Source organism: Diadema setosum, chromosome 20, assembly GCF_964275005.1.
Source record: "Diadema setosum chromosome 20, eeDiaSeto1, whole genome shotgun sequence".
NCBI lineage: Eukaryota > Metazoa > Echinodermata > Echinoidea > Diadematoida > Diadematidae > Diadema > Diadema setosum.
The window spans coordinates 21,348,642-21,420,730 of record NC_092704.1 but is presented as its reverse complement, the minus strand read 5'-3'; the positions used below and the strand labels follow the sequence as shown (position 1 = coordinate 21,420,730).

At 39.0% G+C, this 72,089-nt stretch overlaps 3 protein-coding genes and 1 long non-coding RNA gene across 4 annotated transcripts; all 4 read left to right on the top strand.

Moving 5' to 3' along the window:
- The first annotated feature begins 12,487 nt into the window (after positions 1-12,487).
- On the top strand, positions 12,488-16,456 carry LOC140243916 (uncharacterized). The gene is made up of 4 exons (XR_011902261.1): positions 12,488-12,603; positions 13,898-14,059; positions 14,708-14,853; positions 15,728-16,456. It is a non-coding gene; the product is annotated as an uncharacterized lncRNA (long non-coding RNA).
- A 4,958-nt stretch (positions 16,457-21,414) lies between these two features.
- LOC140243876 (uncharacterized) lies at positions 21,415-22,584 on the top strand. The gene has a single exon (XM_072323548.1). The coding sequence runs from the start codon at positions 21,481-21,483 to the stop codon at positions 22,582-22,584; it is 1,104 nt and encodes a 367-aa protein (XP_072179649.1). The 5' UTR covers positions 21,415-21,480.
- A 7,660-nt stretch (positions 22,585-30,244) lies between these two features.
- LOC140243735 (uncharacterized) lies at positions 30,245-53,679 on the top strand. Its single transcript, XM_072323400.1, has 6 exons — positions 30,245-30,522; positions 42,871-43,242; positions 45,599-45,970; positions 47,364-47,735; positions 49,139-49,510; positions 50,804-53,679. Exons 1-6 carry the CDS (start codon positions 30,296-30,298, stop codon positions 51,279-51,281), a joined length of 2,193 nt encoding a protein of 730 aa, XP_072179501.1. The 5' UTR covers positions 30,245-30,295; the 3' UTR covers positions 51,282-53,679.
- Positions 53,680-65,541: 11,862 nt separating this feature from the next.
- Positions 65,542-67,392, top strand: LOC140243500 (uncharacterized). The gene has a single exon (XM_072323170.1). It carries the CDS (start codon positions 65,542-65,544, stop codon positions 67,390-67,392), a length of 1,851 nt encoding a protein of 616 aa, XP_072179271.1.
- Positions 67,393-72,089: the final 4,697 nt, after the last annotated feature.

The following is a 72,089-nucleotide window of genomic DNA, read 5'->3' as shown; positions in this document are numbered from 1 at the left end:
TTGTAAGGGCAATTTTTCAAAGAAAATGTCATCAATGTCAACTGACATTTACTTCACTGCCAGTCTGACTGCTACATCAAAATGAAGTCACTTTCTACATACATATGTATATTTGTACATACATAAAAATGTATTATACAAGATCATAATATTGTCAGTGTAGCTGAATAAAGACTTTATTACACTGAGTCACATTCAGGAACCTCAATGGCAGTGATGTGAAAATGATGTTTTAGGGCTTGTTGTAATCAATGTTGTTTGAGATTGTATTATGTAGTATTTAGTGTGTATCTTCCGCATATATCAATCATGATTTATATATAACAGCGTATTATACAGGACATTACAAAATGAAATATAAGCTGGTAGTTTCATATTGTGCGTTTATTTCTTTTCATTTTACAAGTGCGTATATCTTCTTTTAAAGATTCAACACACACTGAAAAAAGGCAGTTCCGTGAACAAACTTGACTTTGAATAAGTTTTCATCGACTCAGAAATTTTAGAAAGTCAGCAACCGACAGAATTTCAGCTGGGAAATAAGGCAATATTACATCCTCTTAAATACGAAAATAAAAAAAAAGAAGAAGAAGAAGGAAACGAGTCTCTCTCGACGGGTACACTCGGGACAGAGAATATTGATATGCTCTTTAGGTATTTAGCTGATTTCACTTATAGAGTTAGATAACGATCATGCCAAGAGATCACAAGCAATCAAAAATTCGGAGGATACTGGGAATTAACTGGGAATTATCTTTCACGGCATTGGACTCAACAATAGGTTTCTCAAATACCGGAATATACCTCATCCACAATCGAAGGTTTTAAGTTTCAGCGTTCAATATCCCTAGGTGTCGTCGTTTCCTCGTTTGGCTTTTAAAAGTAGTTCAGTTTGGAAATAAAGAGTCACATTTTCTTGCACCACATTGGAAGCTTTGGTAACGTTAAGATGGAATGGGGAACGAATGTTAGCCAAAAAGTCGTTTCTTCGAATTAATTGGTGAGACGAAATCTTTAAAACCTTTTCTACTTCTTGACGTTATTTCATTTTTTAGGCAATTGCTGGAAATACACTGGATACCTGCAGCTGATAGCATGAACAGAATTATAGAATATTAAAGTTAAAAGATACGTCTAGAATATATTACTTGTGAAAGGTTATAATTAAGGGGCAAGTGGATAACATCGATTTAAGCACGACATGTCGTCACCATTACTAGTATTTTTACTCTCATATTTAGAAGGGTCACTAGGTTCGCTATTTAAATGACGATAAAGAGAAAGGGAGAGAGAGAGAGAGAGAAACAGAGACAGAAAGGGAGGTATATAGATAGAAAGATAGAAAGAGAGAGAGAGAGTCTCCATCTGTGAAGATTGAATAGTAAGTTGGAGAGAAGTCATGACTGTTTCGCTGTCACTTTTATCATTCAGAGTAGAATGATGATCCAAAGACCTAAAGCCATAAATCGTTTTGAATAATGAAACGTTTCTAGGTATTGATCATTCATTAAAGATAAAATGCCATCTTATTGATTTATTGTCTCGGCATTAAAAAAAAAAAAAAAATCCTGAAAACTAAAGGTAATAGTGGATGTCATAAGCAGACAAAAACCCATGTATTGACATGTTACTTTTACCCGTAATACATCAAATCCACCTGTAAACATAATAAAATCGCTATCTAAAATCTTCAGCTGAACTGCCATAATCAAGGAAACGCGTCAAAACTCAGCGACCGTCGACGACGTCGTAAGAATAAATAGCAGCAGGTTGCGGGGAACATTTACCTGTGAAATAATCCTCAGTCCAACCTCAAGAGTCGGTTCCGCAAGTGCAAAGAGTGATATAATCGTCTGGAAAATGAATTCAGCAACACCGTCAAAGTTATAGTTATATGACAGAAGCAGCTAGATTTAACTCCCCCTACATTAAAGGAAAGATACGTCTGTGCAAAATTTTCAACCTATACGACGTTCCATCCACCATCTAATGATACCACCATCTAATGATAGCAAAACGCCGTGAAGATAAAGATAAAGATAAAGAGTTGAAAGTCTGAACATAAATCATTATGTGTCATTACAAGGAATCACACCGGGAACATTAAGGAATAATGAATTCATTTATCGAATGAATCTGTTTGGATAGAAATAAATCCCGACTGTGCCTTTAAGCTTCTTTTTCCACGGAACTCCTATTGCCCGAATGGTTTCATAATTGCGTCTTAAATGTCAACAGCTCGCGACGAAGCTGAAAATGATATGATGTTTATTTGGTGGTGTGAGTAGAATGGCCGCTCCGTGATGTAGCGGCCATAGTCAATGACGATTCCTCTGTAGCGGGAAAGGTGTCCATTTCACACCGGAACTTTAGCGTCGCCGAACTATGACTCATCGCCGTGTTTCGCGTCGCTTCGGATCACTAGGAAGGGTTTCTTCTTTTTTTCTGTTCGTAAAACATGGTATCATACTTCATTAATCTTTTCCTACATTCATGATATATGTGCTACAAATAAAATGACAATGAAATAGTTGAAAGTCTTGTCAAGGTGTCTCTTTTTGTCAGAAGAATATAATAATTATATTGAAGTTCTGCATGCTTTATGTGTATTTGAATGTCACAAAAGATTATGGTTTTGAATCTATAGTGTTGCTAAATCACTAATTTGTTAACACTAATAAGTTATTCTTGAACTAAATGGGGGATGCGCCGAGAAGGATCAAAACTTTTATCAAAAGTTGATCCGACATTTGATACGAAGGCAAACCAAATCAACTTCCTGAAAAATAAGAGGATGAAAATAAAGGGTTTGAAGGGTATATTGCTTTGTTTAATGGAGAGAGGGAGAAAGATGGGGTAGGGTGGGGAGAGGGTGGGATAATAATGACCAGAAACGGAATTGAATCAAAGGAATATTTATCTATCTATTATCTAACTTATTCTTTCAATCCGTAACACAAACTGGAAAATCCTTTTTTTTTCTTTTTTTTTTTTTGGGGGGGGGGGTGGTAGGGGTCGTTACTGTTTGTGATGCAATCTAACATAATGATCAAACATCGGGTGATTAGAGTGCCCCATCCCCCCCCCCCCAAAAAAAAAAAAAAAAAAAAAAAACCCAAAACCAAAACCAAAACAAAAACAAAAACAAAAACAAAAACAAAAAACGACAACAACAACAACAACAAAACAAAACAAAACAAAACAAAACAAAACGAAACAAAACAAAGCAATCATGGGATGTAGGAATTGAGGACACGGGACGAATGAGGACAGAATCACGAGTGTGGAGAGACAATGTAACGTGAATAGGAGAATCTGACACGTTTTTTCGCCGGTGAGTCTGCTGTCCGCACGATTTAATTAAAAATCACAAATCACCGGAGACCATGTCAGAAACCGAATGACCGATTGATTTGTGTCCCCGTTAGCGATATTATACATGTTATACGTGGAATCATTTTGTCTCATTAGATTTCATCTCTTCCTTCTTTATTTTTTTTCCTTTTTGCCCGCATTTTAAACCAAAAGGTATTAAAAGATGATTACATGGAACTTTCCTTTCAGTCATCCGTTTTCATGTCCTTAAAGTGTTCTCGACTGTTTTGAAAAAAAAAACACACACAAAACAAAAACGAAAAACGAAAAACAAAACAAAACTGTAGTGTAACTTTGAGAACCCAAACCTTTACGAATTACAATTTCTTCACTGGACACATTATGAAACTCTAACAAATATTCTTTATGTTGCTTCACTTTTTTTTTTTAATTTCTACTTTCCGAAAAAAAAACCCACACACCTTGGTAATCAAAAGAAAGAGTCAAATAGAAAGCAGAATACTGGTTCATCTCATTTATAGTTAAGTCCTCATATAATATAATCTGCTAAGTGCTAATGCTCGCTGTTGCCATAGCCTTTGTTTTTTTCCCCTTTTTTTCTCTTTTTTCTCTCTTTTTTTCCTTTTCTTTCTTTTTCCCTTCCCAATCATCTTGATGTCAGTTGACATCGGTTCGTTTATTTTGTTTTATATTGCTGTTTTGTGTATTTTCTGAGGGTCCCATATCTAACAAGCTCTGCTTCTTAGTGGGACCCTCCACTTCCATCCTCATCCTTAGTTGACTTGTATTATACGCTTTATGTATATATTAACAAAGATGTCATGGCATCTACTTCTCATTTTCATATTTATGTACCTTGTCAAATTATGTTCTGCAAGTATTACAAATATCCTAAACATATGCAATGTATATAATTTCTTTGTTTATTTGATGGAAGTGAAAATAAAGTTGAATATTGAATATTGAATATTTGAGCAGTGTGTACACGGCTAATTGTTCTCTGTACCAATCGGCAGTCAAAGCGCGTAAGGGGTTAACCCGTTCCCTTCAAAGTTCTGAAATCCTCCCACACTTTGTACATTAACCCCACGGTCTGGGAGACAGTATTCGGAAGCTGGTAAGAACGCAGATGTCCCCTTCCATACTCACATATTAAGCACTAAAAAACAAAGCAAAAAAACAAAACACACAAAAAAACCCCAAAACAAAACAAAAAAAGCAACAAAGACAAAAACAAAAACAAGAAAGTTCTATTGCAGGTAATTTCCAAATAATTCAGTGTGACCTGCTAATCGGGCTTTCATATTATGTGAGGTCCCTGGTTCGATCATCCAAATAGCAGCGGTTCGGCGACGAAGCGTTGCATCCACACTGCAGTAGATCCAAACAAGCAAAAAAAAAGTTTGTTTTTCCAACTTTCTGATTGCCATCTCAGGCCACACTTTGTCCACTCCTTTTCATTGAAAACCACTCGTCCTTTAGAGAGCCATGACAATACTATAGTGCTTGTTATTTCAGTTTTAATTTCCCATAAACATAAACATGAACATGAAAATGAACATAAACATGAATTTAAACATAAATACTAACATTTACATTTACATTAACATAAACTCTTTGATTGCGACAAACACCATCTCCTTGTTACCTCAATAACTTCACTGAAAAAAAAGGCAAGGGTAATATGATAATGCTCCTGTTCAAAAAACAAAAACAAAAGTGATAAGATATCACTGAATATTATCATAGCTCATCATGAAACAATTACGCATTTTGATTGAATAATTTCTAAATTCTAAGAAAAAGGGACACAATATTCACGTTCAGGTTCCTTGTCCTTTTAGTTTAAGATGGCGTGCACACATTATGCATGTGTGTAAAATTCAATGTGCGTGTAGCTTTAGTAGTGAATTCAACACATTTAGAAAAGTGAATCGGTGATGTACTTGCCGAGTTATCGTCATTGGGATGTTTCATAGGAGAATAAAATCTACTAGAACATTATGATGATTAACATGGATGAAGGAATTCCGGTCATATTCGTGAGGAATTTTTAGAAAAGAGATATAAAACAGAAATATGAAGAGAGTTTTCTTAAATAAAATGATGACGGAGATGATAAGAATGGCAGTGGTATCAATTTTTATGGCAGTTTTTGCAAAGACGGCAACAAACATGCACCTGCAAAGAAGAGGAAAAACCGTGACACCATTATTTCCAAATTGATGGTAAAGATACGACGGCCCATCAACCATTCATCTCTGAGTTTGATCAAGGAGGTATCGCCTCCTTGCTTTGGTATCATTTTTTCGTCACTGCAGTCAATCAAATGTCTAGTGCGGATGTGAGGGTTTTATCTTATCAAACCTTCAAGAGAAGAAGAAGAAGAAGAGTCAACCATTACGCCATTGTGGAGAAGAATTGACACTCCATCGGGTATTGGCTCTCACTCCAATCAAGAAGCGCTCGTTTCCCCACCAAGTGTTTACCCACTTTTCCTCCATTGGTGGAATATTAAACCATAAATTATCTCCCCTGGAAGTCTTCCACTTCTCATCTGGGATGGCATCTCGGTTGTTGTCATCCTTTGCCCTCCAGTCATACCAGGAGGAGTGGGTTTCATGGTACATCTCACTGATTGATTTTTTTTTTCTCCCTACGTCTGGTATTTTTCGAAAAAAAAATACAATTAATTAGAATAACAATAGCCAATGGTTTGTGGTATCCATAATTTCAATAGTACTTAGAATCGTCATCTTGCACTATTCTGATTTACGGGTATTGACTGCGCTACCTAGATCATCATCATCATCATCATCATCATCATCATCACCACCACCACCACCACCATCATCATCATTATAATCATCGTAATCATCATCATCACTATCATCACTATCATCACTATAATCACTATCATCATCATCGCCGTCACAAACATATACTGTCATCATCAATTCGTAATATCTTCTCTGCAATCACAAAAACATTGCCAAATATATTATGATAACAGGAAAATTCACCATCACCAATATTATCACCGTATGCGTTCCTTTTCAGCACACAAGAAAGATCGTTTGTAGCACCATAACCCTTAACCATCATCTTCCTCGGCTTTTCTATATAATCCAACTGTTTCTGTCATATTTGTAAATACATTGTGTGTGTGTGTGTGTGTGTGTGAGTGTGTGTTTGTATGCTCTATGTATGTATGTATGTATGCATGTATGTATGTATGCATGTATGTATGTATGTATGTATGTATGTATGTATGTGTATCCAAACGTGCAATGTCGTTATTGGCAGACTGCAAAAAAAAAAAGCATCGTGTATCTAAAACAGTTTGAAATCAATTACAGTGTTTTTGGTTTTGCATTTCTGTGCAATAATAAACAGATTTAACATCAGGGGTTTTGTTTTGTTCTCTTTAATACGTGATCAATACTCATCTCATCAAAGGTCAAAAGTTATCACAACTTCCGGTCCATCCTTTTGTCAGGAATCAAAGATGTGCAACAAAGGATAATGAAATGTGGAATGAAATGTTGACATTGAAATGCAAACTGTATACAATGTTACTTTATATCTTTTAAGTCACCTATAATATCAAGGTGATTGTTCATGAGTCATCAATGACAGTGGGATAATAGTAATCCTCATATTATCCTCCTCCTTTACACTTTGATTAAGTGGCTTAATTAACATCAAAATGAAACAAACAGCGATTGACGGTACCCAAAAAGAATGTACATATTCATGGAGACCATAACAACTGAGAGAGGAGGATCATAACCCGATTGGTCAGAGTTTGGATTTTATTGACTTTGGAGGCTTCTAATTTGAATCTATTGAACTATGACGAGGAAAGTATGAAACCAGACTGATTTAAAAAACATTACTTTTGAGTCAGGATCTTATCGGATGATTTGGTGTTTTACTCGTCATCCAATGTGACAGGTAAGGAAAAGAGAGAGAAAGAGGGCGGGGGGGGGGGGGAGATACGGAGACGGAGAGCAGGAGAGAGGAGGAGTTTAGCAGAAACCTTAAGAGCCGAGATGGGGCCTTCCGAAACACCTTTTCCCGCTCTTAACTTTTCCCCTCGCTGATTCCTTTCATGTCTAAGTAATTTGATGTGTCGGTGACACAATGGATGCATTTTGTAGTATTGTGACGATCTGATAGCGTTTATTCTAAGAGACGAATTGGCGAGAGTCTCTCGCGCTAAATCATGCATGAGTTCTGATCGCTTCGCCTGCTCGTTGGGGGCTGGCGCGCGCGCGCTATACTCAATTCCTTTTCTGCGTTATCGTCTGCCCTACGCAGTGATGTATTTAAGGTTTTGAGGGGGAAGGTGTGTGGAAATGGGGTTTTATCTCGCTTCTCCGCCCGAGAATTCGCTGGGGAGTTGCTTGTAATGAGAGCTAATCGTTCGTCGGCCCAACTCCTCGCCGAGGCAACGCATGGACATCGCCTTGCTCCACCATTAAGTCCCGTTTGGGGAGTTGATGACAAGCCGAATAGAGAGTCATTTCTCCCCCTTCTCCACTCACTCACTCTCCCTCCCTCCCTTCCTCTCCCTCTTTCTCACTTTATTGTTAAACTTTCATGGTATGTGCTTGTCAGGGTTGCCTGCGGCGTTGAGAGGGGGGGGGGGTTGGGATAAAAGCGGAGTGGATTTGCAACAAGATGTGAGAAAACTGCAAGCCGGGAAGCGGGTTTCTCCCCATCTCACCCTACTCCCCTTCCCGCCATAAAGCACCTGAGCCCCCCTCTCCTCCTCGGCACCTCTATGTACACCATCGGCCATTAGACAATCCCTGTCACACACTTCGACCCAACCTCCTCTTTCAGACAAAGAAACGTCCTCGTCAATGCAGCACCGCCAGGGCTTCCCCGCTCTGCGGCGCGAGAATCAATCCTTTCTGCCAAAATTAGGCGGAGATATAGTCTCATAATCAGGCTTATATCATTTACATTGCCTAGATTTCTTGAACGACAAGAAAAAAAAAAAAAACTAAAACAAATACGAAAAATGATGCTGTCTATAGCGATATTTTAGTTATGCGTTTTAGATGTTTATTCATCTCTTCACGCTGCGAGGGGCTGGTTCTTCTTTCTTTTCTGTTGTCCTATTTCTTATCATCATCATTACCATTCGTACTTTATTATTGGGATTATGAGTATGATTATTATAGAGACCAAAGTGCAATTGTCATTATTGTGATGATGATGATACCTTGATAATTCTCCAGTGTTGTACTATACCACAACTACAGCAACTACTAATACTACTGCTGCTACTACCCAAATACTACTACTACTACTGCTACTACTACTACTACTACTACTACTACTACTACTACTACTTCTACTACTACTATTTCTACTTTTTATTATGTAATCTGTATTGTAATTATCATTACCACTATAGGCTATTGTTCTTATTATAATTGTTATTATTATTATTATTATCATTTTATCATTATCATGATCATCATTATCCTTTTTACTATTAGTACAATGTACTACTATTTGTAGTCGTAGTTATTATGTAGTATCTTTGTTATCATAATAGATGTTATTGACATCATCAACCTTCTTTAATCATTTTTATTCTATTGTCACTACTATGTTCCAAATATGTCTATTGTAATCAAGATCACCTTCCCTGATTTTATTGTGCCCTTTTGAGGCCACAATAGCGCCGGGTGATGAAAGAGCACCCGTAAAGCGAGCTTTTTGGACGTATCGGTTAAACCGAACCCCCGATATTAAGTGAATTCGGGCGTATAACATCGTTGCCATTTTGAGTCGCATCCTTCTTCTAATAATATGATTAAGTCGCCTTAAATGGATTTAACACCGTCTTGCATCCAAATACTCCATTTTGTCACCCTGATCTCCTCGCGGCTAGAGTTGCCAAAGTTTGGCGGGTCGGATTACCCACAGTTCCCCAGCCCCAGCGCGAAGTCAGTGGTCTAGAATTTCAAGCCTAACATCCGTCCGCCGCGACGTTTGTATGTTACGAGCGTGTCGTCTGCGTTAGTCATTCTTACGGCCCGCTGACTCTAGTGATGGACGGGTCATCACCGGATGACTCGACGACCTCAAGACCCCATCTTTTGTTCCCTCGCTACGATACCCTTCATCTCCAGCGGACACCGAGAAGGAAATGTCTCCGGGAGAACGCATGCATGGGTGTTTGTTTGGGCATTGACGTATAAGAAAGATTAAAGAGATAGATGGAAAGGAATATATGAATATATTTCTATGAACTTATATTTGCTTCTCAGATTCATGAATGATAAAGTCATCTAACGCAGACGATTAAGAAACAAAGATGCAATTTGAAATACGATCCTGGGGAAGAAAGTAAAGGACAAGGGCAGGGAAAAAATAGATATGTGATAATGCAAAAAAAAAAAAAAAAAAGAGGATAGAAATAAAAAAGGGGAGTCTCTTTTTTTTTTTGTAAGTACCTAAATAATTGCACAATGCTCACAGGCTCATAAAACATTATAGGCATTCATTTGGCGTAACCTTTAGAAGTTTCACAAAGAAAATGTAAAAAGTAAAAATAAAAAAAAAACCGCCCAGATGATTGACAGTTTATTCTTTTTTAATATCGTTTTTTTTTAGATTAAAAATCAAAATCAAAATCAAAAGATTAATCAACCACCAAGTAGGCTACCCTTTTCTGTAGTCAGAGAGTGTTCATTAATGATTTCCATATCTGAGCTGAATTTGAATTTGCTTGTGCAGTCACCTGATTTATTGAAAAAAACAAACATACGAGGGCAAGTGCTGAATATAGCATCCATGCTGCGACTGGAAACACAATAATTACTTTTACATAATGCACTGTTTTCAGGTCGCTTGGCTGGGGGTGTTATTTGAAAAAATGAGACGTGCACTACTGCACTACCTGAATGTATTTTCAAACGCAGTTGTAGTTTTGAAAGATGAGTAATGATTAGCTGACCATTTTCAACTAACACCCACCTCATTTCGCTTCTGCGTTTTCAGCCTGTGCATTTCTTGTAATACATATAATATCTTATACCCCAATTATCATGTCATTTAAGACATTTTCATTGCACTTTTATTACTCATTTTACGAAAGATCTACTTTTGTGATGTAATTAAGGGCAACAATATCAATATTTACACATTCAAGATCTAAAACAAAAAAGTTCTGCTTTGCAAAACAAAAGACGAATAAGTATTTCTTCAGCTGTTACTCAAAAAAGTAAAATGAACATTTTGAAATGGCGTTTGTCGTCTCCAAATGTGAAGATTATCAAAGTCAGCATAAAGATGCAGATGAGCAAAATAGGTTAATTAATCTAGTCCTCTCCACTTTAACCAGCACCAACACTCTGAAGTCCAGCCTTGAATCTCAAGACAATTCAAATAAGTTATTGTGCAAGCAGGTCCACTCAAATTCTAAGTAGGCCCACACTCTGGTCTGGATCTGTAAGAAATGTGTGATATTGCCCGAAGAGAGATCCATCACAAACGGGCTTACACATTACACATTACTTTGCCAGACATGTACAATTTGGTAGTGGTTATAAGTTAGTTATTATAAGAACATATTAACAGAGAAAAAAAAAACACAAAAAACAAAAACATGATAAGTCACGACTAAGGTTAATGGACAGGGAGAGTTCAGTTAATTGATTCATGATTCAACGATGTAAGCAAATTATCTACTTATTTGTCTGTCAAGAGATATGTTTGCAAATATACGTACATTCACACAGACATGTGAACCTATTTCCTTACATATTTGTATAACAACAAATAAAATGAGAAGGACAACTGAGAGAAGAAAATGAAATCAATGTTTTTATTCAATTAGGGAAAAGGTGCGGAGAATGCTTTAGTCGCAAGAAAGGGCAAACAAAATGTCGTGCTCTAAACTCAATGGTGCTGGCCATAATTCTCTTAAGTAGATCCAGTGGGCTAAGTGGAAGGGATTAAAATGCAAAATGCGCCCCCGAAAATATCGCTTTTGTGGAGACATTCAAGCCAACGGGAGCTATCGGGCTGGAGCGGGCAGAAAAAATGAAGCGTTTCCCATTGTAATTAACTACAAAAATGTGAACATATGGCGCGAAGTGAAGCCCCCGTCTACCCCTCTGTTTGAATTGGTATAACAGGCCACGTTTTAATGACTCTGTGCTTCTTTGCGCTTTTACAGGATTGGGCGGTTAAGAGTATTTTGACTCTTTTCCAACCATCTCTCTCTTTCTTATACTTTCTGTCCTTCTCTCTCATTCATTCAAGTGCATAAAATATTATTGTTTTCCCTCGTTGTAAGCCACTTTTATTTTCATCCCTTTCTTTTCGTACTCCATTTCTTTTTTTTTTTTTTTTTTTTTTACTTTTTTTGAGGGTGGGGGGAATTTTTTTTTTCTTTTTTTTCTGAAAGCCGTGATGCAATGCGGTATCGGCCCACGGGCGGTGAAATGAATCTTTCTGCCCGTTGCTCGGGCTACTCTTGCCTCCGATGCGCCGGACTGGCATCACTTTGGAGCTGGGTGTTTGGAAGAGGGAACATGGGTGGAGTACAGTGGGTGATCAGGGATCAAGGGGATGGACGAAAAAGGAGGTGATGGTGGTGGTAGGGATGGTCTTGGCGGGCGGGGAAGGGGGGGGGGGGGAGGAGGCTACACACTAAGAAATCAGGGTTCAATTTGGGGTTGAGTTTGACCCAATGCACCCTTGCGTGGACTAGGGTTGAACATTTAACTTCTATGGGTGCTATTTACTCCGAAAGGGGTTAACTTTTGAGAAAGATTAATTTTTGAACCTCCAAATAGAAGAGTTAGTCTGCTACAAAAATCTAGATCATACTGTTGCGTTCAAATATGTTACGATTTGTAATGCAGTATCAGTAGTGATTTGAATTGTGGATGATGTTCATCTTTAAGATTGCAAATCAATCAATATAAAGATGTTTGTTGGTGCTTGATAAAATGATATAGCATTTTTTGTTCGTGCCAGTTTCATAAACAGTACGTGAGCAAAGACTAACACGCCAATCCCGGAAATTAACCAATCACATCAGAGAAGACGATCGAGGTTCCGTTTTTTGTAAGCTCGCATCGCCACCGCATACAGCGAGCTAGCTATGTGTACATACGTGTCACAAAGCAAAGCGTCGCGACAGTTCACTTCCATTCGTTCTAGAACTCCCATGCAATTGCATTGAAGCGGGGCTTTCTCGTTGCAAGACTTGCTGATTTATACAAGATTAAGGTGAGTAAATGATCACAAATCATGACTTATTTGGGTTGCGCTTCTGTGCGGCTAGATCTTTCATTTCTTTGGTAATAATTTCAATCGTTTGTCGTGCCGTTTTTGTTACCACGTTCACGCGTGTATTAATACACTGTATGTAAAATCACATGACCTAATGCAGTAATGGGGAGTCGGGGCTTTTTACGGTTACTATACTACTGCCATTTAGGGATCGACAAGAAATAAGGCAAACCAGTTTGCATTGTTTAATCTAATGGTAGTTTAATGTATAGTGATTTGTGATACTGTTTTGTCTTCTATTGCATGTGCTTATGAGACAGTCGAGACTGACTTACTGTACAGTCTACAGAGTCGGTAAGCTAACTGTTGCGACCTGCCCGAACTCGAAGCGTTCGGGCTCTTCAACTGTGTATGGGACTTAGACTCGATCGCGCACTGTCACTAGTCATATATCTGCATGCCCCTGTACCCTGATACAGTCTGCATGATAAGCTATGTGAGAGTCGCGGTCCACGGTGACATGATACGGAGGGATACCGGTGATTGAAACACTGAATGAGAGAATGTGCATCAAACTGTACTAAGGCAGAGGAGGTACAGCTAGTAATCATCGTGAAAGAAATTCCTTCTTACTTGGGTTTGGTTGTACAGTGCCGCAGTCAGTACCATGCAATTACAGTACACAGTGCAGACTGAGTACAAAAGTTTCCTGTACGGTATGTAGTGGCCGACTAGCTAGACTAAAAAGGTTTAGCTGTGTCAGTGTGGCAAGGGTGTGAAGCTGATGATACCGGTACTGATTATCAAAAAAAAAAAAAAACACAAAAAAACACAAAAAAAAAACACAAAAAAAAAACAAAGAAGAGATATTTCAAGTAGATCTACATTACATGTATACACTCTATATCTATGGACATGGTGAACAGCAGTCAAATTATACTGATTTCGAGGTGAAAATACAAGTTGCCTGCAGCGTTGTAAGTCATGTAGCAGACTAGTATTAAGTGTGGGCAATCTATATAATAGCCTACTTCTTAGTATTGACATCGCCATGCGCTGTGCAGACATCATTGATCTACATATTAAACTGGTGGGTGGTGGTAAATTTGAGGTTACAATTGGTACAACAAATGTACGTTACTCAGACCCTTGTGCTTTGTATTGCATTGACGGCACTGTTACCTGCAGATTTGTTATAGGGCCTACTGCACATGAACAGTTCAATATAAATTCAAATTTCTGTGTTGTCATTGCAAGTTTCTTTCTTTTTCCCCTTTCTTTCTTTCTTCAGGTCAAAGGTGTTTGAAGCATCCTTGTCCTTACAGCAAATGAAGGATGTTGTTTGTTTCATTATGGACTATGCTGCGCTGAATTGCATCCTACTCCCTGGGAGTATTCTCGGTATGAAACCTGATGTCAAAGCTTCTTCTCTACTTGTGACACCAAGGCAAAGGTGAGTTTTCTCTGCAGGCCAGGAAAATGCACATTTGCTCCTTTGATATAAAAACTGTTTTCTTATGAATGTTGCAAATGCAGCATTAATTATCTGTAAGAGTTGCAAAGATCGAATGGTTAATCTTGTAAGATTAATTGCAGTATGCCATGCAGAGTCTTTGTATCACTGTTGGCGGAAGGTTTTCAAAAGGGGGGGGGGACTTCCTAGTTTCATGAGCTAACACGCAAAAAAAAAAAAGGCCGCGAATGCAACTTCTGGTGCCACTTCCAGGTTTCAGCTTACAAGCAAAAAAAAAAAAAAAAACATCAACAAAACAAAACAAAAAAGTATTCAGCGCAAAAACAGATCCTTATATGGTGCTCACACTTCGAGGTTTTTATCTACATGTATTTATTTCTAGTGCCACTTACACACTTTCGGGTAAAGAAAGTTGGGGGGGGGGGGGATTGGGACCGGAAGTGGGGACACCTTATAATGTTTTCCTTTGTATGGTGCCGAAAAAGTAGGGACCCGAGTCCCCCTGGTTCCTGTGGCCATATGTATAGCATCCAATTCTTTCTTGCACAGCTCTACATTACTGTTGTTTTTTAGTTGGATTATCAAAGATGACATACCATGTATTTGGTTTACTTTTGTACTTGATAGATTTAACGCAGGAATCGCAACACTACAACACCAAGGAAGAAATAAACCTTGCCAACATTTCGCAAAGTCCGGAAAGGTCTGCTGCCATATGTCGCTGCCACCTAACCTGCAACTGACCTGTAATGGATCTGCCAAAGAACAATACTGTGAGTTGATCACGAAACTGCTGTGCCTCATTTTTTTTTTTTTTGCATTGTATGTTCAGATGTATTATTTATGGAACTCTTTAATGCATCAATCTTTATACATACACACAGTGCACTCATGTTCTAATAAATAACGTTACAACAAAATTGAAATTGAGGCCATAATGTTATTGGCTCTACATTTGTTGCTTTATTGTTTACTTGTTTGGTTGTAACAAAACTTTGATAAAACGAAAGAAAACTGTAGGCCCTGAGGACCTCATTATAACAGGAGTCCAGTGTATACTGGGCCAAATACGCTGTACCGAATTGCTGATGCAGTCACTGTATCAACATAAAAGGAGGATGATCCTAGACAAGACATTTGTCCCAGTATACGACTGGACTGGTCATCTCTCTTCTCTCAATCAACAGTTGTTCCCAGTTCAAGGTTAATCTGCATTTTTGCATTGAATGTGAAAACTCTGTACATGATCAATATGGCCTTTTTCATGGAGAGGGTTGATGGCCCCCACAAGTAATTTTGACTTCACCTGTTCTTCATTGGCATATATTTCATCCAGATGGCAGAACATTTTCAAATTTTCAGTGTAGAGTGTATGGTCTATTAAAGTTCTAGAATTACATTGTACATGTAGTATAGCATTGCTTTGAGATTGTTACCCTACAATCAAATTTAAGCTTAAGAGGGTGTGTAGAGTGTGTTGTGCTTGTGATTTGTCAGGAAAGTGCAACCCATAGAAATGTTCAATTTGGTGTTTTCCTTCTTCCCAGAAATTAATCTTCTCAATGAATGTATGATATATTGTACATTTTTGTATCACTATACAGAGGAGAGTGTAACACTTTTGTTGTTGTTGTTGTTTTCCCCCAGGTATTCTGCATGACTGAGGCACCTTCTTCAGCTGTCTTCGTGGAATGAATCACTACCACTTCACTCAGTTCTACAGATGCATCCATGATGAAACCTTTGTCCAGGGCAATCAACTACAGTCTGAAACAGTCTTCATAAAATCAATGTAGAATACTGGCAGGTAATATTGTGAAGAACACTTCATGGAATGATTTTAAAGAAATCACTGTAGATTTACAACCCTGTGGCTACTGGTATGATGATGAGTTAATACTTGTATCTGCTTTGCATTGTGTATCATCCTCTGCCTAAATGACTAAAACACTAAAAAAAAATATATTGTTTTGTATGCTGACACTTTGTACAGTACTATCATCCTCGAGGTTGTTATAGAAATTCTTGCAGCTATAATAGAGTAGTTTGGTTTTCTTGTCATTCTCGCTTATGAATATAAGCTGCATTTTGATGTTTTGGGTGGAAGATGAATTTTAGCCTTGAGCCAGCACTGAGAATTACACTGTAGTACAGTGGTATCATTCAAGCTTTCTGTATAAAGCTGGACAATTCCTGTACCTTCCTGTTTTATGCCTCTCCTATCCTGCCTATGCTATCGTACTATTATATCTGAGTGTTCCTCTGTCTTCTATCATATCTCGTACTATATACAATGTGATTCTAGTTACAAATGCCATCCCTATATCGATGGAATAGACATATCCCCATACTTTTGGTTAATTGGATGCTGTTAGAGGAAGGAGGGAGGGGGGGGGGGTCCTTTTTCCTTTTTTGCTTGTCACAATTTGCATGTGTGTGTGTATTAGTGGTGTTGATTATATATTTTATTGCAGTTTCAGCAAACTTGGTATCCTTCTTTTCCATCTGTTGTGTAACAGGTGAGGATACTAACCTTTACAATTATTGTCTGTAAACATTAGCCATGTAAAGATGTGTTCACGGAAATCCTACTAATATTTGTGTACTGTGCTTTGATTACTTGTTAATGATCTTTATCTTTTTTGAAGGTTTCTAGATAATGTTTGATTTATGAAGTATTTTCATTCATTTGCATAGACATGTAGCTGGAAAGTATTGTGGCCATTTTGTTTCCTTCTATGCATGTGGAAACTAACCATGAAGGTTTTGTAATGTACATGTATACTTTTTATTCGACTGTTTTATTTGTTTTACCTGAATTCACTGTGTTGTAACTGCTTGCACATGCAACATCTGGAATTAACAGCTCTGCTTTCTTTAGGTGATAAAAGTGTACTTTTTTGCACAACGCACATGGATTGCAAATGTTTCATTTTTTTCTTCTGCTTGGGGGAGATTTTTATGTTTATTTTTTGTCATAAAGAAATTCTTATAGGGAAATAAAATGATGTAATGATAATATAATGACAGACCTTTGATACATTTCTTTTTTTCATCAGGGAATATTGTTTTCCCTTATTTACAAAATTTGAATATACATTGTATTTCGTTACTGTATGAGTATATGTTATGTACATGTATTGTATTTAACTTCTTCTATTGTACATGTATTACATTATAATGTAAAAACTTGATTTGACTTAATCTTTGTTTCGAATGATAAAAACCTAGCCTATAAAATCAATACATGTGCATTTTTGTGTGAATGCAGAAATGCATCCATCTTGACAAATGAAAGTGACAAGTTTGTATGTACCAAATGATGAACTGTACTTAGATAATGTACGAAAATGGGGATTTTCTCTTTATTTAATTTTCCTCGTTTTTTATCATCCCAAGACTTTATTAAACAAACATGAAATGTAATCATCTGTGATGCAGAGATATTTTAATTTCTTTGTACAAAGTGTGTGCCAAACATGAAGTATGAGCAGCATGTACAATGAATTGGTGGTGGCATTGTTAAGGAGTATGTGTTGGCATTGCTAAGGAGTTTGTGTTTGATTGAACAACTGTGAACACTGTGCTGTACTTTAAGCTTGAACATCTCCATTATTTCAGCAGGATATATAATATACATAATACTGTATGTAATATTGTATATTATATATATGTCTATTTAATACATGTATTATATATATATATATATATATATATATATATATATAATATATGTAACCCATTAAGGAGGAAAAATAAAAACCAGGGAGCGTACATGCACCGCAAAGGGTTCAATTTTGATATCTGAAAAGTTCAAGAATTAACCCTTTTGGGTGGAAGAATGAACCTTTTTACAACCTTGAGGTTAAACAATGTATCCTTCAGAGGTTCAATTTTTAACCTGCCTGGGTGCAAAAAATAAACCTTGAGGTTCAGTTTTGAACTCAGAGGGTTCATTTTTATGGAATTCAAAATTGAACCCTAGACAGGGGTTCAAATTTTGAGGGAAAAGGGTTCATTTTTATGGGGTTCAAAATTGAACCCTAGACAGGGGTTCAAATTTTGAGGGAAAAGGGGTGCTGCTATTGCATCACGCCTAGAGGTTCAATTTTGAACCCTGATTTCTTAGTGTGTAACGGGTTGAAGAGTCATTAGATAATGGCAAACTTTTGCGACAATTGGCTTAAAAGGCTCCTTCACGCTGTTAGTATTGACACCTAGAGGACTGCTTTATCGTGTCACGATACTTTAGGCTACTGAGTCAGACTATGGAACATTTTGGGGGTTATTTTTGTCATTGTGAATGTATTTTAAGTAGGAAAGTGTTCTGCATTTCATACACTCTGCTGGGCGTAACAACCATGGATGTATATGAAGGTACTAAGGCCTATTAGCGCTCTCTTCCAAAATTGGTCATATTGCGAAAAGGAAAAGAAAAAGCTCTTTTATAAGGAAAATTGCTTTTATATAAGATACAAAAAGAAGGATTTAGTGCTAAAAAATGTTATACAAATCCCACGATAATGCGTATCACCATCTTTTTGGATACACACCTGACATAACAATCTAATAAACAAATAACACATTTTCACATTTTGAATTTCCTTCATTCTTTTAATTACAGAAGAAAAAAAAAAGATTACTACCTTGTAATAGTATGGATATGGGCAGAAATCTATTTCTTTATTTTTTTCTACTTGAATACAGTACATAATGGCTGTTCTGTTCAAACATAACTTCTATTAATCTAATATTTTTTCAACTTAAAGAAAAAAGATGAACAATTTTCACTGCAAAAAACAAACAAACAATATAACACACTTGGATATTCAAGTTAATATCATAACTTAAACGGAAATAAATCATCACTGTTAACTAATTCTTATGTGTAAATGTACATCACTGAGCGAACGCGGATAACAATAGATAAGATGCAAAATCTGTAAAAATCTTCTACAGATGTACTGCAACTTTCCCTCCAATCTTCTCATCATCAGCCAGAGTGATTTTATAAGATATATTGAGTTAGAACAATGAAGCAAGCTTCGTATAGAGCCATTGCTTTCATTTTACGTTTTTGCTTCGGAAGTGTCAAAATGAAATGCCCACCATCACGAGTCACATACTGTATATACGGCTCCACGTCGTACCTACGAACAAAGCGCTGAACGCGAGAAACATACGATGCAGATTGTTGACAACAGATGGCGTACTTTCTGAAATTCGCATGCTTTCCCTTCATGCTTCTCCAGTGCAAGAATGCGTGCAGGCAGTCAAGTAGAAAGACTTTTTCCGGTCTTTTCTCTCTCCATCTTTTTTTTTATGCCTCCGCCACGAAGTGGTGCCGGAGGCATTATGTTTTCGGGTTGTCCGTCCGTCCGTCCGTCCGTACGTACGTCCGTACGTCTGTACGTACGTACGTCCGTACGTCCGTACGTCCGTACGTACGTCCGTCCGCATTCGTTTACGCGATAACTTGAGTAATATTGACTGGAATTTTACCAAACTTGGTCCAAGTATAAAGTATGATGGGGCAATTAATTGATTAGATTTTGGGTGAAATCGGCCAAAGGTCAAAGGTCAAAGGTCATGGTCAAATCATTAAATTGTATCTGTTTACGCGATAACTCAAGACTGGATTCAGCAAATTTCACCAAAATTTGTCTGAGGATGATGTATGATGGGAAAATTACTTGATTAGGTTTTGAGTGAAATTGGACAGAGGTCAAAGGTCAAAGATCAAGGTCAAATCCTAAAATTTATCTGTTTACATGATAACTCTAAACTGGATGAAGCAGCTTTCACCAAACTTGGTCCAAGGATGATGTATGATGGGACAATTAGTTGAGTAGATTTTAGTGACATTGGCAAGAGGTCAAGGTCATAAGGTCAAGGTCAAATGCTAAAAACATTGCTATTTCCCCCATATCCATGCAATGCCCGAAGGTGTTATCTTGAAACTTATTGTAGACATGTACTACTGCATAAAGATTCTCCAGAGAGAGTTTCATGTCACAAGGTCAAAGGTCAAAAGGTCAAAGGTCAGGTGAATATGTTACAATTTCACTTTTCTTGCAAATGGTTCAATGTATCTTCATGGAACTTGGTACATACACATGTACTGACTGGCAGGGATTTTCTAAGGAATGTAGGGGTCATGGGTCACTAGTCAGGGGGTCAAAGGTCAAGGTCAACTCCTCAGAATGTTACTATTTCCCTCATATACTAGTATATGCAATGCTTACATTATTATTTTTAAAACTAAAACTTGATATATACATGTATTCCCTAATGGAGATTCTCTGAGAAATTTCCAGCCAGAAGGTCAAAGGTTAAGGGTCAAAGGTCAGGTTTAAATGCAAATATATATATATTTTATACTATAATTACACTCTTTCTTCATACCTTGAAAAGTACTCAATGCATAAACTTATAAAAGGGTAGGTAAGAAATCAAGTAAAAGTTCTCAATTCCCCAAATACAGGTACCTGCACTCTTAGACAATTATAGCAAACCTAGTTCAAGGAAAGTGAACATTCAAGATATTTCTGACAAACCTGTCATTTCAATATTTTGTCAGTTTTGTGAAACTGCCATAACACATTGTGAAGACATTGTACCATACACCTATTGGGAGAATCATGCATTATGGCGGAGGCATCAGTCGCCATAGCGACATTTCTAGTTTTTTTCCTTTCTGGTACGAATTTTTATTGTAATAATGAAGGTATCGGGCAGGATATAGCCGGCATACAAACACTGAAGATGGAAGACGGACAGAGATATTTGTCAAGGCATCTTATCTCGGATGCCTCAGTCAAGTAGTAGTAGTAGTTTAAATCGTCGTCGTAGTAGTAGTAGTAGTGGTAGCGGTAGTAGTAGTAGTAGTAGAAGTAGTTGTAGAAGAATAACTTAGTAGTAATGACGCAAACATGGTAGTAATTCACAAAACATCGTTCCAAAGAAATAGCCAGTTCTCTTTGATGAATCGTTGAAACATTGTTAAATTTATTTTACGGTGTTAACTGTGGACAACCTGGTAGCATTTATGACAAGACTCAAGTCATGTAAACAAAACCGAAAGGGGAGGGGTCAGGTGGCCAAAGGTTTTAATTCAGAGTCTTCAATTCTGTGCCCGAAGTCCCATGTGATTTGCCAATGCATTGTTTGATACGAGCATCATGGCCAATGACAAAATCATCGTCAGAACTACATACCTGACGAAGCCAGACAGTTGCTATTCTATGGAACTGGCGGCATGTGAAGTTGCATGCATTGTAAACATGAAATTGAAGGCATCGTTTTTATCTCAATTATCTTAATGCCTTGTTATCTTCACAGAATCTAATTTGCACAACTTGCGGACTGCTGCCAACGTGATCAAACGAGAGCCCAGTGAGATGGGACCTAATCTTCATGACCTGGACGAGGTCATGCTCGAGTTCGTACCCGAATCGGAAAGTGGCGACGATGCGGACATTGAGGGCGCGCTCGAGGAAAAGCCCGCCGTGGCGCAGGCAGCCCAGAAGGGAGGGAAGAGAGGGCGCAAGAGCAACAAGGCGGCGACAACGGAAAATGGGGAGAAGCCCCCGCCGAAGAAACGCGGCCCGAAGAAGAAGAAAATGACCAAGGCACGCATCCAGAAATTCAAGCAGAGGCGACTCAAAGCGAACGCACGCGAGAGGAATCGCATGCACGGACTGAACGACGCGCTGGATCATTTGCGCAAGGTTGTGCCCTGCTACTCGTCCACGCAAAAACTGTCGAAGATAGAAACGCTTCGACTAGCGAAGAACTACATCACGGCTCTCTCCGATATTCTCCGTACAGGCATGGTCCCCGACACCGTCACATTCGCGCAAACTCTGTCACGTGGTCTGTCTCAACCAACAACAAATCTCGTTGCGGGAGCCATGCAGCTAAATCCGCGAACTCTTCTTCCAGATGATCAGACATCGCCCTACGGAGCCTGGTCGACGGGTGCCTCCATGAACAGTATGACCGACAGCTACGGTTATGATTTGTCTAATTCCGCGTCGCACAGGATCGACGAGAACTTTAATTCATCGAGTCTCCCCAACACCGGTGGTACGCCATTACAGCAGAGGTTTTTACCAACAGACGGTTACTGCGGATCGCCCCAAGAACTTTACCACCGGCAGTTCGATGCTACGGTCTCGACCTCAAGCTCGCCGTCGAATTCCAGCTACAGTTGCCAATACCAGCAGACGTCACCACCTCCTGCTCTGACGACCACGGCCGACAAATACACACAGCGCCCTCTTACGTTCCCTCCGCATGAGTCCATGGGCTTTCCAGCGGGGAATCCCCTCTACACTCCCTACACGGACATAGCTGCAGTCAGTGATGTTACGAGCACCACTATGTACTCTCCAGCAAGCGCTAGCACTGACCACTACGGACTCAACACACTTGTCGGGGATAAGAGCTATAAGACTCTTGGACTCTCTGGCTTAAACGGACCAGATATCTTTCATGGATGATCCTTATAGTGTGATTAAGGACTCCGGTAATCAGTATTTGAAACTACAAACGTAAATCCAATCTACTGAAACTGTTATTCTTTGTTGATGAATCTACATTTTATGAGAGCCGACATCAGTTGCAGCCATGAATTCGAAGAAGAGAATTACTTCTCTCCTAAAATTATGTGTCGCCATCATTGCAGTTTGCCATCACTGCGCAAATCAAATGTTTGTAATCCACTACATACGGAAGCCATTATGAACAATACTTTAAGAACAATATCGTCAAGAAAGAAATAATTTGATTAGCAAGGACGCAATTTTTGTAAATAAGAATATAATCATCATTAAATTTTCATTTAGAATGACTCATGAGTCAAGCATCAACTCTTCCGGCCAATTTGAACAATTAACTGACCCGACTAACTTTCATCGCATCTGCGTAATATGTAAACCTTTGCTTGTTTGTAATTAAAGAGCGTCATTAGAGCACTTACTACTTTCTTACTATACCCAGTTGGTTGACGCAAAACATAACGGCTCATCCTCGAAGCGTTATGCCGCATCTCACAATGCACCATACTGCAGTATACCAAGTGCAATATTTTCCGCAGCTCTGGACTTATTGTTTCCTTTCTCGTGTGCTATACCGCTCTTCAAAGTGCTTGCTGTATCGCAGTAAAAATCAAACGTCTTGCCTTTCAGACAGTATAAAAACTTACTCGTGCTATGTGGAAGGTCTTCCCGTACATGTACCAGTCGCAAATCAATGATGTAAAATTGTAGTCTTGTCTTAATGTGTACTTTGTTGGCAAACACGTGTAATTCTTTCTTATATTGTTTTTTTTTTTTTTTGGGGGGGGGGGGAGAACTTTTGTAGGGATTGCGTTCATTCCTCAAGGAGGTTATTATTGAGGGGAATGTTTGATGTTTTCAATTGCATAAAGAGGGAAAAGAGAATGAAACGAAAAGAGGGAGAAAAAGACTGAAAGGGAGAGAGGGAGAGAAGGAGCGAGAGATGTCGAGAGGGCGTAGAAGTTTTCAACTTACAAGATTGTATTTAATGATGGTGGTGCTGATGATAATGATAATGAGAATTGCATTCTTTTAGGACATCGATTGGTATCGTCTTGGTATCGTTATCATGAAGCTGATAATGCATTATCGCCATTTTGTCCTGTCACTCCTGCAACACTTGCTGGAATCTCGAACTTGCCATTTGACCTTTCATCGAGCTCAATGTAGAGACTGAATTATTCGAAATGGCAGTTCCTACACTATAATGTGAAATAATACTTCTTGGCACACTATATCACATAATAGTCCAAAGAGGGCGCCCTTACCTGTCGTCATTTTTTTTTTTAATTCTCTGATAATCGAGCTAAAAGCACGGTATGACCCCTTTTCAGTTACTCCTGCTATTATGAAAGCCAAATGAATGATTTTATTAGCAGTATCTTAAAGAGTGATGGATCGTAATTTTTAGAATCAGACGGCATTATTGCATCTCTGAAGCAAAATCCAGGAAATTCTGAAGTAACCGAATTTCATTCATAATATTTCTTTTCAGAGATTTTCTAAGTTAGACGTTGTTTCACCACACAGCACTAATTGAATGTTGAATGTTTAACTAAATCCTTTGAAAGAGAGAAAGTTGCGCAAGACAAACTGGTAAGGTGAAATCGACGGGATATCAAGCTGTGCGTTGAATGTTTAACGAATGGAATTTTAAATACTGTAAATGTGTAGGTCTGTTGTGCCACAAAACATCCTATCATATAAGATTTTTGCGATAAAGCCTAAAATATAAGGAGATATCACTATTTTTCTCATTAAACCATAGCTGTAGACGGTTTAATCTGGAAACATTTTTATAATATCTATTGTTCATATTTTGTATATTTAACAATACTTAACATCGATTATACTGGTTCAAATTTTTACATTGGTTGTTTCTATCCCTAACTCACATTTTAGAACTATTTTGAAGCACTAATGCTGGGTTTTTGTTTCATCTGCAAATGGTAAATTATGCCTTTTATTAAGCGCCATCTTTAAACATTTTAAAGTAAGTCCACTTTTAAAATAAAACCTTACCAGTGATACTTCTCTTGTTACATAACAAGAAATACTTTTGAAGGTATGAGATGATCCATTATCTTTTTTTAAACTGTTTTCTTTATACCAGCTTAAACCGAAATACTTGTATCTTTATTAATTAAGAATGGAGTTAACTTTTTTTTTTTTGGGGGGGGGGGAGGGGAACAAGCCTCTTCAAGTGAACGTCCCCAATAAGAAGATGCTATCAAAATGACATGACCCTTGTGTTTAACAGAAAGACAGAAAGAACTGAGAAGATACTTTTGATATTAAATAATCTCTGTAGGTTGCATTGTATAGAACGTGTAAGATTTATGTTTCCTGCAATCATGTAACACGCATAAACACACTTATTGAACGGTTAGGGGTCAAATTAACGTTGCGGATTTAAATTTCTATCCTTTCCAAGAGGCATTTCCTTTGAAAATTTTATAGTATATTTGTTAAATACATGTTATGACCTGCCTCCTGTATGGTATGCAACAAGCCAGCTTTACAATTGGCCAATACTGCGCTGCTCCCTATATTATACTGACAAGTTATTGAACACAACGCGTGCTATTCTATCAACAAGTGTCTTATTGAAGTATTCATGCGTACTCTATTTTTGACAATCTTTGTCACACCTGTGTGAAAGTGCTGTGAGACGGGAAATCACGATAAATTATTTTTGTGAAACACAGTGAATGAGGCGTTCACTGTCAAGCAGTACACGTATGACTGGTTTTACGAAACGACATTCCCAACTATTAAAAGACGGTGCTTGTAAAGTAACTTGTTATTCATTTGCTGTAATGTTTCTTCCTGGTTGCGTGCTTAGGTGTAAGTCGTGTGTTGTTTCTTTTTCTTTATAATATCAACTACCTAGTAATCAAGTTTGATTTTTTTTTTTTTGAACTTGATTTTTTTTTGAACTTGAAATTATCGCCTCCTGAAACGGGCGACAATTTGTGCCGAGGGCTGACGGCACAAACTGTCGCCTGCATTCGAAGCACATTGAGGGATAATATCATTCCGTTGACATATGCATTGGAATACCAACATATTATAACTCACACTACACGGCTACATCCATGCAAACAAGCCATGTAAGGAGCAAGTGTGTATTAGGCCTATGTGCGCGCGCTCATAATTGAGTGTCCGTTTGTGTGTGTGTGTGTGTGTGTGTCTGTGTCTCTGTGTGCGTGTGTGTGTGTGTGTGTGTGTACGTGTGTGGAGGGTGCGCGTGAAGACTTCTAGAGGAGATGAGTGGATGGATGGGTGTGGGTTTTAGGGACGGATGTGAATGTGTGTGTGTGTGTGTGTGTGTGTGTGTGTTTGTGGAGTAGGTGGATGATGGGTAAGTGTAAGAGAAATGGGTGTGTATGTGGGCTTGCGCGCATGTGCGTGCGTGTAAATAGGTGTGCGTGAGGGATGTCTGTATGTGTGTGTGTGTGAGTCTGTGTGTGTGGTGTTTGTGTGGAGGGATGTGTGTGAAGGCGGATGTAAGCGTGAATGGGAGTAGTGTTAGTGCCTCGGTTGGTGTTTGTTTGTGTGTGTGCTTGCATGTGCGTGTGTTTGTGTTTTGACGGGGTTAGCATCAGCTGAATGGGAGGGGTGGTGTTATATGAGCAGGTGTTAGGTTTATCTGTGTGTGTGTGTGTGTGTGTGTGTGTGTGTGTGTGTGAGTGTGTGAGTGATGGAGGGGTGTGCGTGTGGTGGGAATTGTGTCGCTTGTATCAGGGAGGTGGAAGAAACCACCTCCCTGCTTGTATGTTTCGTTCCTTCTATCTCCCGCGTGCTTACGCAGACACACGATCGCTCGCACACAACACACATACGTACGTAGCTCATGTACACCACACCACACAGATAAACATCCATACAGGCACAAATCCTCGCCCACAAACATGCATCAGCACACACCCTCAACACATAGGCCTACGTGTACATCACATATCCACAAACCCACCAACACACATACCCACATATGTATGGGCCTACACGCAAAAACTGGTCCACATGCACAAACACAGAAGCTTGAACACACAAGACAATTGCCAAAATGTGTCTCGCCCATTCGCACACAACAAATTATCATGTTTTTTCATTTACCCCTGCCTATGACCTTTGACCTTACGGTGATCTTCGGTTCACACAGGGACATCTAGATAACATTTAAGTGTGGACACAAAAAGTTGAATTGATCAAAAGTTAGGAGCCATTAAATACAAACTTGCCATAAAAACTTAACATTGGGCCCCAAAAGTTCGTTGACCCTGCCTGTGACCTCTGACCTTCTAATAACCCTCAACTCTCCAAGGGACATCTACCATCCAAGTTTGGTCACAAACAGACCTTTGGATCAAAAGTTGTGAGCCATAATAGAAACACGCCGTAAAAACTTAACATTTGGCCCAAAAAGTTAATTGACCCCTATCTGTGACCTTCGGCCTTATGGTGACCTTCACCTTCCCAAGGGACATCTACTATCCTAGTTTGGTTACAAATGGACCTACGGATCAAAAGTTATGAGCCATAATAGAAATTCAAACGCACAGTAAAAACATAACATTATCACTGCCTGTGACCTTTGACCCTGAGGTGAACTCCATGTTCGGTAAAATGTGGAACTTTGCATAACCACCCTTTTCTCCAAGTTTGATTGAAATTGAAGCCCGCACAGGGTTTGATCAAGTTTTTGTAGCGTTACGGACAGACGACGGACGGACGGACGGACGACGGACGCGGACAGACGTCGCAGGTGATCCCTTGCTACCCTCATCTCCAGCGAGCTCGAAAAAAAAACAAAAACAAAAAGACTCACACACACATATACATTGTACATGCATACATATACATAAAGGTATCGGTACATCCATCCATCCATATACATACATACATACATACATACATACATACATGACCTATACATACACCTATACATGCTACATGTAGCATGTATGTGTATACGAAGAGTTTGTTTGCAAAAACCGATAAGTCCATATTTGCCAAATAGAGATATTTGCGATTAAAGGTCAAGAAAAATAAAGAGAATAATAAGAAAATTTGTGCTTCTTTAGACCATAACTTCAAAAATATACCTTTATATGTAGTGGCCAATATATCATTTAAAAGGTATTATTTTATACTTTATGACAGAGACCGTAACTCAAAATCTTTAAAAATGGACTTATCGGTTTTTGCAAACAAACTCTTCATACATAGGTACATCCATCCATCCATTATATATACAATAACAATATATGCTACACACATAGGTACATCCATACATACATACGTACAATACGACATACACGCGCGCGCGCGCACACACACACACACACACACACACACACAGACAGAACCGCTACCACCACCACCATCACACATATACACCAAACACATACAAACACACACGGACACACGTACGCACACAGGCACACGTAGGGTAGCTAATACACTGTAGCTAAACAAACCACTACCACTACAAATGTATTACAACCACCACGCATGCACACAGATTCCACACACACAGCTGTATTATCATACTCCAAACCAATACTAATACATTGTAGGTCAGTGCTTCAAACACACAGAGCACACACACAACCATGCGGACATACATACTAGTACACACGTCACATTACTGCTCCCAGGGAGGTGAGTCACCTCCCTGCTGCTCCGCACCTTCACACCATACACTACACATACCATGCAGCCCCCCCACACACACACACATACACATCACATTCAGTCATACCCTCCCACGTACCCCATCCAGCATATATAAACACAGGAACAACGTTCAACCACCCCAACCACACAATAGTGCAGCAGAGCATTTTATGCAGCTTGAAAACAATGACGCGACGACAATTTGTGCAGTTACTATACGTTTCATTTTACCTGCACAAACTGTCGCCATTGAGGTCAACAATTGGGAACACAATTTGTCGCTAGGCGACTACTGTAATTGTGCACGGGCGACAGCGTCAGCTCCCTGCATAATGAGCTGTCGCCCCCCCCCCCCCCCCCCCCCCCCGTGCTGCACGGGGGCGACAATTTGTACTATTGTACATAGACACTCGTGCTCATACGGTACGTTCAAGGCGTATCCGGGCAATTACCCCGAGAGGGCAATTACCCCCCGGCCAATTACTGGTTGGTGGTAAGGCTAGAGTAGAGATTAGGGTTAGGTTTAGGGTTAGGAGTTTGGGTTAGGGTTAGGGTTAGGTTCAGGATTAGGATTACGATTAGGGCCAGGGGAAGGGTGCGGGGTAATTGCCCAGGGGGGTAATTGCCCTAGACCCCGTTCAAGGCATTTTCATTGCCACAGTAGACTTTTGCTGCTGCCTGCTGCTGAAGATTTATGTGGTAAGACTTTCTTTTCAGTTTGATTAGTATCTAAGTGAAATGATTGTTTAGAGTGGTTTCTATTATCATGTATGTGATGTAAATCGATGTAGGCACCTTTAATGTTGACCTTGGTATTTATATTTATTAGTTTTTCAAGTTGACACTTATCTTGTGTCCCTATTCCAGATTTCGACAACATTGTCCTACCATTCTATGGCATGCATTTCACACTTCTTTCTAGTCCCATACCACGTACTAAGCTTATCCCACACTAAGTACACTCTTATTACTGGACTTAAAGGGAAAATCAAGTCCAAATAAGTTAGTCTGATAAGAAAGAGCAAACTATTACGAGTTCAACGGTAAATTTTTGATCGAAATCGGGTGAAAAATAAGAAAGGTAAGACATTTTGAGGTTTCGCTAATTTTTCAGCATGTCATACCCTAACATTACACTTGCCATATAATTTGTACATAAAATTTTGGAATTTCCAGTTTTTCATTTAAACGCAATTATGCCCGAGGCTCAAATCTTGATATACATGTATCTAACTGATCACTATTCTGAAGTTATTCAACCAGGAATAACATCATGACTTCAATGACAGAAACATTGAATTTTCGTCATTTTTTGTACATGATCAATGGAAAATTGTGAGGTTGTGACATGGTCAGCTCACCCATTTGCAAATGAATATCCATTGTTTAAGAACTGTTCTGCAGAAATACATGTATGCAAAACTTTAAGAATTCATAACTTTCTTATTTTCATCCGATTTCCGTCAAGTTTTACCTTGAATTCGTAAGATTTTACTTTTTTTTTTTATCAGACCATGGACCTACGGGTCCATGTTCAGACTAACTTATTTTTGGACTGATTTTCTCTTTAAAGGTCCAAAGACCCGCTACGCCCTCAATTTTCAGTGGCCATCTTATCATGCATGTTATCATTTTTTCCTATACAACACAAATCTTTTTTCTTTCTTTTTTTAATTACTCTTCTATCTAGTTTTCGTTTAATCCACCGACGATGAACTTGTCAAGGAACGCCTACTTTTCTGGCCTGAAATCGGCAGCTTGAGCTGTCAATATGACGTCATCTTGAGAAGGCTCTCACGATCGGCATGCTCGCTCCGCACGCACGCTCAGTGCACGCGTTCCCGGCACCATCATACCCACCGTTAGCGTTGACTTGCGTACAAATCAAGTTGTAACTTACTCGAGCTTCAACCTACTACGAGTACACTGTACTAGTAACTGAACTGACAACTGTCAGCGTCATTAATAAACAATGGCATCGTCATCTACAGCAGATGTATCCGACAGTGATTTGGGATCCGAATACTCTTGTTCTTATATTGTGTACTCTGATGTCACGTTTCATGAGGAGTCTGAAGACGACATTTTGTTGTATAGAGTCGTGCCCGAGATCGATGCTTCAGAAATGACGGAAGCTGGACCAGACGAAGCTGCGGGACCAGCTGTCAGAGAAGAGGGGAGGCTAGGAAACAGTCTTCGGTAAGTCAGATCTATCGATCTTTTGTGTGCTTGGGTTATTTTCAGATTTCATGGATTGCACTTCTATTTTCATTGGTTTTGTCCACCGTTTGCGACCATTCAACGAACTTCATCGCGCAAACCATTATTACACGGCGAAAATCACTTCACTAGGCCGTCGCGTCTCCGCGCCGCACACATCCATTACACCGCAGAGAGCCTGCTGGCCGCGAGGAGTGAGCTTACATACCGCTGACGACTCGCTTTGTTGCTGACCTGGCCGCCCGCTCGCTCGCGTCCGTTTGCATTTGGAATTGAATACAGCTGTATTGGGAGCCTTGTCGGAACGATTATCATATGAGGCAGTACAGTATGTCAACCGGCAGTTACTGGGTTTACCTGTAGGGTAGTACATATGTATATCACTTTGTCAATGTTAGAACCCTTGCTGTATTCTACGTCAATATATAGACGTGCTTTGCACGGCGTCTGTTAGTGTTGTGGCCTGCATTCGCTGGCTGTTAGCCCGACCAGACGCTGTTAACACGCTACGCGAACAGCGGCGACTGGGCTGTGTATACTGTAGTTAGCTGGCTGTATGTGTACGTACATGTACGTACCAACGAGCGTAGAGCGTACTAGTACATAGCGCGCCAGGACAAGGAAGGGTATACTCTCGTAATTTTACACGTAAACAGGTGTAGTACGCGATGGAACCCAACGGCGGCCATTTTAGGAAGCAAACCGCTGGATAACATCGCGAGCGTGCGAGCGTTTAATACGTGACCTACACATTCTACAGGAGTGAATTCTGCCTCCATTTCATTTTCTCCATTTTAAGGGGGCAAATAGCGGTATAGCTTGGTTTAAGACCTCGAAATTCCGTTCAGAAGTATCACTTATGCCTGAAAATGACAAAGTAATGCTGAAATGCCCATTATTTTTTAATCTGTAGTCCTCCAAAGTTCGAGCTATACATGTACACTTGTACATACATTGTAAGCACTACTGAAACGCCGTTATCTCTCCATCCCTCCCCTCCCTCTCTTTCTCTCTTTTGCCCCTGCTCTTTTGGCCTTGTATCACTCCCTTTTTTGTGGGAGGGGGGGGGTGGGGGTGGGGGCGGGGGACGTGTCCCCCTGGAATTTTTTTCTTTCGGATGCGGACGATCATCCCCTGTATTTTCAAACTTACTTATTTTTCTCTTTTTTTTTTAGCACTATTGATGGAGCTTGTATCTCCAATGCGAATTGATGTTAAATAATTATTAAATGATTATTTTTTGATTGAAATTTCTCAAATGTTCCACCGAAGGTGCATCACATCATTGAATTCTAATTCTGAAAATGCATAGACTCCCTGCCCCGGCCCCTTATACTCCACCTCATCAACTTACACATTGAAGACGCACATATCACGTCGATCCTGGACAATAGTAGTACAGGTCACAAATATAACGAATTCACATTTTCCCTGAATTTCCTCTTTTTTTTTTGTAAAAAAAATGCAAATATTCAACCAAAGTGTGCACCAAATCGCATAATATCAGAGGCACAACATAGAGGCATCCTCTAAGCACAACCCCCCTCCCCGGCCCCCACTGCCGACCTCTACATAGTGCATTGTGAAGACCGACAACGTGGATCAAGTGGTGACAGATATCACGATTCAGCCAATCATACTGTTCCAGAATTGTTCTCTTTGATTGAAAAAAAAAATATAATTCCACCAAAGTGGGCACCGAAATTGTTGAATTTCTATACTTGAAAAATCCAAACGTTTCGACGGGATGGATGGGGCAGTAGCGTGGACAAGTCCTCAGATCAGACCTGGAGGTGTAATTTGCGGCCAAGAGAGACGATCTCAATGTATTGCGGCCAAGGCGATTAATGTATATCATTTTCTTCGTTCACCCCCCCCCCCCCCCACACACACACAGACATCACTACACATGGCCACTTTACCCAGGAAATTTTTTATTAGGGCAAGAATAATCAACATTAGTTATATGGTAAACAAGAGACATTATTTCTTGGGATCAGTAAACAAGTGAACATGTAAGGTGCTTGCGATTACGATTATGATAAATAAGATAATAGATATCACTAAGAATTAAGAAGAGTGTTGATAATAATACATTTTCATTTCATTTCATTTCATTTATTTACTTCAGCATGGCACACATGATTCAGCCAAAAACAAGGGCGGGGGCGCTTGGTCCTCACTTTTTATGCACCATAAAAAAGGAATACATAAGGTGTCACCACTTTGGGCCCCCACTTTCTGTTACCAGGAAGTGGTAAGTGGCTCTAAAGAAAGAAAAAGAAACCTGGAAATGTGAACGCGGTAAGGCTTTGGTTTTGCGCTGAACACCCCCCCCCCCTTTTTTTTTTTTTTTTTTTTTTGCTTGCTTGTCAGCTGAAGAAACCATGAAGTGGCGCCCTACAGAACTACAGACGTTGCGTTGAAGACCCCCCCCCTTTTTTTTTTTGGCTTCTTAGCTGATGAATCCCGGAAGTGGCACCAGCTGAGTCTGAAGTGGGCCCCCACTTTTGAAAAGGACTGTTTTTATGTCCATGCTTCATAATAATACATAATAGAAATAATTACCACTCATCCATCAGGTAGGCCCTACATGAAAATTGACAATTGACATTCGAATTCGAATTCAAATTCTTATTCTATTTTCACTTTTTCCAACAGAATGTACAAAGAAATATGTACATGTAAAATTTGTCATGTGTGTCGTTGAAACCAGGCATAACAACATGTTGATGTGTATATGTGATAAGTGCAATAGAGAGACATATTCATAAATCTTCAAGTGCAACACAGTCAAAAAGCTCACACGTATCAAGAGGTCTGCATTAACCAACCCACGGTAGCCCCCCCCCCCCCAACAAAAAAGAAAGAAAGAAAGAAAGAAAAGAAATAAAGATAACTCGGTGACCCCAAAAGAAGAAATTAAATAAGTGTTCTGCAGCTTTTGAATCTGTAAAAGACTGTATAGAAAGGATAATTTCATTGACCGCCCACAATGATTTCTGTTGGTTGCTCTCGGGAAAGTCATGGTATATTAGCCTACATCGTTAAAGGTCCTGTTTACCTTTGGGAACAGTGATTTAAAAAATGTTCAAGATATCACATTTGATGCACATGTGTAGGTCTGTTGTATCACAAAACATCCTACCAGATGGAATTTTTGCAATTAAGCCTGAAATGTAAGGAGATATCAGTACTTTTCTCATTAAACCGTAACTGTAGACAGTTTAGTCTGGAAACATTTTAATTATAACTATTGTTCACATTTTGTGTATTAACAATACTTAACATCGATTATACAGATTCAAATTTTTACAGTGGTCGTTTCTATCCCTAACTTACATTTTTGGAACTGTTTTGAAGCACTAATGCTGGCTTTTTGTTTCATCTGCAAATGGTAAATTATGCCTTTAACCAGAAAGAAGAGTTGAGAGTGAGGGAGAGAGAGAGAGAGAGAGAGAGAGGGGGGGGGGTCTTAAGCTGTGAGCACCCTCATGCATAATCAAACACCATGGATTAGGTATACTCCCTCTCATGTAGTCATTAGCTCGAATTTCGAGGGACTACATATTAATAATAACGGACATTTCTTCATTTACATTTCGTTCTTAGGCAGGAATGATACTTCTACATGCCGTAATTAGGTCCGAGGTATTTCTTTTACCCTGTATGCCTCCCTAAAAAGGAGAAAATGAAATTAGGGAGGCAGATACCTCTCCATACAGGGTCACGTAGAAATACGCTCGCTGTTGCTCGCCTTGCTTCCTAAAATGGCGCCGGCACATGCTCCATAGAACTCTACGTAGAGTTCTGTGACCTGCCAGCGTACTACGTAAAATCGAGAGAGCAGACCCTCTTAGCACACTGCGTGCGCTTCTATACTCTTTGCTACATACTCTTTGCTACAATTTGTACGTACTGCTTATCGGAGCCGAATATAAGAATATAATACAGTACATGCAGGGAGGTATGATCATGGAGCTACCTCCATGGTATGATCACCTCCGTGGTATATGCTGTGCATACCACTACACATGTACACAGTGGAAATTTCTGCTTAGTGTTAGTGGCATAGCTACCCCTTCTATCGACTGTTTTCTAATACAACCTCGGACAATCTATTTTTGGCGTTTCACACTTCTAATTTTAGTCCCATACTAACTGTGTGGTCGGAGTCAAGTATTCACAACACATTTATCTTTACCCCAGACTTACAGTAACACACACACAAAGGACGGCGGAACCAGTGGGGCATGAAATGTGTGTAGAATTCACTCACAAACCGGAAGTATATTCCACACAAAGTGTACAGTGGCGCGGAAGAGTGTAATTTCGTCGACTGGCGCGCGCTGTACCGAGTTTCCAGTCCGTCGTACACGCTTACCACATACAGAAAATCGTGTATTGTTAGGGCTATTCTGTCTGTGAACGGGGAGAAAGTAATGTACTCATCAGCGTAAATGCATACGTTGCTGTGATGTATCGTTTTAACAGTGTTACCAAGGAGGTTTAAGAGAATGGAGTCACCGCCGTCTTATTTCCTTTGCTAGATGTTCAATACCGCCGCTCAAAAAATATTTGAAGCATGTTCCAGACAGGATCTGCTATGCGGATGTGAAGACAATTTTAATTGACTCGTGTCTCATTGCATAATCACCAGCCACTTTCTACGGAAGATCTTTGTTATGGCGATTACCTTTCGCTATCCCTTCTCATAAAAGGTAGGTGGCACAGACACGAGGATGTGTGAATAAGAATTGCGCAAAAAAAGAAAGCTGAAATAAAAGATGAAAATTACTCGACTTGGCATACTCGGGCACTAATTTGATATTTCTATCAATAAAGAATTATACTTGAAGATTATTCCATATTAATTTTATTTGTGGAAATTAAGTGGAAAAGTGATAAAACCGGCTTTCCAGGATGGTAAAGTTTTAAACATTTTCACATGATACCGCTCTGATTTACACTTTTACACACATTTCTGGACAGGATGGATTGACTTTTGTTTTACATGCTTTATCATTAAGTGTGATTTCATTTCATTTAATAAGTAAATAAATGAGCAAAATATGGCCAACATTAGGCTAGCGTTCAAAATGAATCTTCAGATTGCTCCGCAAGACGGCGACGTCGAACATCGATCATCAAAGGCACAAATTCACCTGTCAAAGTCTTTTGTACATCAGTACAAAACTGACAACTGTTTGAATAATTATAGGCAGTTGGAACTCCAGCCATGAAACTTCCTTGATGTTAAGGGGGTATCTCACCGGGCTTGAAGCTATAACAGTGTAGTTCGGGACTAGTTCGCGACTCCAGATTTTGCTAGTTGCAGAGACGTCTCCGCGACGTCTTCGAGACGTCTCTTGAAAATTACAGAGTCTCCGAGGAGTCGCAAGAAATTTAAACATGTTCGATTTTTTTTGGAGACTTTTTCCAGTCTCCGAGACTTCTCCATCAGTTGCGGAGACGTCGCGGAGACTGATTATATCCGTGACCGCTGAGACGTCTCCGCGATGTCTCCGCGATGTCTCCGAGACGTCTCAGAGACGTCGCCGAGACCCGCTGGAGACCAGAAAAACTGGTGAGAGGTCGTGGAGACTTCTCCGCGACTCTATTTGACGCTGTTTGACCTACTTTAGAAACCACGTGACCCATGTGCGTGCTGACATCCTGCCTAGATCAAGTCAGGTGATCCTGCAACGGCTCCATCATATTTGAAACTTTTTGACACCTGCCACTACTTCTACTAACATGCCACCCAAAGCCAGTGGGGGCCGCAAGAAGAAGGCTGATCAAGTTGTTGTAGAAACTGTGGCTGCTGAGGACGCATGCGATGCCAACATGGCCAAAGAGGCCAAATAATATCCATGGAAAGAGGAGCATCAGCAAATGTTGGCGGACGTCTGGAAGGATCATGCTGAATTTTATGACAAATCCCACGAGAAATTCAAAGATAACGCCTACAAGAGAGAGAGAGAGAGAGAGACCTGTTAAATCCTTCCCTCTCGATAAGAAAAATATGTTTGAAGGGCAGTCCCAACCTACATGTGAGTTTATAGATAAATTCCCCATACATTCATATGCGTGACAATAAATAATTTTTGTGAAATATAGTATTTAATATGCGTTCAATTTTATGTGTTACTGTATATATTTCAATAAAATGTACATTCAACAAAATCCATTTATGTAATAAGGCCAATAAATGTGAGCGTGCATCTCAAAACCAACCAAAACGCGCCAGACATTATTTTTTTCGTTAATATTGAATTGTAAAAGGAGATTTTTAGCTTTAAAACGATTAGGTTCAGGGAAAAACGGGAAGAGAACCCAAGCTTTCTATTTGTTCAAAGAACCTACTGCTTGAAGCATTGTGTTGGGAGCTGGTGTGCCAAAAATAAGACATAAACTCTGTAGAAACCATTGTGAAGGGCTTATCGGATTAATCTGAATTTCCAAAAAATATGAAAAATCTAAACACTCTCATAATGATTATCTAAAACTTTTGGGGTCATGGCTTTCTCTTTTCAAAAGTTAGTAGACAGACTGAAAAATATGTCTCTCGAAAGTCTGCTCAAAACTTTACTTCCCGTTTGTGATATAAATATCCCCTTGGTGAGACCGCAAGCCATTTTTTATGTTGGAGACGTCTCCGCGACTGCTGCGACTGATAAGTTGGAGACGTCGCGGAGACGTCTCCGTTGGTGAGATACTTTACCAAGGAGGTAGTATGGAGTAACAACAGTCTCATTCCCTTCGATCCCATGTTTCATGCCGCCTCTCAGAAATATTTGAAGTTGTGTGCTAAACTGGAGCAGCCCCACAGATAGGAAGACAATTGATTCATGTGTCATTGCACCATGACTAGTCACTCTCAAAGGAAGACATGTCTTTTACTATATGATGGCAATTACTTTTCGCCGTCCCTCCTTACAAAACAAGCGGTACAGTATGTATACATACACGGTGATGTGCGAATGAAAATTGTTCAAAAACTGATGAAATAAAAATAAAAATTACTGGAGTTTACATGACTTTACACTAATCTAACATATGAATGAATAAAGAACTATACTTAAATATTATGCCATATCAGTTTCATTTGTCGGAAGTGATCGGAAGTATGATAAAATCGGCTTTGTTTTGAGGGTACAGTTTCAAATACTTTCAAGACATACAGTACATTGTACAGCTCAGGTTTACACTTTTGCACATAATCCTGGACAGGAGTTACTTTTGTTTCATATGTTTTATCATTAAGTGACCATTCATTCTATTTCAGAAGTAAACAAGCAAAATATAGCCGATATTATGTTAAGAGTTAATAATGAATCTTCAGATTGTTCAAACAGACGGCGGCATGGAACCCCTATCATCAAAAGCACAAGTGCACCTGTGGAATTCTTCTGTGCATCGATAGAAAAATAAGGGCTGTTTGAATAATTACAGCCAGTTGGAACTCCATCTCTCAAACCTCCTTGGTCGAACCAATCATTGTTCTTCCTGGAGGAGAGTCCTAGTACCTCTGTGGAGGGTTGTTGTATGGCTGTTTTCATCCTAACCCCTAAAGACTTCAGTAGATATTTCCTTGAAGTAGTTTTCATCCATGAGCTTTGTCTGGAGATTCGTCTGAAAATTACCTCTCACTTCAGCTGACTGCAGTTAACCAACATTAAATTTCTCCCCCCCTTTTTTTTTTTGGGGGGGGGGGGAGGCTCCTCTTTTTTTTTATCTTGGGCTTGAAATGAAGATTCAGCTCGCAGCGAACAAGCCGATGGTCAGTGTTACCAAGCTTAAGTGTGACATTCAGCACTGGGCATAACTCTAGTAGTGTGAAGCACGTCACTTTGGTTTCTCCTGCGAACCATGCAGAATGTCGTCCTGAAAAAAGGTGTTTGTGATGACTAGCTGTTGTTCTGTGCAGAACCCCGGGAGGAGGCGCCCGTTGTCATTGCACTTTCCAATGCCATGATTACTAAAATTCCTGACCAGGTTTCTGAGTCTTTTCCGACGCGGGTGTTGAAGTCACCAATGATGATAACCTTGTCGTCTTCCCGGATTTGTTGGAAGAAGATGCGGGGATCAGTGTAGAACCTGTCCTTTTCAGCGGGTTCCACCTGAAGGGTTGGAGCATAGACACTGAACAGAGTGACATATTTTCCATTGTGAAGAAAGAGACTTATGGACATAATCCGGTCAGAGTGGCCTGTTAGGTTTTCGAGCCTGAAGGCGATGGAAATTCTTGACCATGAACCCAACTCCGGATAGGCGTCATTCACACTGAGGCTTGCCAGACCAGTAGAGTGTGTAACCGCGCCGTGTTCTTTGAGGTTACCTTCATCTGCAAGGCGGACTTCACTGAGAGCAGCTCTGTCTATGTCGAGTCTGGAGAGCTCATGAGGGCGGACCGTCGTTCAGGTCTGTGGTCGTCGTCCTTGTCCAGCATTGTTCTGACGTTCCAGCATGCTAACTTCAGTTTGTGTAAACCTTTTGAAGGAGGTGTGGCCCTTTTGTTCTGTTCTATTCGACCGCTTGGAAGATGCCTGTTGGCCGCGGCAAGCCAACTAGGTCAATGGAGATGAGCTTTGGTTAGGCCACCTTTTCTAGGCCCCTTCCATGCGGAGCAAGCAGTGCTCTCCCTTAAAAGGGCTGCTTCGTCGTCCAACGTGCTGCCGAATGATGCTGTCGTCTCCAGGTCAGCAACAAGCGACCAATATCCTGAACCACCTGCATGTAGGATTGGAATTGCGGCTGCCAGTGACATTTTTCATTTGCAGGACGTGAAGGGGGAGGAGGAAGTGGACATGTCCTCGGGCCTGCGCAAAGGAGCTTTTAAGTGGAGTGCAGTGTGCGCAGAACTGGCCCCACTCATTAAACCCAAGATTCGTGTGCCGCAGCCAATCAAGCTATACAGGACGTAGCGGCGCAGTCCTTGGGTCGTATGTTTTTACAACGGAGCGTCCTTCTCGTATTCGGGTTGCTTTAATTAACCGGGCTGAAGAGGCCTTCCTCCCCTGTTATTCGAATTATAGCTGGTGACCTTCGACCGCTGTCCACAGAATATGGAGTGATGCGCCCACGCATTTACTGTACGTTGTTCGTCCTGTGGTACTGTGATGTATAGTACTTGGTAATCATTTTAAGTTTGGTTACCATGGGCGCTCCACTCCATATTACAAGTAGTACAGTGAACTTATACCCCATTGTGTATTTACGATCAGTACGCCGACTTTAGGACGGCAGTGCACAATCCCGCAATCTTTTAGTACAGCTGAAAACATCTTGCGTGCAAAAATGTACAGTATATGATGCACAGCACGGAGATAAGCGCTTGGTTATCTGTGAAGCTGTGAGAGCTGTCAATTTTACTCCGCTGTTTTCAGCTCTTGACGAAACAAACACTGTCATATTAATGTACTCTTCCATTGTTTGCTAGCTGACACCAACATAAACACAAATTTAGAAAATACATACTTTTAAAGTAATCATCAGATACACACTCTCTATCGCTCCACACATTGCACGGAAATTTGGCCACTTTCAGGTTTTCGTCCCACTCAAGTCTGAAGCACAGAACTACGCGCGTGTATGTACGTATGCATCCCTGCACCACTGAGAGTCTAGTACAGTGGCCCGTACGTGGCATGTAAATTACAGCACTGTAATGACGTCTTGCAAGCACTGTCCAATGAGAGAGCTAACTCTTGAGACAGTTACCTCGAGTTTCAAAAAGTAGACTAGTAACATTCATCTTGGTAAAATCGCATAGGGACTGAAAAATAGACTACCATCATTCGTTTCTTATGGATTGGTCACAAAGGGTTTGAAAAAGAAGAGATACGTCATTCTGTGTCATATAGAATAGTCCGCTAGGGTCTGGGGTCATTCACCTCACATGAGGTCTGAAAATTCGACTAAAAGTAATCGTTTTAAAATGGAGGATAAATTGTAGGAAGTTCAGCCTGAAAATAAGTTATTACATTTGTGGATAAAGTGCATTATTACATTTGTGGCAGACTCTCGAAATACAGTAATTACATTTGTGAGTAAAATGCGTTACTACATTTGTAGGAGATATTATCACATTTGTGGGTAAAGTGTTATTATATACAGTGTATGTGGGAGTTATTATATTTGTGGTTTAACGCGGGGGGGGGGGAGCAAAGACGAAAAGGGACACCTGGAAATTTGGCACTTTGTACTTAGAAAAAGGGCAGTTTTTTTAATCAGAAAAGGGACATTTTTCGAATTTTCAAAATTTAAGGAGGCAAATGCCCCATGCGCCTCCTGTTCCTCCGCCCTTGCTGATTTATGAAATATTAATAAAAGGGATAATTTTTGAACAGTTCTCGAATGAAGTATTGAGGCTTGTTCACAAGTTAAGAGCTGTAATGGAGTAAAAATGTTCATAGTTTAATGTAATACTAATAATTTACCACAAAGGAAAGTTACACAAACAAGTAGTGTAGAATCATTGCTATACATTTTGTGAACGAAGTTTTACTACATTAGGGGTTTTTTACTACTATTGTAAACAAACAAGCGTTACCATATTGTACTTGTGAACATTGAACTTTACTACATAAGCCAGTTCACAGTTAGCACAGGTCTGCAATGACCCCAGCATCACAGACCATTGAAACTTGGGCAGGTCTTTTGTTGAGGGCCTTGAGGCATTAGGTGCCAGCTTTGTAAGATACCAAACTCCATGGAAAGCCTGTGTCAGCTATTTTTTGTGCCTTCACCTTTAACTTCATGTTAACTGAGTTTGCATGAATCATCAATTCATATTGAGATCAATGGCGATTTCACATTCTAGTCTTCCGAAGTTCTGCAATGACGTTGGTCTGCACATGGGCAAACCTTAACTATGAACTGGTTTATAAGTGGGCGCTACACGGTCTGAGCGTACTCCGGTGGGTCTTGGGGCTTTTTTGCATTCTCGGTTGTTTTCCATCCATCTGAATGCAATTATCATACAGTTCAGACAGCTCAGTTTTAGATTTTCATTTTTAAATTGATCTACCACATGGTTGAACTGTGGTTTTAATTCTCTCCGTCTTTATTGTCGCCAGCTGCGGGGTAGGGGCGTTATGTCTTGTATACTGGTACACGGTGTACACTTTTGTCTGACTTTATAGTACTTTACCTCCAGTACGTCGTAGTAATGGTTTATTGTAAACCATGAAAGAACAAAAATAAATTGTAGTGATTAATCAACAATTGGCTAACCATCTATTTTGTCTTATTTTTTAATTATGCTGACATACATGTACAATGTATTTCCTTCGTGTACTTTAGCTCATCCGGCCCGAATGAGCCAGAAGAGCTTATGCCAAACATGAAGGTTACCTAATGGTCAAAGGTCACAGGCAGGCCCTGGGTCAATGAGCTCAATGCTAAGTTTTTAGGGAGCATTTTTACTATGGCTCATAACTTTTGATCCATAGGTCCATTTGTGACCAGACTTGGATGGTAGATGTCCCGGGGGAGTTGACAGTCACCAAAAATCAAAGGTCACAGGCACTTTGTCAACGAACTTTTATGGCCCAATGTTAAGTTTTACTGCGCGTTTCTATTATAGGATATATGACTTGTGATCCATGGGTCCGTTTGTGACCAAACTTGGATGGTACATGTCCCTTGGACGTTGACGGTCACAAAAATGTCATTGTTCCAAATTGAAAGGTCCAGGCCGGGATAATACCGCCACTTTGAACGAACTTTTAGAAGCGAAATCTCAGGAACTTTGAATGAACAAAATTCGTGGAAAATCACCATTTCTGAGACAAGACTTCAAAACTTATCAAGTGTATTATGTGCGGTATCTGAGAAGACGAATAAGGAATTTGTTTAATACCTAAGGCAATTTTGCTTTTTAATTATTTTTGCAAATGTCGTCTTGAAGATAACATACACCAAAATGTTCGCTTATTGCAGGGGACTTGCCCAAAACGCGATGCGCACTTGCCGGATGTTCAGCATAAACCTTTCTGTATAGTTATGTGTGTGGACTATATTACACGGTTACGAAATGCTTAACAAAAAGAGTGCGATGTACAGTTGTTTTTTTCCTCCCCTTATCAATCTGATGGTTGTTCCAAGGCTATACTAATCTTATGCTGATCTTGTGATTATATACAATTCATCGAAAGTTAAAGAATACTATTCTAAATATATATGTCACGAAACTCTCCGTTGGTACAGAAACTATCCGATGGTAAAAATATTCAGAGTTCATTCAAAGTCAGAGAAAAGATGACTTATATTTGGTGCAAAGAGATATCAATTTTCAATGTTTTCTCCCAAATATTCCTGCAGAATCAACATGGCACCACACAGAACGATGAAAAGCAAAGGACCGGGATGTCAATTCCTGCATAGAATCAACGAGGAAAGATACAAGATTCTTCTTCAACTTGTCGAGGGAACTTTTCATGTGCCTAAAGCACAAATGACGCGACTTCAGAAAAATGTTCGACGACAATATCAAAGACGAAAGGCTGACCTACATGTTCTTGATGGAAAACTTTATTTTCAAGGAAGAGAGGTGTTACCAACACCAACAGCACCTAGGGCTATTAAGCAGATGATGAATGAGAATCCTAGATGTGGCGGTAGAAGCAACTGGGAGCGAGTAAACCGAGACAAAGCAGGTGTCACTTTGAGGGACTTTGAGCTGAATTTGGCAAGGTTTGTCCACCACTCATTCTTGATCTCTCGAAGTTTGCGCTGAAGGTGACTGTATGCGAGATGGAAGGCATCTTTATTGACTGGGCAGGATGGATTCATAAGATGAGCCTGGTTGGCAGATCGTTTCTGAGCCAGTTGATAGCTTCTGGATTTCCTGATAGCTTTCGTCAAACCAATTTTAGAACTTAAAAAAGTAGTTTTTAATAAGAAAAGGGACTTTTTTTCCCGAATTTTCAAAATTTAAGGGGGCAAATGCCCTATACTCTTCCTGTTCTTCCGCCCTTGCTGATTTATGAAATGTTAATAAAAGCGATAATTTTGAACAGTTCTAGAATGTAGTATTAAGGCCTGTTCACAAGTTTAGACTTGTAATAAGTGAAAATGTTCACAAATGTAATACTGTAATAATTCACCACAAGGGAAAGTTCACAAACAAGTAGTGTAGAATCATTGGTATACATTTTGTGAACGAAGTTTTACTACATTATTTGCTTTTTACTACTGTTGTAAACAAACAAGCGTTACCATAATAGTAAACTTTATATACTTGTGAACCTTGAACTTAACTGCATAAGCCAGTTCACAGTTAGCACAGGTCTGCAATGACTCCAGCATCACAGACCATTGAAACTTGGGCAGGTCTTTTGTTGATGGCCTTGAGGCATTAGGAGCCAGTTTTGTAATCATTTTATACCGAACTTCATGAAAAGCCTGTGTCAGCTATTTTTTTTTTTTTTTTTGGTACCTTCACCTTTAACTTCATGTTGACTGAGTTTGCGTGAATCAGCAATTCATGTTAAGATCAATGGCGATTTCACATTCTAGTCTTCCGAAGTTCTGCAATGACGTTGATGTGCACATATGCAAACCTTAACTATGGACTGATTCATTAGTTGGCGCTACACGGTCTGAGCGTACTCCGGTGGGTCATGGGGCTCTTTTGCATTCTCGGTTGTTTTTCCATCCATCTGAACACAATTATCACACGTAATTCAGACTGCTCAGTTTTAGATTTTCATTTTTAAATCAATCTACCACATGGTTAAACTGTGGTTTTAATTCTCTCCGTCTTTATTGTCGCCAGCTGCGGGTGTGTGGGGGGGGGGGGGGGGCATTATGTCTTGTATAGGTATTACTTTTTGTTTTGACTTAAAGTACTTTGCTTCTAGTACTTATGTAATGATTTATTGTAAACCATGGAAGAACATAATAATTATTATTAATCACAAATTGAACTAACCGTCTCTTTTTTCATATTTTTTTTTTTTAATTATGCTGACATGTGTATTTCTTTCGTGTATTTTAGCTCATCCAGCCCGAATGAGCCAGAAGAGCTTATGCCAAACATGAAGTTCACCTCGTGGTTAAAGGTCACAGGCAGGCCCTAGATCAATGAGCGCAATGCTAAGTTTTTAGGGAGCATTTACTATGGCTCATAACTGATCCATAGGTTCATTTCTGACCACATTTTGATGGGAGATGTCCCAGGGGAATTGATAGTAACGAAGATCTAAGGTCACAGGCACTTTTCAACGAACTTTTATGGCCCAGTGTTCAGTTTTACTGCGCGTTTCTATCATAGGATATAGCTTTTGATCCATAGGTCCGTTTGTGACCAAACCTGGATGGTACTATGTCCCTTGGACGTTGAAGATTACCAAACTTGGATGGTACATGCTCCTTGGACGTTGAAGATCACAAAATTGTCATTTTTCCAAATCAAAAGGTTCAGGCCGGGATAACACCGCCACTTTGAAGGAACCTTTAGAAGCGAAATCTCAGGAACTTTGAATGAGCAAAATTCGTGGAAAATCACCATTTCTGAGACAAGACTTCAAAACTTATCATGTGTATTATGTGCGGTATCTGAGAAGACGAAAAAGGAATTTGTTTAATACCTAGGCAATTTTACTTTTTAATTATTTTTGCAAATGTTGTCTTGAAGATTACACCAAAATGTTCACTTATTGCAGGGGACTTGCCCAAAACGCGATGCGCACTTACCGGATGTTTAGCATTTAAGCCTTTCTGTATAGTTATGTGTGTGGACTATGTTATACGGTTACGAAATGCTTAACAAAAAGAGTGCGATGTACAGTTGTTTTTTTTTTCTCCCCTTATCAATCTGATGGTTGTTCCAAGGCTATACTAAACTTATGCTGATCTTGTGATTATGCACAATTAATCGAAAATTAAAGAATACTGTTCTAAATATATGTTACGAAACTCTCCGTTGGTACAGAAACTATCCGATGGTACAAAAATTCAAAGATCATTCAAAGTCAGAGAAAAGATGACTAATATTTGGTGCAAAGAGATATCAATTTTCAATGTTTTCTCCCAAATATTCCTGCAGAATCAACATGGCACCACACAGAACGATGAAAAGCAAAGGATCGGGATGTCAATTCCTGCATAGAATCAACGAGGAAAGATACAAGATTCTTCTTCAACTTGTCGAGGGAACTTTTCATGTGCCTAAAGCACAAATGACGCGACTTCAGAAAAATGTTCGTCGACAATATCAGAGACGAAAAGCTGACCTACATGTTCTTGATGGAAAACTTTATTTTCAAGGAAGAGAGGTGTTAACAACATCAACAGCACCTAGGGCTATTAAGCAGATGTTGAATGAGAATCCTAGATGTGGCAGTAGAAGCAACTGGGAGCAAGTAAACCGAGACAAAGCAGGTGTCACTTTGAGGGACTTTGAGCTGAGTTTGGCAAGGTTTGTCCACCACTCATTCTTGATCTCTCGAAGTTTGCGCTGAAGGTGACTGTATGTGAGATGGAAAGCACCTTTTTTGACTGGGCAGGATGGATTCTTAAGATGAGCCTGGTTGGCAGATCGTTTCTGAGCCAGTAGCTTTTGGATTTCCTGATAGCTTTCGTCAAACCAATTTAAGAAACTTGAAAAAAAAGGTAGTTTTTAATTAGAAAAGGGACTCTTTTCGAATTTTCAAAATTTAAGGGGTCAAATGCCCTATGCTCCTCCTGTTCTTTCGCCCTTGCTGATTTATGAAATATAGATAAAAGCGATAATTTTGAACAGTTCTAGAATGTAGTATTAAGGCCTGTTCACAAGTTTAGACTTGTAATAAGTAAAAATGTTCACAAATGTAATACTGTAAAAATTTACCACAAGGGAAAGGTCACAAACAAGTAGTGTAGAATCATTGCTATACATTTTGTGAACAAAGTTTTACTACATTTGTGGCTTTTAACTACTGTTGTAAACAAACAAGCGTTACCGTGATAGTAAACGTTATATACTTGTGAACCTTGAACTTTACTACATAAGCCATTTCACAGTTAGCACAGGTCTGCAATGACCCCAGCATCGGAGACCATTGAAACTTTGGCAGGTCTTTTGTTGTTGGCCTTGAGGCATTACGACCCAGCTTTGTAATCATTTTATCCTGTGTCAGCTATTTTTATTTGTGCCTTCACCTTTAATTTCATGTTACTGAGTTTTCATGAATCATTAGTTAATTTTAAGATCAATGGCGATTTCACATTCTAGTCTTCGAAGTTCTGCAATGACCTTGATCTTCACATGCGCAAAACTTAATTGCGAACTGGCTTATTAGTAGGCGCAACACGGTCTGAACATACTCCCATGGGTCGTGGGGCTTTTTTGCATTGTCGGTTGTTTTTGCATACATCTTAATACATTATTGTCATACAGTTCAGACAGCTCAGTTTTAGATTTTCATTTTTAAATCGATCTACCACATGGTTAAACTGTGGTTTTAATTCTCTCCGCCTTTATTGTCGCCAGCCTGATGTTTAGCATAAGCCTTTCTGTATAGTTATGCGTGTGGAATATACGGTTACGAAACGCTTAACAAAAAGATTGTGACATGCATTTGATTTTTTGTTCTCCCCATATCAATCTGATGATTGTTCAAGGCTATACTAAACTCATGCTGATCTTGTGATTATGCACAATATAAACACAAAATCGAAAATTAAAGAATATTGTTCTAAATATTATATATGTCACGAAACGGTCCGTTGGTACAAAAATTCAAAGTTTATTCAAAGTCAGAGAAAAGATGACTTGTATTTGGTGCAAAGAGATATCAATTTTCAATATTTTCTCCCAAATATTCCTGCAGGATCAACACGGCGCCACACAGAACGATGAAAAGCAAAGGATCGGGATGTCAATTCCTGCATAGAATCAACGAGGAAAGATACAAGATTCTTCTTCAACTTGTCGAGGGAACTTTTCATGTGCCTAAAGCACAAATGACGCGACTTCAGAAAAATGTTCGACGACAATATCAAAGACGAAAGGCTGACCTACATGTTCTTGATGGAAAACTTTATTTTCAAGGAAGAGAGGTGTTACCAACACCAACAGCACCTAGGGCTATTAAGCAGATGTTGAATGAGAATCCTAGATGTGGCGGTAGAAGCAACTGGGAGCAAGTAAACCGAGACAAAGCAGGTGTCACTTTGAGGGACTTTGAGCTGAATTTGGCAAGGTTTGTCCACCACTCATTCTTGATCTCTCGAAGTTTGCGCTGAAGGTGACTGTATGCGAGATGGAAGACACCTTTTTTTTTTTGACTTGGCAGGATGGATTCATATGATGAGCCTGGTTGGCAGATCGTTTCTGAGCCAGTAGCTTTTGGACTTATTGATAGCTTTCGTCAAACCAATTTTAGAAACTTAAAAAAAAGGTAGTTTTTAATCAGAAAAGGGACTTTTTTTTCGAATTTTTAAAATTTAAGGGGTCAAATGCCCTATGCTCCTCCTTTTCTTCCGCCCTTGCTGATTTATGAAATATTGATAAAAGCGATCATTTTGAACAGTTCTGGAATGTAGTATTAAGGCCTGTTCACAAGTTTAGACTTGTAATAAGTAAAACTGTTCACAAATGTAATACTGTAAAAATTTACCACAAGGGAAAGGTCGGAAACAAGTAGTGTAGAATCATTGCTATACATTTTGTGAACGTAGTTTTACTACATTTGTGGCTTTTAACTACTGTTGTAAACAAACAAGCGTTACCATGATAGTAAACTTTATATACTTGTGAACCTTGAACTGTACTACATAAGCCAGTTCGCAGTTAGCACAGGTCTGCAATGACCCCAGCATCACAGACCATTGAAACTTGGGCAGGTCTTTTGTTGATGGCCTTGAGGCATTACGACCCAGCTTTGTAATCATTTTATCCTGTGTCAGCTATTTTTTTGTGCCATCACCTTTAACTTCATGTTACTGAGTTTGCATGAATCATCAGTTCATTTTAAGATCAATGGCGATTTCACATTCTAGTCTTCGAAGTTCTGCAATGACCTTGATCTTCACATGCGCAAAACTTAATTGTGACCTGGCTTATTAGTAGGCGCTACACGGTTTGAGCATACTCCCATGGGTCGTGGGCTTTTTTTTTTTTTTGCATTGTCGGTTGTTTTTGCATACATTTGAATACATTATTGTCATACAGATCAGTCAGCTCAGTTTTAGATTTTCATTTTTAAATCGATCCACCACATGGTTAAACTGTGGTTTTAATTCTCTCCGTCTTTATTGTCGCCAGCCGGATGTTTAGCATAAGCCTTTCTGTATAGTTATGTGTGTGGAATATACGGTTACGAAACGCTTAACAAAAAGAGTGTGACGTACATTTGATTTTTTTCCTCCCCATATCAATCTGATGGTTGTTCAAGGCTATATTAAACTCATGCTGATCTTGTGATTGTGCACAATAAAAACGCAAAATTGAAAATTACAGAATACTGTTCTAAATATTATATATGTCACGAAACTGTCCGTTGGTACAGAAATTCAAAGTTCATTCAAAGTCAGAGAAAAGATGACATATATATAATGAAAAGAGATATTAATTTTCAATATTTTCTCCCAAATATTCCTGCAGGATCAACACGGCGCCACACAGAACGATGAAAAGCAAAGGATCGGGATGTCAATTCCTTCATAGAATCAACGAGGAAAGATACAAGATTCTTCTTCAACTTGTCGAGGGAACTTTTCATGTGCCTAAAGCACAAATGACGCGACTTCAGAAAAATGTTCGTCGACAATATCAGAGACGAAAGGCTGACCTACATGTTCTTGATGGAAAACTTTATTTTCAAGGAAGAGAGGTGTTACCAACACCAACAGCACCTAGGGCTATTAAGCAGATGTTGAATGAGAATCCTAGATGTGGCGGTAGAAGCAACTGGGAGCAAGTAAACCGAGACAAAGCAGGTGTCACTTTGAGGGACTTTGAGCTGAGTTTGGCAAGGTTTGTCCACCACTCATTCTTGATCTCTCGAAGTTTGCGCTGAAGGTGACTGTATATGAGATGGAAGGCACCTTTTTTTTTGACTTGGCAGGATGGATTCATAAGATGAGCCTAGTTGGCAGATCGTTTCTGAGGCAGTAGCTTTTTGACTTCCTGATAGCTTTCGTCAAACCAATTTTAGAAACTTGAAAAAAAGGTAGTTTTTAATCAGAAAAGGGACCTTTTTTCGAATTTTCAAAATTTAAGGGGGCAAATGCCCTATGCTCCTCCTGTTCTTCCGCCCTTGCTGAATTATGAAATATTGATAAAAGCGATAATTTTGAACAGTTCTAGAATGTAGTATTAAGGTCTGTTCACAAGTTTAGACTTGTAATAAGTAAAAATGTTCTACCACAAAGGTAAGCTACACAAACAAGTAGTGTAGAATCATTGCTTTACATTTTGTGAACGAAGTTTTACTACATTAGGGGGTTTTTACTACTATTGTAAACAAACAAGCGTTACCATATTAGTAAACTTTATATACTTGTGAACATTGAACTTTACTGCATAAGCCAGTTCACAGTTAGCACAGGTCTGCAATGACCCCAGCATCACAGACCATTGAAACTTGGGCAGGTCTTTTGTTGAGGGCCTTGAGGCATTAGGTGCCAGCTTTGTAAGATACCGAACTCCATTGAAAGCCTGTGTCAGCTATTTTTGGTACCTTCACCTTAACTTCATGTTAACTGATTTTGCATGAATCATCAGTTCATTTTAAGATCAATGGCGATTTCACATTCTAGTCCTCCGAAGTTCTGCAATGACCTTGATCTTCACATGCGCAAAACTTAACTGTGAACTGGCTTATTAGTAGGCGCTACACGGTGTGAGCATACTCCCATGGGTCGTGGGGTTTTTTTGCATTGTCGGTTGTTTTTCCATCCATTTGAATACATTATTATCATGCAGTTCAGACAGCTCAGTTTTAGATTTTCATTTTTAAATCGATCTACCACATGGTTAAACTGTGGTTTTAATTCTCTCCGTCTTTATTGTCGCCAGCCGGATGTTTAGCATAAGCCTTCAATCTGATGGTTGTTCAAGGCTATACTAAACATATGTTGATCTTGTGATTATGCACAATAAAAACGCAAAATCGAAATTTAAAGAATATTGTTCTAAATATTATATATGTCGCGAAACGGTCTGTTGGTACAGAAATTCACAGTTCATTCAGTCAGAGAAAAGATGACTTATATTTGGTGCAAAGAGATTTCAATTTTCAATATTTTCTCCCAAATATTCCTGCAGGATCAACACTGCGCCACACAGAACGATGAAAAGCAAAGGACCGGGATGTCAATTCCTGCATAAAATCAACGAGGAAAGATACAAGATTCTTCTTCAACTTGTCGAGGGAACTTTTCATGTGCCTAAAGCACAAATGACGCGACTTCAGAAAAATGTTCGTCGACAATATCAGAGACGAAAGGCTGACCTACATGTTCTTGATGGAAAACTTTATTTTCAAGGAAGAGAGGTGTTAACAACATCAACAGCACCTAGGGCTATTAAGCAGATGTTGAATGAGAATCCTAGATGTGGCAGTAGAAGCAACTGGGAGCAAGTAAACCGAGACAAAGCAGGTGTCACTTTGATGGACGTAAAGAAAATGTTGAGTAAGTCAAGGCAGTACCAACATCACCGACCCTTGTTAAAAATTAAGGTTCCCCCAAAGCAAATCAATTCACGGAACGTGAATGAAATTGTGAAAACGAAAACTGAATAGACATGAACAAGGACAGGGTACTCTACAAGTTAAACATTTTGTCTGTGATGGATACGTTTTCTGCGTTTTATACTGCTGAGGCCGATTGCCAGGAAAACGAGTGCCAATGTCGCAAAGGCCCTCAAAGGGTTGTTTTTGCTATCACGGTACTCCAAGAATAATTCAATGTGATCGGGGTAATGATTTTAGAGGGTCAGTTGAAAAACCCCTGAAAGAAGAAGGTGTCAAGATAATCAGGAGCAGTGCATGTCATCCGTAGTCCAAGGGAAAATGTGAACGTTCACATAGGGAAGTGAGAAGTAAGATTGACTTTTAGATCCGCCAGCGCTCGTGTTTCAATTGGGCGAGAATCCTGCAGGAAATTCAAGAGGCCATAAATGACTTGCCCAAAAACATTCTCGGCGACAGGTCTCCCGCTGAGATATATGCCAACTGGGGTAATGAAATACTGTGTCTGCAGGTGGGAGAAGCTTCCATGCAGGTAAATGAACTATTTCTGAAGAAGAGTAAATGGAGCCGAACAGGCGTGTATCGCACATGTGAGAAGGACCCTGGTGCTCATTAGGTACTCACCAAGATGTCGAGGAAAACGAATTCCTCGGCACAGATATGCACTGTAAAGTCTAACTGAGGACAGAGTACAAGGTCAAATTTGGACAGCCCGACGGCAAATTATCCACAGAGTGGATATCAGTATCTGACATGACGGGCATCACAGGACTCCATGAAAAACCTGCTGCGAAGAGATTAGTTTTTCAGTCATTTACTGCTATAAGGCTGAAAGTTAATTTACAAATTGTATACAATGTGTTATTATGTCGGTTGAAATTGAAAGGTAGAAAACTTTGTTTGATTGATTTCGCCAAACGGAAACCTCCAAACTGGAAAGATACAAATTATTCGATGACTTATAAAGATATCAAAATTGTTTCTTGCACTTTCCATTGGCTCAATGGTATAGAAGTTTGTCTATTACCCGTTTGCCTCAAACAGTTTTTGACAGTCTCAAAGAATACGTACGTCTAAGAAAAATACATGTATACATAATGGCCATAAAGCTCCAACCGAATTTACAGACAATCTGATTTGAAAATATTGTGTATGTTATAATCACCCAAATAATCTACGTGCGCAGGTGATGGTTCCAATTCCCATGCATGCGTGTCAAAGAGTTTGATGTGTTCACTTTTGATATTGATGTTAATATCTTTTCGATTTCAAGACGATTGCAGTTTACAAAGATTTTACAGTTATCAATTATCTAGAAAAAAATAACATACATTATGGCTTTCAGAAGTAGAATGGTTATGATTGTTTTTTTCGCATCCTCCCGAAAACCGTTTATGTTATTTAAAATTGTAGGCGTGTAACCTGTAAATTATTTTTGTTGATTTTCTACATGTACATGTATTTGAAATAGAATCACACTTCTGTAGCCATGAACATGCAGTTTGATCCCATTGTTTTCCAGACTTATTTTAGTTAATAAGCTACGGAAACACAATTACATATGTCCGAGGGTGGAAAGGACCTATGCTTAACAGTATCGGGATCCCATGTACAATTACACATATGTATAAGTATTGTGAGTGTATGACATCATTTAAAGAAAAAAAAAAATGCTTTGGGAATATTCATTTGTAAATGTTGATATCTGCTTTTGTCGTTGGATGATCAATTTTGATCCTTTCGTTTCTACTGTATGTTTGGCCATCGATTTACAGGCCTGTTCCTCTGAGATCGTTTCAGTTTCCTTAGAAAATAATTTGCAAAATGACATGTATTCGCTTAACAGTCAACCCTGCCCGAATATGTGTGAACAATGCATCATATCTTACAAAGGTTACTACCGTGTGAGTCAACACTTTACACTCAAAATATCAGTTCTCATCATGAAAGCTTTGTGTTAAAGGCATAATTTAACACTTTGAAGATCAAAACATAGAATGAGCTGCATGGCCCTACGTGCTAAAAGAATGTGTTAAGGGTGTAAAAAATATGCTTCGTGGTTATGATTTAGTGGTTAAAAATGTGAAAACTTAAGATAGCACCTCCATAGACTACTGTGTTAGCTTAACTGGTGGTATAACGCCAGTTAAGCAAATGCATAGATAGCCTAAATGCATGATCTTCATTTTTTTTCTTTGTTGTTTTTTCATCCATCTGAACATGATTATACATGTACAGGTCAGGCAGCTTAGTTTGGGATTTTTTTTTTAATTGGTCAGCCAGATATACTGTCATATTTTGTCTGTAAATTCTATTATAAACGTTCTGAAAATATATTTTAGCTTGCATCATTTGATGTTTACTCTTGGGTGAGCAGAGGATACATGTTTTGTTTGATGGGATATAAATATCAACTTGCGCCAAATTTACTCCTTGTGATTGTGATGTCCGTCACTTTTGAATACTGACATTAATTTGGTATCTGCTGATGCGAAATAAAGCTCGAACCAAAATTTGTCATGACCCGCATATTAGAACACACACACACACACATACACACACATACACACCCCCCCCACACACACACACACATAGAGAAGCACACATATACACCCACACTGAACAGAATTAGAAAAAAGATACTTCGGGATGTTGAGGAACAATTAATTATTTTCATCATTTCATAATCAATTTTAGGCATTCATGTTTGCATGTCTGTTAATGAAGTGAGAACAAAAATAATCATTTTACTGATCGTGCGTGTGCGTACAAGTTTCTGCGTGTTTTATGTGTGTACATGTTTGTTGGTGTATGTGTGTAAGCGTGTAAGAGTGCACGTGTGATTTGATACGTGCTTCATGTTTGATATGTTGTGTGTTGGTTTGACAGTGTTATTTGTATTTGCAAATTCGGCATTAATGTTCACATTCGAAATATCTTGTTCATTCACCTACAAGGAGAAAATTGGCGCAAATTGTTTTTAAATCTGGCAAACAATGCTCGCTTTCCATACAAACATAAACACATACAGCTGTATAATCTTTTCGGAGAGATCATGCAGGCACGGGATGGTATAACGGTGATTTTTCTTCTCTGCACACCGTGTACTTTACGTACACGTATGTTCTTGCTAGGTTGCTTCGGAGTGTCGGGCTACCCACAACCGGCTAAAGCGTTTTGATGTTTATCTTCTTTTTTGTGACCTCCGAAGAACAGAGGACTATTGTGTTTGCCCTGTGGAAGAGGGTCCTGATAACAGCAAGCATAGGAACCAAGGGGTGGTGTGATTGGAGATTTTGGTACTGGTCCAGGTCCATGTGAGTTAGTTTTCTGTAAAGTAAAGTATAGAGAGCACCATCAGCTTCGATGTGGACTTCCATCTTATTTAAGAATGCAAGTTTCATGTCCTTGCACGCAGTGGCGTATCTAGGGAAAACGGCGCCCGGGGCAAGCGCGAAAATTGCGCCCCTAATTTATGAAAAAGTTTTCAACCCCAACCCCATCCCGGTAGGGACTTAAAAAAAAAAGAACCCACATGATATGCTTTTTCAAGCACTTAAAAGGGGGCTTTTTAGGGTGATTTAAAAGTAATAATTTTTTTTTTTTGATAAATTGTGGCGATTTTCAGCTTACAAACATGGAATTCTTGTCTTTTTTTAGTTATTAAATCTTACAATTCTAATCAAGATATAGTGACGGCCTGCTAGATAACGATTTATACCACCAAACTGAAGACTTGAAAAATACATGTACTCTATTAGTACGAGCGAGGGAGCCGAAATTTGTATATTTCCGCGTCATCTTTACGTTTTGTTCTTATCTTCTTTGATTTGTTTTTTTGTTTGGTTGGGGTTTTTTTTTTTGCGCCTCCCCCCGTATGTTCGAGACCGTTGGAGCCCTCATTTGATCCAATCGGCGATCGCTTCAGAACGAAAGAAATTGCAGCCGTTGCTTCGTGTAACATTTTGCCTGCTAAATATAAAATGACATGCATTGTGTGAACACAATAGACATTGTCATTTTGTCCGCGTCATCATCACGTTCTGTTATATATAAATTTTGGCGAGTGAGCCGAAAATATTTCAGCTAACAAAACATGGAATTCTTGTGTTAACACAATAAACATTGTCATTTTGTCCGCGTCATCATCATGTTTTGTTTTTAATCTTGTTTAATCTTGGTTTTCTGCCCCCCCCCCCCCCCCCCCCCCCCCTCGGGTCCGGGCGAAGTTTTTTGTTTTTGTTTTTGTTTTTTCCTTCTTCGTTTTTTTCCCCTTCTTCGTATTTTTCCCCCGTTTCCCCCATTCCCCCAAGGAGTGGCGCCCGGGGTACGTGCCCCCCTTGCCCCCCCCCCCCCCCCCGCCCAGATACGCCACTGCTTGCACGTTTCTGTCATGAAGGAAAATAATGTGCGTGTCCGAGGAGTTGATGTGGCTGAAGAAAAGAGCGCTCTCTTCTTCCTAGAGGATGTCAACGTATTATCCACGTAACCGAGCCAAATACGTGGCTTGCGTCCTGTGTGTGCACTTGGAGCTGTAGTCTCAAACTCTTGCATGTAAATGAAGACCTGAATACAGTATAAGAACGGCCCAAGTCCAATTTTTGGCCAAATTCAGTTTGACATGGGAAATTGTAGCTTATGCATGGACTCATCTTGTGTATAAATGATAAATCCTAATTACCCCCGAAAGTGCCTAAAATGAATGAGTTAAATCTTAATTGTAAGAATGAAGGACTTGGGTCATTCTTACATTCATATTATAGCGCCCGCTCTCTCATCCTTCTCTCATCTCTATAGCAGAATATCATGTATATGATTCAAAGAACGACCCAAGTCCATATGATTGAAAGAACGACCCAAGTCCATCACACAAAATGGCCTCTCCACAATTAATGTAAATGTTAATTGTCATAATAATATATGTTCTGATTTGTATATACAATGTTGCTTTCCCATCACAGTTAAATAGAATATTGTTGCACAAATAAAAAAAGATATGAAGTTTTTTTTAAGTTTACTCGAAATGGTCTTCCATGGACTTGGATCGTTCTTATATTCAGATACTCAAATGTTTGCGACTGTGGGAGAAAATGGTGACAACATAGCACACCCATTTTGTTGGATGAAATGCTTGCTGTTGAAGGAGGAGTAGGCTGTGTTCAATCAAACGGACACCATTTCAACAATCTGGTCTACACTGTGTGAAGTACGTTCCTTCCAGCCACTGTCCCTTTCAAGGCACTTCCTTACTACATACCCTCACTGCTTCCGATGAGAGGATTGGTGGAAACAGAGCACTTACATATCATACGACATAGCTTGAGGTGTGAAATCTTCTCTCAACGAAATCTAGGCTATGTGGTGCGGTGAAGTTCCTACTAATGGGCTCAGAATTTTGGCAACGTGTTTGGTAAGGTTGTAAATAAGTCACGAAGGTCTATACATCTAAAAAATGTATCTCGCTGGAATGGAGTCAGGCTTGTATACCTTAGGTAATCCATTAAATCCTGACACTGTTGGTTCTGAAGGTGGAGTTAAGAACTGGAGTGTGTGTGTGTGTGTGTGTGTGTGTGTGTGTGTGTGTGTGTAATTGTGTGTGTCTATCACAGAAACCACCAGCACGCGCTGGACAAGGTCCAGTATAGGTTTGCACAATCTCGCACTGTATGAGGCTGGGCCTTTCCATCAACGGGAGCGTCATTCGCCCGAAGAAGTCAATTGATTTGCGATACGCCTTAACAAGTGAATTTATTTCCACTTTTTTGAAGTCAAATGAATATACACGTAGTTATGATATTGAACTTCGACAGGATGAATGCGAAGAATTTACACCAGTCTAAAGTTTAAAGCTATAAGCCAGTTCGGAGTTAGTTCATGGGCACGATGGCACGAATGACCTTTCTTTTTTCAGTCGGTTAGGAGCACTTCCCTCGTTCTCAGAGCGACATAATTAAGCTTTAATGTAACAATTTATGGAATTCATCGATCCTGTTCAATTTAGGAAAGAATGAACTTGCATGAACCAGATGACCAGAGTGATCCGTCAATTAACACTTGGGAAAGCATCATTTCGTTAATTTGCATTGAATGTATTGGCAATCTCTTTCTATTGATAGTGCCAAATACAATTGTACCAGTTTTGCTGTCTTAGGTTGCTGTGTAGGCAAGCAGCAATTGTAAGGATTACACGAATAATCGTGACATCACAGATGCTTATCCCAGGGAATTCAAAACCAACATGCATGCCTGTTGGTGCGAATGACCTTTTTCTGCTCATGCGCAAAGTGGAACTGCGAACTGGCTTATTGCAAAGATTTTACACTGATTTCAGATACTAGCATGAGATTCGTAACAAACAGCAGACATACCAACGAGATACATGTAGTCTTAATTTTTCTGATCTGGTCTGTAAGACTTGAATGGATGTTATTGTTCTGGATAAGAATTTACTTTCACGAGGAAGTTTCTCCAGAGCAAAAACTACAACTCAAAGAATCTCTTTTAGTGAGAGATGTTATGGCAGGCTGCAGCTCTGTTTGAAACCGGAATGCCTCCCTCTGTTGGTCGGTGCGCCTCGGCGACAGTCGCTGAGTTGCACAGAATATCGAAATGTAGTACAGTGTATAATGGAAGGGTGGAGAAAATAAGCTGACACACTGTGTGCGTGAGTGCGTGTGTGTTGTGTGTGCTTCCGTGAGAGGGAAAAACATGATTAGAAAGAGAGAAAGAGAAAGAGATTACAAATAAAGTTAAAGAAAGGGAAAGGGAGAGAGGAGACAATTTCGAGGACGAGACATCTGTCCTTATGACATACAAGCTTTGTCGGCGTTTTCATTTCCCCATCTTTCAATAAAAGTCAACACGCATGTATAATTATGCAACACAAAAACAAATAACCAAACAAAAAACACAAACAAACAAACCCACGGATACTCCTGATATCCCTACGCTAGCGGCAAAAGGAGTAAGATATGGGTAGCTATCCGCATCGTGATCCAAATCTTACTCTTTACAGGGGAAATTAACTTTCATTTATAAGTCGACAAAATGTCGACTTACGCGTAAGTCGACATTCGCGTAAGTCGACGTGTTTTGCTCAGTCCCGATTATGTCGACTTACGCGAGGTTGACGGTATGAATAATTTATATCCTGTCACTCTTGGTACATGGTCATACACGTTATAGTTTAAAGGCATAATTTACCATTTGCAGATAAAACAAAAACCCAGCATTAGTGCTTCAAAATAGTTCTAAAATGTGAGTTAAGGCTAGAAACAACCACTGTAAAAATTTGAATCTGTATAATCAATGTTAATTGTTGTTAAAACACAAAATGTGAACAAGTTATAATAAAATGTTTCCGGATTAAACCGTCTACAGTTACGGTTTATTGAGAAAAACACTGATATCTCCTCGTATTTTAGGCTCTATTGCAAAAAAAAAAAAAATATATATATATATATATATATATGGTAGGATGTTTTATGATTTATGTACAACAGACTTACAGATACGCATCAAATGTGACATCTTTTAAATTCTTGAAATCTCTACTCCCAAAGGTAAACTGGACCTTTAACAGACTTTTATAATAGTGCATAACAAAGCATTCATACTCAACCACACAAAAGTATATTGGTTACACAATGAGCATAACCTACAGCGGTAAACTATTTGGAAGTCCTCGCCTGTATACTCTCTAGTAATCGATGAATACAGGTGACAGAAAGATATTTATTAATGTAAATAGTCATGTATGAAATACATACTAGTAGACAGAAAATAGACTTATATAACGTACATACACATACACAAACACACACACACACACACACACACACACATATATATATATATATATATATATATATATATATATATATATATATATATACAATAGAGAGAGAGAGAGAGAGAGAGAAAGGAGGTCAACAAAAAGTAGGTGTAGACTTCATACAGTCAAAATGGTGTTAACATTTTTGGCGGTCTTACATTCATCATCAAATAGATGATGACAGGCGTGGGGGGGGGGGAACCTAAAAAACATCCATCCAAAGTGTTCGGAAATGCTACTAAGAAAGGTTATAAGAAGGCATAGTAATCCAATGCACCCATTGACACCCTGAAATAGATTATTCTTAAGTGCTGAGTTTAGAACATTCTGTACATTCCCGACTACAAACTGCATCAGCTGCTACATCACTTATGGGATCAGTCAACGTACTTTGGGAGTCGCGCAAACCATCAACTTGGATTTTTCTTTGGTTGCAATTTTTACAGCATCACCAACAAGGCCCAGGCTGGCTCTGATCTGCGCTTGGGAAAACTGGTCTTCCCACTCGTGATAATGTTCATTTAATCACTGGCCTGGTAATTGACTAATAATCCATGTAGTATAATGATACACTGTACATATATGAGAATATATTCAATAACCTTAATTGATTCATACCCAATGACAAGAAACTCTTTATATTTTGGTGAGCTTATATCATGCCTCACGTGCCCTGGTTTTGACCCATCATCTCCTCTCCCTTCTCCCTTTTCTCCGAGTTCCTGTTTGTTTTATGATCCCAAACTATGATATAATATAGACAAAGACTTGCTCTTTCAGAAAATTGGTTAGGTTTACCCATTTCACCCATTTCCAGTCCTCACACAAAGTCACTGTGTGCGACTTCTTGTTCGTTTTGTGATGTAAGGTCACATATGTGTACTTCGTCTCCGTCTTACTTTACTTTCACTCTACCTTTTTGCCTTGTTTTTATCAGTTTTGCAACTATATCTTCCTATGAGGAGACTGCAGACTATAAGCTCTGCTTTTATAGCAGTCCGCTCCATTTCCAACAACTTTTTTTTTTCGGTATTTGTCTTGAAATTTACAAAATTGTATCACTGTTCATAATTTGTTTATCATTGTATTGTTGTGTTATTATGTGTATTCAAATGTTGTAATCATATGTGTTGGAAATGAAATGAAATGAAGTTTATACCACTTTTCTTCGCAGAGCACCTGCCGCATTCTACCACCTTCGATAGAAAAAACAATTTGAAGCTTTTTGCAAAGAAATCTAATCTGATACGTAAATAGACCACGAGAAAGAGATTGCATTTCGGATGAAACTGTACCTTCATTCAACTTTGAGGAGTTGTAACATCAAGATTATTATCCCCGTATCTATTTAGAAAAAACAAACAAACAAACAAACAAACAAACAAACAAACAAACAAACAAACAAACACGTCGGTTGACTTGTTTTCACCGTTCCTCCCCAACACACGCCTTGTACATGTTCTAAGTGCTGTAAAAATAGAATCTAATGTTGGAAGTTAGATGTTAGATGTTTTCATTACAAAACACAATATAGTTGTTGATAAATATTCAATTTACAAATCAGAGTAATTTTGTACCTATAGAGTACAGAAACATTATGTCATGCATTGTCAATGTGCTGTTTAATAAACCACATTCGTGTTTTTTTTTTTCTATTCCTTGTAATCTTCTCACTGTGAATAAATAAATAAACTACCAGATCTTAGAAGACGTCGACTCACTCAGATAAAGTGTGAAAAGGACGAGCCGGTTCATAGCAATAATAAAGTTCATCCTGTCGGTTAACACTCTTCCTTCGTGATCTTAAAGAACAAATAATATGATTTGTGACACTATTTGTGCCGCTATGTATATCACCGTCTGCGATATACGCAAAATTCACTTTTCTAAGCATGATGAAAGAGCACTGGACTAACCGCTTTTAGAAAGCAGGGGAATAATTGCTTCCCTTAGCATAATGTCAGTAGCAATTTGATGGCATGTGTAACTTTCATGAAAAATGAATTTTGTGAAATTTAATCAATTCACATTTCTCTTGGGGTTTGGGTTTCCTTTAAGGGCTTGAATAACGTAATTGATGAAACACTTCCGCGCCATCAACATCACGTGATTCATTACACCACGCCGGTTTAACTGTTGGTGCGTGATGGGTCGAAAATCAAGTGACATCGCGAAATCACGTGACTTCAAAAGCGGATGCCTGTGACGGGTTACCAAGGCGACGGACGATGGTCACGTGCGGAACATTGAAGATGACAAGGTGAAGAGGAGATGACAACAACAGATTCACACCCTTGCAGTGCAGAACACAAGCATACCTTCATAGTTTCAGGCTCCATACCATCCAAAACTCCGCCTGCCCAAACTGAAAACATACCATCTGCTAAAAGCATCTAACCAACCATGATACAGTAAGGTCATCCCACTAGACCGACACCCACGAGTCATACAGCCCACGAGTTCGACATTGAAAACAGGTCCATGAGTCATACAGCTCACGAGTCATACAGCCCATGAGTTCGACACTAGGCAAATAAAGCCCATGAGTTCAACACTAGGCTAATAAAGCCCATGAGTTCGACATTAAGGTAAAAACATCCCACAAGTTCGACAGATACAACACGGGGCTTAATGTGTCGGTTTGTGGGCCTTGTTAGCTTAGTGTCGAATAATGGGCTGTATGACCGGTAAGCTGTATAACTCACGGGCTGTATGACTTGTGAGCTGTATGACTTGTGGGCTGTATGACTCGTGGGTGTCGGTCTCGTGACGTGCACCCGATACAGTTGGTTGGGCAGCTCAGATAATCATAGGACTCCTGGGCCCCATTTCATAAAATATGTTAGGATAGCAGCTCTTGCCGGAATGACAAATTCCCTTAGCAATAGCCAATCAGAAAGCTGGATTCTTGGCGTTACCATGACAATTGTCATTCCAGCAAGAGTTGCTATCATATCAACTTTTTATGAAATGGAGCCCAGAACCTGAGGTTTTAACATGGACAACAAAGTTAATTGGCACAAGCAATCGCTTATAGTGGAATGGTCAACATCCTTGAAAGGAAACTGTAGAACAAAGAAAGTCGAGAGTGCGGCTTTCGTGACATAAAGAGGTTGTGAACGACATTAACTCAAACAATGACATTTCGATGAAAGGTTGGATTATCACATTTCATATTTTTGGGTCGTCTGCTAAAGCTGTTTTTGTTTTGATTTGTTATTATTCTATTATTATTGTTATTATTATTATTGTTATTTTCATTTTTGTTATCATTATCATTATTATCATTATCATTATTATTGTTGTTATCATCATCGTCATCATTATAGGCATATTATTATCATCATTATCATGTTAACGATCAGGACACAGAGAGAGATAGATAGAGAGAGAGAGAGAGAGAGAGAGAGATAGACGGTGTTTGTCAGCTCAAACACAAACTTTAATGGACTATATACAGATTGAAAAGTAAATGACTTTACTTAATTTTATCATTCTTTTACTAGGTGCATCTATAGCTTATTTGACTATTCCGAGGTTACCTAATGAGCAAACAAAACGTTTTTGCGTGTGGTGGTGAGTGATGTAGAACATGCAGTTTTCTTTGTTTGTTTGTTCGGTTGTTGTTGTTTTTTTTACAATGTCCCCTTGCAGCAACATGCATGTTGGTACTTTGTGATTTGTTTGCTGAGGTGTTTATCTCGAATGATGATGATGGTCATGTGCTTGAATATTAGGCAAAGGACGAATTATTTGAAAAGCAATGGTGATGATAATTACTGATGCCGGTGTAAGGGACAGCTTTCTGAGCAGACGTTTTCTTTCGATTTCCCTTCTCCCTTCTCCCTCCTAATTCTAATTTCCCCTCCCATGCACGAATGATGGAAAAAGTTTCATACACTGTAACAAACAAGAACCATGTGTTAGCAACCACTATCTAGGTCTCTTGTAAGTTAAATAAAGAATAATTCCTCTAAATAAAGAATAATTCCTCTGATCCTCGTTTCTGTGCTCCTTTAACCTACTGTTATTCATTCGTTCTCTTTCCAACAAATTTGCCAAAGTCGATGTAGTAAGAACACCTTCCATGGTGTACAATGCGGAATCACATTATGGACTTTAATTTTCAGATATGCGCACAGTATTCGAGCTGTGGGGAAAACCCGCTCCTATGACTGTAAAGGGTCACAGTGAAAAGGTCACGAGGAATTATAGACAATACATGTATGACCTATACTTGATAGGTTCTAGAATCGCCCGACCATTTTGGGAGTAGGCCTACTCGTAATGTACCTCTCTGTTGTTTATCACCACTAACTCTTAATAATCTGTTTGGTCTGGAAAGTAAGGCCATATTCAATCCAGTTTGTGTTCGCACCTTTCTACAGGCTGAAGAGATTACAGGCTGTGATCTCATGCCTGAAAGCTAGTACTTTGGAGCCAAACAAAGATCAACAATAGCAAACCCGGAAGTGCGGCAAACTGGGTGAGCATAATGGAGCGCTATTCATTGTTATTACGCATGTTACGTGCTCCTGACACGTAGTTGTACCAGTTGAACGGATCACAAATATTCTTTGAATTAAGTCTACTCTATTTATTTGGTTATCCTTTTTTTCTGTGTGTAACATTAAACCTCACTACGACCCATGGTGAGATTCATTCGAGGCCGGTTACGACATGGGTCAAGTACTGAATTCTTTTAATTTCTTTAAGAATTCATGATAGGAATTGTGTTGATTATGAAATGAGATGACAGGCTCGCATCAAATAAGACACCAGGCTCTAAGAGTGCAATTAACCATCTCGAAGGGTTTCTGTTCAAATAAAAAATCCACATTCCCGTTCCTGTCAAAGTTCAGTCTTCATTCTGACAAGTTTCGACCGTAAACAACAAAGAGGGGAAAGCGCTCTAATTTAGGTAACGCGGGAGAAGGTGAGGGTTTTATTCTGAAACGTCATGTTGATAAAAACTTCAGTAGTACAAAACGAAATAGATGGCTTCAGAAAAAAGGGAAATAAGTGTGGGATGTTGCAAGAAAGCGCCGAACTACTAGATGTTCTATCACTATTCTTTTTTTTTTTTGTGTGTGTGTGTGTGTTTATGCGTGTGTGTGGGTGTGTGCGTGTCTGTGTCTGTTATAGCTGAAATCTAGATGAATATCATAATCAATAATGAATGAGGCTGACCAGGAAGTGAATGATATAAATATTGCAACATGATGATAAAGTAAATAGGATGAAACGATCGAAGGTCACATTAGTATAGCCATATTACATCAAACACGTGTTGGCATTGATATTTAGAATCATTCTGTTAATTTGACAAAACTCAGTCTTGTTCCTGTCATCATGGTAGTTGAACTTTTTTTTTACCCCCTGTTTACGATGTCTAAGGGTTCGAAGGACTGTGATGATAACATTTAACATTAAACTTTGTTCTGATCGAGAGTCTGGCGTGGATATAAAGGAGCTCTGTCACATTCATTAAAAGTCTAATAAAACATATTACGTGTACAAATCAATGTTCAACGGCACATATAGATTTGCGACGATTCTTTTTTTTTTAACTTTTTATAGTGCATATTCTTGGCAATGTGTTTAAAAAGCAAGGAAGCTCGGCATTCATTAGACTCTTTTTGCGATAACTATTATTCGAAAATAAAAACTAAACAAATAAACGGATGCATCCCTATTATTGCTTAGAGAATTGCAAAAGTGTGCGCTCATCTCACTTTTTCCTGAGTTTATCTAGATATTTTTTTTTTCTATTCGACATCATGACAGCGTGACATAAGTGATTTTTTATTGGGTCGTCAGGCTTATTATGGCGGTTTCCTCTGTATCGACTCCTTCCTCCCTTGCTTATGGTCATATACATAATATATATTATGCAATATCGCTTACTTTCTTGTGTTATGCTCTTAGGGACTGTGTTTGCCGTTACGGCATTGATAATTCTACATCTGTATGTTGATGTCTATTATATTACTTGTTTGAATACTTTGCATTCCTACTGTATGTTACACAAAATCACAGAATACGGGTAAAATCAAACGTGAACCAATAAGATTATAAGGAAATAATGTAGTCTTCTCTAAAAACCGTTGAAGATTAATGTTGTTATTTTACTCAGTTCGTGTCTACAAAGGCTAATTTTTCACAGACACAGACACAGACACAGACACACACACACAGATATATATATTTTCTTGCCATCATGTCTCCCAGTCAAACTACGCGGATCACGGAGAACTAGAAGAATACATATCATGGAAAATAGATCTCAATCAAGTTTCGTTATACGTTTGAATTGTTATCATCTAAAAATGACTTCAAATCTCACGATGCTGCGGAGAAATTATCACATAGCTCAATGTGGTTACCTCCAATGAATGTACCTTTTAGGCTTTACGATATCACTGCATCGCTGATGGATTTTTTTTTTATTATCTCTATTGTTATCAGACAGACATCATGGCAACTGTTCATCAAATTAGCAGTCAGAATCTGGAGTGTCCTATCTGTCTTGCACTTTTCAACCAACCTACATCACTGGTATGTTCACACACCTTCTGCAAAGAATGTCTGCAATGTGTTTTTCAAACTCAGCCTGACCAACAAACTATAACGTGCCCTGTGTGCAGGAAAGTAACGTCAGTACCCAGTGGAGATGTGGGTAAGTTGCAAATAAACGTACCGTTGAGTTCTCTCGTGGACGAAGTGAAAACCGAAAATCCAGCATGCACAGTTTGTGAGATGGACAAAAAGTCGCCAGCTGTGAGCTACTGCCAGGACTGTGGGAGAAATATGTGCAAATCGTGCGAGATAAGCCACTCTACCTGGAAACTGTTCGCCTCCCACTCAACAGTGGCCCTGTGTGAGATGCTCTCTAGAAAAGTTCCGCTTAAAAGACGACGAAAGTGTAAGAAACACCCTAACGATGATGAAGAGTGTTTCTGTACCGGGTGTCGGGAGTACTTATGCTGTAAGTGCGGCATGTTGGAGCATTTGCAAGAGGGACATAAGCTTGAAGAAGCAGCCATTCATGAAGAGAAATTAATGAAAAATATCAAGGAGTTAAAAGAAAAGACTAAATCAAAGATCATAACTGTTGAAAACCATAAACAGTTCATAGAGACACAACGGAACGAAATAAAAATTATGCTAGGAAAGATCAATGATGACATCGACAAAACGTACGAGGAATACATGAAACTCTTGTCTATCAGAAGAGAGGCACTGAAATGTCAAGTGAAACGTTGGTCTGAAAAATTCGCGAATGAATTACAAGTCATGGAGGAAGAGAGTCACCAAACAATCCGCGACTTGAAGGCTATGGAAGAGCTGGTAACTAACGGTATGAAGGTACCGCTAGAAAAAGATGCCTTGTTTGCACACGACACGCTGTGCGAAAACTTGAAGAGTTTTCTTGGACGAAATGATCCTGACCACCAATCACCGAGAGGTGTGGCAGAACGCGCTCAAAAGATTTCATTCCGTAGGTGCGTGAATTTCAGCGAACTTCGTCTTGGAGAACTGAACGGTTACACATGGGAAGTGAAGGCAGACGTAGAGCTCCCCAGCAAAGACAGCATGAATTGCATCACTCTTGCACCTGATGGTAAGATGGCGGTAGGTTCACATCTCGGCGGAATCCATTTCTACTCCTGTGCTGGCGAGTTGAAGCAGACCGTGCTGAAGCATGTCAGGGTCCAAGAAATTAGATACCTTTCTGATGGTCGAAGCGTTGTGCGTGATATGCAGAACAAGATATCACTGTACACTCCACAGTGGTGGAAGCTCGAAGTCACGTTTAGGACCATGAGTTTTGATGAAGGAGGGTTTGGTGGTCTCACTGTGGATAGAGATGATAATATCTACGTTGGTTACAGAAAACCAAAGAAGATCCTGCTTTTTACCCCACAGGGTGGTGAGCCTGTCAGGGAAATAGTATGTGATGGACATTCACCCTGTCAATTGTTCTCCTTTCACACCATTGAGAAACTGATACTGACAAATTCATATGCTGTCGTCTGCCTCGATGGTAACGGGAAGAAGGAGAATGTATTAGAGAAGAATGAGGGTATTACATGGCCATCTGTTGGTCGAGATGATTCCGTCATTGTAGCCTGGATGAAGCACGAGGAGGGTCTCGTCAGTATCGATAGATACACGAGAGATTTGGAGCACGTGCGCAATATCATCACAGATTTCGAAATACAAAAAGCGGAAAGAGTTTGGTGCTGTTTGCAAGAGTTTGAGAGTGGTGAGATAGTTTTTTGCACTTCAGACAGACTCTACATATTTGACGAATTCGTTTCTTAAAATGCTAAATCATTTTTTTTTTTATCAAACGGGACTTTTTACAGAAATGTATTCATTTTAGTATATTCCCATATACAGTAAACTGTCTGAAGTATATGTAGAAAAATCAGGCAATGATTAATGAGTTTTGTTCCAAAAGGCGTAAAATCAATCTCTGTTTTGTTAAAAAATGTAGACTAAATCCAGCTGGCTCCAATTGGAAACCCGATTACATGCTAGACCTCATTTTGACTCCAGAGTAAGGCCAGGATGGCTAGCATTACCAACTCTGTAGCTTTCTTTAATTACCCATATTCTAATACTTGATTATTAGCTGTACAATGCATTCTTTCTATGTGTATAGATTCTTTTGAGAGATGAAAAAAAAAAGATGAAGAATGTGTAGGAGTATCCAATCCTTCTTTACTTGCATGTGTGTAATTTCCATACATAAAACTCATCTTATAAAATGTTAAGTAACAATGCCAATAGTAGTGATCCATGAATCATGAATTTTGTCCGTGTTATCGGTTTTTACGTTAAATACCCTCTTAGTGTAGGGACTCATGAAATGGGAAGGTTGGCGTGGTTGAGATATCTTCCAGAGTTCCAATGTGTACAGCTTATCACTGTACATTATGTAAGTACACACACAGCCGACGAATCTAAACTGGAGGCGACCGTTTTATTATGCAGTGAGAGATGCGCATATGATGCGCATAATCGTTATTCGCTGACACGTGGCAATCAGACCATTTTTGTACATACCCTGGCTTTGGGGTTTTTTATGTTACGAGGTATATATTGCTATGCTGTTCATGCTGTTATGAGCTATATATAAATTATGAAATATGGTATTTGAATACAGAGGTGACACAATACGACCTGGGTCCCATTTCATAAAACTCGTTATCAGTGTCAATTGCCACATTTCTATGACAAATTTGCTCTGTATCCAGTAAGATGCAAGGATTTCAGTAGCTTATAACAACTATGACAACTTGTCACTGGTAACAAGTTTTATGGAACCGGGGCCCTGGGGTACCGTTCACCACCAGCAGCTTGGACTATAATGCAGTGCCGTGTTTATTATGCGGCACTGGGACTATGCAGTGCCTGGGACTATGAGCTGAAGAGCGCCCTCACTCGGGCGGGTATTGCAGGCACACTCTAAGAATTCCCAGCTTCGCATGACTGCATTTCCTGGACTGGATGTCTCTCAATTTAGTGCCCTCCAAATTCTCTGGACCGTTGATCTCGATCCCCATAGAGATCAGTGGTCTAGACCCATTCCAGATTTTGCTTTGTTTTGTTTTGTTTTTAAAGATGATTATCCAGCTAACGCAAAAGAGTGCCCTCTTCTGTAAAATCATTCGACACTGAATGATCTAAAGGAATTGACATTTTCACGCTTCAAACAATTTAGTAGGTAGGACCTTATACTCTAGGTTCAGAATGTTCTGAAAGAAGAAAATGCTTTTAAGAGGGAGATTCCTTCAGTGGGCTATATATGATCAAACAGCATAATCGTAATGTTATGTTGTTACTCGTGATCACATGTACGTTTTCTTTGAAATTATTACAAATAATATGTTCTGTTAATGCATTGTATATAATTTTCCCTGTTTATTCAATGGAAATGAAAATAAAGTTGAAAGTTAAAGTTGAAAGTTGAATCTCATGACAATTTACTCTATATATTGAGTATCACATGTCTGATCTTATTGAGAATTCACAAACTAGTCACAATACATGTAATAGGTTTTGAAGCTCCAACCACTTTACATGTACATGACATTATTGAAACGAAATGTAGTAATAAAAAGAAAGCTCGTCGTTTGAAGAATTGTTACATACAATTCAATTTCATGTAAACCTAGAAAACAAAACAATATAAATTCGAGCTAAAAATGTGATATCGAACAGAAATGAATAAATCGGGGAATCAGGTTCAAGGGTCGGTGTGACCAAAATGAAACCGAAAACCCGACAGGCCATAGAATACGTCTAGCCAAATGTACATTGTTGTTTATACTCAACACGAATTATCATAATAATCATTTCAAATTTGGTGACGCTGCCAGGCAAACTAAAATCCTCCTGTAGTTAGGCTTGCCTTTGATAGACCTACATTTCCCCGGTTTGACCTAACAGCAAACAAACAACAATTTTTTGTGAGGCTGAATCAGATGATTTTTTTTTTCTGTTTGTATATTGATGTATTAGTTTGTCAAAATACATCTGGTGAGATTATAACTGACTATTCTCTGTGACTGGTGAAATAGCCGCAATCTTAAACGCAGGAATTTGCATCGCATAGGATTGAAATGTGAGAGCAGTAATTTTCTACTGCAGCAATTTCATGAAGATGAAATGAAATTGTTGTTCTGCGCCAAAGTCACTACGCTGAAAGAGAATGATACATTTGTAGAGAAGTCTTCAAGATTTTGGGTAAATGGCCACACAGGAGACGAAATAAACAAAGATAAGCGAAATAAATGTGTGTTTCACCTTTCCATTTTCCATTTTCAATCCCCTGCATCCGGTCTCCCTCACGCACACACACACACACACACACACACACACACACACACACTCTCTCTCTCTCTCTCATCTTCATCAAAATCATTTTAAATTTCATCTGTATACATTTCAATGTTATGATGTTCTTTACTATCTGATATCTACAGTAGCTCATTTCTCTTCTTTTTTTCTTTTAATTTGTAGTACAACAGCTAACGTCATGCATTCGTTGTAACAGAGGAGTTTGAAGTGCTGCATCTCTGATATTGTGATGTACCAAGTATGTAGGGTGAGCGCGAAGATGTATATGAATAACAATCAAGAGAATTGAAGTAAATCGAAATGCTGCGATAGTTACTCCTTAGCATAGCATAAAAAAAATCATACGTTTGATTAATATATTATTATGATTATCTATCTTGTATAACCAGCTCTGCATGGTAGGACTGTAAGACCATTATATATCACCAATTCACTAAGAAGTCATAGCTAGTTTAATTTAAATGGCGTCAAATCTATATATTTAAAAAAAGATCATATTCTATAATTATTATTACGAAATTACATACATTATAGTATCATTTTGTCATTATAGCCCGGTAGTTGTTCCTGGTGGCAGAAAGCGTTCACTTTGTTAATATTAATTAATGGCATACAGTCCTGTACATCAGTCCTGTACAACATGCTTGAATTGTGATGAGATTATTACACTTGTCAAGACAAAACGAGAACTTCTGTTTACTTGTTCTTCGTTTGAAAATGAACCATGATTATGATGTAGATTTAACAGTTCATTTACATTCCTGTATTGATTGTTTTTGCATAAAATTTCGGTGTTTCGTCATAACCGTACAATTTCCCCTCATTGTAACAGCGAGGAATCGGATCATCCATCTACCGCGTTACACACCATTATTAATCATTGTTGCTCTCTCGTTATCTCATTCCTTTAGGCATTTTTTTTGTTATTCTCTCTCTCTCTTTCCAAGAACCGACATTGTTGAGGGTTCAGGAATGTATCTTTAATCAAGTAATGGGGATGTGTGCCTGAATTACTTGCAATCTTAATCTGATCAGATATACTGCTTGGCTCTTCAGCATGTGATAAATGTTTATTGTTGTCATACGCTTATACAATCACTGGATTATACAAATTTTCTACTTCCCTGGTGTGTTTCGTCTTACTGTTGTGGCAAAAGTTCATAAGATAAGTACCATTTTTGAGAACTTTGTTTCCATGCCTCGATGTGTGAGGTTGTATGTATAGATGTGTGTGTGTGTGTGTGTGTGTGTGTGTGTGTGCATGAGAACAAAAAAAAATCATGGTTAGAAAGAGAGAGAGAGGGAGAGAGAGACAAAGTGAAAGAGAGAGAGAGAGAGAGAGAGGAGGAAAGATTTATTGCTAAGCGTTGTCGGAGTGTTCTTTTTCTCCGTTTTCTCGCAATGAAAGTCAGCCAGCGAATATATTAAAATACAGTGTACACACACATACACACACACACAAACAGATAACCAAACAAACAACACCAAACAAACGAGCAAAAACACACAAAAAAAAATATCAGCGGACACACCTCATATTTCTCAGGTAAGTGGATAATACAGTGTCACTTTAATGCATGACCAAAATACATGCACTTAATTCGCTTCAAAGATTGACTTTTATCATTGTGCGTACCGAAGCACTCACACTCAAAAGCATAATGCAAGTTGGAAATCCTCGTCTGTATGATCTATATAACGGGATGAATCTAAATGAGAGAATAATTATGTGATTTATACGCAAGTTTGCATATATATTATATATATATATATATATATATATATATATATATATATATATATATATGAGTATGTGTGTGTATATATAACATAATACATAAACATGTACTGTTTAATGTTTGATTGATTGATTGATTTTATTTCCGCAAAATAAAAAATATGTACATCACTTCTTATTGAATAATACAAAGAAATTATCACAAAAGTACATGAAACTGCGGCTGGATAGCCCTACTCAGCTCCGCCCTCATGGTGGAGCTGTTCTACCGAGGGGTCCAGAAGAAAACACACTCGGTATCTGAAATTAACATGCAAACTTGTATCAACAAAATCTACACTAAACAGAATTAAAATAACATGCTCTACTACCCTACAGTTATACGAACACTATTACCATGATGGCAATAAGCCAA

Coding starts and splice junctions, on each gene's coding strand:
- LOC140243735 (XM_072323400.1), top strand. CDS start 30,296: ATGGCATCGTCATCTACAGCAGATGTATCCGACAGTGATTTGGGATCC. Junction 30,523..42,870: donor AGGCTAGGAAACAGTCTTCG/GTAAGTCAGATC, acceptor ATATTCCTGCAG/AATCAACATGGCACCACACA. Junction 43,243..45,598: donor TTTGAGCTGAATTTGGCAAG/GTTTGTCCACCA, acceptor ATATTCCTGCAG/AATCAACATGGCACCACACA.
- LOC140243500 (XM_072323170.1), top strand. CDS start 65,542: ATGGCAACTGTTCATCAAATTAGCAGTCAGAATCTGGAGTGTCCTATC.
- LOC140243876 (XM_072323548.1), top strand. CDS start 21,481: ATGGGACCTAATCTTCATGACCTGGACGAGGTCATGCTCGAGTTCGTA.